The sequence below is a fragment of the Rhinolophus sinicus genome, chromosome 6 (assembly GCF_057876585.1).
Source record: "Rhinolophus sinicus isolate RSI-liver-muscle chromosome 6, RSI-T2T, whole genome shotgun sequence".
NCBI classification, from domain to species: Eukaryota; Metazoa; Chordata; class Mammalia; order Chiroptera; family Rhinolophidae; genus Rhinolophus; species Rhinolophus sinicus.
This window is the reverse complement of record NC_142506.1, coordinates 37776195-37848283: the sequence shown is the minus strand read 5'-3', so window position 1 is coordinate 37848283 and position 72089 is coordinate 37776195. Positions and strand designations below refer to the sequence as shown.

Genomic DNA, 72089 nt, shown 5'->3' with positions numbered 1-72089 from the left:
CAACGTGCCTGTCACGTCGTCCTGATATAACTTAGCTACTTCTTCATTTCATCTGCTGATGTGGGCAAAACAGACAGAACAAAGAGGGAATCCTCTCAACCCCTGATTAAGAATTCTTTCAACCCTAAGCTAACCATCACCTCACAGCACAGACAGAACAGCAACCTCATCTCATGTCTCCCCTGCTTGGGAGAATGAGACCAAAGGTGGAATTTATTCAACCCCTGATCACAGCACAGAAATCACCTCACATGCAGGAACAGATAAAAGCTAATAGACAAAAGCTCACATCAACCAATGAAGGCAAATTTTCTTCAACATCTTCCTGACAATAACCATAAAGAAATACAACTATCACCACACCAATCTCATTACTTCCTGGCCATACCTTGTTCTGTTGCCATCCAGGCAGTACTTTCTTGTATTGTGTACTGTTCATAAATGTTTACTTCACATGATTCACATCCCAATCTTGGATAAGAGTTATATGAAAAAAAAAAAGAGTTGAGACTTATGAATGAATTTTTTAAAATTTTTATAAGAGCTTATTTGAGCCAAAACTGATGATAATTACAAGGAAGCAAGATCTCAAATTCTCCCTGAATTAATTTTTTTAAATAAAAAAACATTGAAAACACTTGCAAAGTCACATATGGCCACAAAAGAATGCAGCCACTATAACACTAAAGGACATTACCTCTAGGCTTCTGTCTAGTGCAATGCAATTTTCAACAACTAAGAGAGGCTTTGAAAATAAGAGATAATGATAGAAATGATGACAAACCCACCGCTAAATGAATGGCAGAGAAAGACCAGAATAATAATACAGTGTTTTTACCCAGTGTTGGCAGTAAGTCACCGGGCAGGCTTTCACAATGACAACATTCTAATTAAATTACCAACTAAATAATTTCTGAAAGTCAGGGAAAAAATAGCACTATTTAATTTTGGAGAAGATTCCATTTTACTGAGGTTTTTGCTTTCTGCCCACAAGTCAGAGATTTCCAAAATGGAACACCACCCTGTCCCAGTTTACAGACGGGCATCCATCTTAGGTCACAGAGAGAGAGATGCAGGAGAGAGGCAGATGCATCTTTATATACAGCATACTCATATTGCACTGAGGACGGTGGGCCTTTCAACTCGCTGTTCGGTCCTTTTCCCTTCCCCAGCTTTGACACAGTTTTTTCTTTGAAGAACAGGAACATCAAGAAAGAATATGGATAGTTCTCATTTCCATTTATGCTGCTCCCCGTCTCCTCTGCTTGCAATCCTGAATGGCCTCAAAGGGCCTCCTCCTCCAGCTACACAGAACTGAACCAGCAGGAGGGGTCGGCTGGTTTGAAGGTGCAGCTGCCCTTATTCATTGCAGAACCAGAATGTCCTCTTTCTTATCTTGCCTTTTTTGTTGTTGTTGTTTGCCTGAAGGACAAAGACACAGAGAGTAGTCTTGATTTTTCTCATTAATCTGCTCCAGCTGGTAGCCTATCCAACTTCTGAAAATCACTTGTGATGTGATTTTAATGCAACCATCTCATTTTATGTAATTTTATGAGTAACGGGATTGAAATTCAGTTTAGAAAACTTTTGACCAACCATCATTCAGATAAATAAAAATGAGAACAAAGAAAATAACTGTGATAAGCAAAATAAAACAGCCTGCTATGACAAGAATGTACATGAATCATGTTTTCCAAAGGCTGCATGCATTTCTTCTCTGTTTTGTAATGAGCTGGAACTTTCTCCTCGCCAAGTCTCTCTTTGGCTCCTTAGTTGCCCAAGGATGACTAATGTCTCAACTGAGAAAGGTGGACACACAGATTCTCAGACTCTCAGACAGAAGGGACCTCAGACTTCATTTTGGTTCATCAGCTCCACGGCATCCCCCATAGCTGTTTGGGAATTGGAGAAACAAGGATGGAGAGTGTTATGGACACAATTGTGTCCTCCCAAAAGAGAAGTCAAAGCCCTAACCCCTAGTACCTGTGAACGCAACCTTATTTAAAAATAGGGTCTTTTGCACATGTAATTAAGCTTAAAATGAGGTTGTTAAGGTTGGTCCTAATCCGATATATATGCTGTCGTCACTTAAGGAGAAGAGATACTAGGACAGACACAGGAGGGGGCAACACTATGTAACGACAGAGGAAGAGATTTAACTTCTGCAGCTGCGAGCCAGGGGTCTCCAAGGATTGCTAGCTACCACCAGAAGCAAGGAAGAGGCAAGGAAGAATTCTCTCCTACAGGTTTCAGAGGGAGCACGGGCATGCTGACACCTTGATTTCAACTTCTGGCTTCCAGACCTGTGAGACAGTACATTTCTGTTGTTTTAAGCCACACAGTTTGTTACGGCAGCCCTAGGAAATGAATACAGAGTTTCGGCAGATTGCCCACGATCACACAGCTGTTAATGGCAGAGTAACCACCAAAACATAACCCTTATGAGTCCCACTGTCCATTGTCCTGAGTTTATTCCTCTGAAGTGTCACAACTCAGTTGTGTGCATGTTTTTTTCTTACATCTTTGTCTTTGTGAAAAATAATAAATGAAGCTACTTCAAAATGGAGCCGAAGCGGCCAAGCCAGAGGAACTGCCTTTCATGTCTTATGCCTCAAATCTTTGGAATCTTAAGACAGAGCAGAATAACCTTTGGACTGGGCCTAAGCAAACTTGTGTCCCAAAGATCTGTTTACAAGGATGAAAAGAAAGCAGTTATTATGACTATCGTGCTGATGTTTACCAGGCTGGAAATTAAGAACGTTTTTTAGAATAAACATCACTGTATTATATTATCTGCACCAATAGAAATGCCTTCCTTCTATTGATGTAATTGTCCCCCTTTCCTTTCTCACAAATACCTATTGCCTTTGTCTCCTAATCAGAATATTATTTTGGCTCCTGTCTGAATCATTGCTTCTGGAATAACTATTTTTGATCTCAAATAAATGCATATTGCCTCTCACTTTGAAAAGCCTTTTACTTTTAGGTTAACATTTTCATTCCAGACTTCTATAATAATTTCCCTCACATAGACTTTCCTTGTCTCCCCACTTCTTACGTTGAAAAATTTGAAACCTACAGATACGTTGAAAGAATAATATAATGAACACACATATTCCCTTCACCTAGATTCAGCAATTAACATTTTGCCATGTTTGTTTCTCTCTCCATATGTTTACTTTTGTCTGAAACCATTTGAAAGTTGCAGACATCATGACATTTCACACCCATAAACGTCAGCATGTATCTCCTAAGAACAAAGACATTCTCCTTCATCATAACAATCAAGGATCTTAATATCAATACAAAAGGATTATCTAATAAAAAGACTATATTTAAATTTCACGAGTTTCCCCCCAAATATCCTTTTGATATTTTCTTCCTTCCTCCTCTCCCTTTCCCTCTGCTCTCCTTTCCTTCATTTTTGGACTTAGCACCCCATCACTCAGCTGCCATGTCTCTTAGGCTCTTTTAATTTGGAGCATTCATGCACTTTGTTTTGTTTTTGTCTTTCACAGCATTAATATTTTTGAAGAGTCCAAGCCAACTGCCTGCCTAACAAAATGTCCCACAATCTGGATTTGCCTGCTTTGAGGAAAAAAGTGGACTGGTTAAACATTCTTTAGTAAGAATATTACCAAGGTGATGCTGTGTGATACCCATTGTATCACATCAGGGAGAACATAGTGTCGGTCAATAATCACCATCATTGTTAATGTTTGATTCATTAGTGATGGTGGTATCTACCAGATATCTCCATTGTGAAGGTACCATTTTTCCTGTTGTAATTAATGAATAATCTGCATGGGATATTTGAGAGTAGACTTGTACTTAACTGCTTAATACAGTGCATCCAGAGTTAAAAACAAATGTTGACTTGGTATTAGATATCACTCCATACCTGAAACGCAACACCTAATGTACTTAACTTACCACGTTTTTACAAGGGTTGTGGTGGGGGGCATGGAGAGGAGTGTTAAAACTAACCCTCCTCCTTTACAAACCACCAGCCTACAGAAATCTGAAGGTCATTCTCATGGTTTTACCAGCACATATAATATTATTCAGGTTTTGCTCAGCCAAGATTTTCTGACTCATGAAAATATACATTGAAACTAAAGCAGGCATACCAAAAAAGGTTAAATATACCAAAGAGTAAAACCCTAGGTAGGTAACCCTGATCTTAAAGCACAAAATTACATTAGATAAACCAAAGGTTTCCTTCTCGGCATGTCCATAGCTCAAGTATCATGGATAACTTATAGCTTGTACTGTTACATTGTGTGAGGGTAGTATTTTCCTTCGTGGCTACCATGAAGGACATAACTTGAGAAAGCAGGACAAAAATAGATCTTCAAAGTCATATCAATCATTTTTGAGAGGTAGAAAATACTCGCAGTTTTAATTGGAAGTTACTACTTTTAATTAGTATAACGTGAAAACATACCCCTAGTCTCTGAGTGAATAATGAGCATGGTGATTATGGTTGCATAAGCCACCAAGCCCACCCTCGGGGTGTTCCTATGCCATGAGAGGAGTGGCTCAGCTGTGAATTCCTGTAGGGTGTTTTCTGTATTGTTTTCCCCACTAGATTGTAAGTTCCATGAAAACAAGGAACTTGGTCCTGTTTGATCTCCAGAGTCCAGAACAGTGTCTGGTACACAGTAGGTGTCTGATAATTATTGATTGAATGAATTAATGATGCAAAATAGTGTTCTTCAAGGTTAGGTCAATTCAACATTTCCAAGCAAGTGGTATAACCTCGTGACCCGTCTACCCCCTTTTAATTACAAAATTTGTTGCTTGGAAGTGTGTGAGTGAAGGGGCCTTCTTAAGTTTCTCTAGCTCAACCTCCAACAGCTTAGCTAGTCTTTTCAGGACAGATAGACTTCAAGGCACACCTCTGTGTACCAGATCAGGTCATGAGTCTACCCCTCAAGGCCAAGTATCTATTTCTTTTTTTCGCTAAGCAGGAACCAGGAAGGATTTGTAATATTCCACTATTCCATCATCACTAGTGTCTTATCTCATTCCAATATTTGAATTGCTGAGTTGCTAAAGGTCATGGGGAGAAGAAAGTGTGTGGATTGCTAATAGAATGCATAATTTGCTTACTTAACATGTTTTTCTATACACGATTTTGTCTAGAAATATTTTGATATAAAATTTTGGTTAATTTGCTTAAATATATGACAGTTAATTAAAATAAATGATCCATCTGCCCTATCAACATTAGAGTACTTTTTGTTGTTGTTCATGTGTGTAGATGCTTTAGTTTCAAGGAAGCTGAAAGAATCAATTTGCACAAATGTTCTCTTCAATCAGGACCCCCCAGACTCAAAGATGGTAGACAGTGCATAGTAGAAAAGGACAGAGGGGGCAGGAGAGAGGCTCTCCTCCCAAAAGGAAATAGCAATAATAAAAATTAAAATATAAGAATAGTAGTTTGTGTTATTGCATGCTTATTTGTTTACAATAGTCCTATGGAATAAGCACTGTTAGTCCCATTGTAGAGAGGAGGAAACTGAGGCTTAGCAAGGTAGTGACTTGACAGTAGTAAGGTGTCAAGCAAGGATTTAAACGGAGCATATCTGACCTCAGAGCCCTTACTTTACCATCAAGAGGGATAGCTTCCAAGTACACAGTAGGCTGAGAGCCTGTTATGAGTGTCTGGCAAGTTTTCAAAGAAATCTTTGATCATTTCTTAACGTACTTATGCTGAGAGGAACTCAGAGCAGATAAACTGTGAGATCTCTGTCCCAGTTCAGATAGGGGACTTCCTATACTCTTGTTAAACATCTTTTGATATTATTCAATTATTTTATCATCTCTGTCATTCTCCTTGAATCCCTCTTCAAAGTGAAATATCCTTAAATTTATGGATATAGCTCAACTCCTCAGAGGCATTCATTTGCAAATAGATGAAAAGCTTTGTTACTGTAGATGAGATGAACAAGGGACACTGGGCACAGCCAGCCTTGAGCATGGCCACATTAAAGATTCTATTACCGCTGACCTGCTTAGACTCACAGATCCGATAGCTCAATGTTTCTTTCATCACCTTGAGAAAAACTAGGGGGGAAAAAGCCTGTATATACAAAGGTTCTTATTTTTAAAACTAACACTTAGAAAAAAGTAGAAGGTTTACATTTATCAAGCTTAAGTTTATCTAAACTTTGTAAGATTTTATGGGGCAAAAATCCTTCTAAAACCAGTATTCATGTTGGCAGCAGCAGCTTTCCAAAGCTGCAGCTCAAATTCTGTACCACTGCGGGCACAAGTTTCTCTCTTAGACCCACCTTACCCCCGCCCCCTACTCCTCCAGACACATACAAAAAAAATAATTCAAAACCAGTTTTGAAAAGCAAGCACATATTTTTTCTTTCTCAGAAATTAATTTCCCCTTAATATAGCTGGGGTTAAATTGCTGACAGGCAAATAGCAGGAACTTCTTTACACAGGAGCATCTATCTCTTCCCATCCCATCTCAAATGGCTCCTAACCTTTTGGATTTCAAGGACCCAGGAATGAATGCATGAAAATGCAGACTGATGTGAGGTTGACAAGTTTTATTTTGCAATTAAAGAAAGCAAATTATCATTTGATACATATTATCATTATGACTTCAAAAAGTGACAATGTAACAGAAAAACATGCAAGCACATAATTTCAGTCTAAAGAATTTTTTTTAAATTAAAGTTTATTGGGGTGACAATTGTTAGTAAAGTTACATAGATTTCAGGTGTACAATTCTGTATTACATCATCTGTAAATCCCATTGTGTGTTCACCACCCAGAGTCAGTTCTCCTTCCATCACCATATATTTGATCCCCTTTACCCTCATCTACCACCCCTCTCCCCCCTTACTCTCTGGTAACCACGAAACTATTGTCTGTGTCTATGGGTTTGAATGGATAAAGAAGTTGTGGTGTATATACACAATGGAATGCTATTCAGCAGTAAGAAAAGATGAAATAGGACCATTTGTGACAACATGGATGGATCTTGAGAATATAATGCTTAACAAAATGAGTCAGAAAAAGCAGAGAACCATATGACTTCACTGATATGTGGTATATAAACCAAAAACAACAAAAGAACTTTTTAAATCATAAAGGTAAGCTTATGGGATTGAGTTTATTCACAGAAAAAAAAAAATCACTGCCTTTTTTTGTTTTTCTCACTCTGCCACAGGTCAGTGAAAATTCTATTAGAGACTAGCACTGGTCCTGGGACCAACATTTGGGTACCCCCGATCTAAAAGAAGTCTTTCCTAATATCTCCATATCTTGTCCATCCACCATCAGGCAAAATTAATTCCCTTCTCTTTTCTCCTTATTTTGTGACTACGTATGTTTTATGACACAGTTTCAAAATTATTCCTGTTAGTGTTTATCTAGCAGCTAGGCCACAAGTTCTTAAAGGCACAAAGATTGTGTCTTACCCTTGTATCCATAGCACAAAGCCTAGAACACAGTAAGCGTTCTAAGAGTATTTATCAAATTAATTTGTACATAAGTAAGTAAAATGTAAAGAGAAAGTTCTCTCCCTAGATGAAACTGATAATCTTATTTGCAAACTGTCATACCACATTAGACCCTGAAGGGAGGTCCCAGATATGTAAAGAAAGTTATAAAAACATTCTAATACCACTGGCACACAGCAATGACTTGCAAATTTAAGCCTAAATTGAAATAATGACTGAACACTACTGTTCTAACAATCTTCAGCTAAGAAATTGTTTTTTTAGCCAAGTTGTGTTTAAACATTGATAGTGACACTGATTTATATATACTTCCAATGAAAATGGATTAGTCCTTCTGGAAACGATTTTTAGTATGGTGTGAGGTAGGGATCAAAATACATTTTTTCCATATGTGAGGTGATCATAGATGTGTGATGTTTTTTTATATAAAAGGAAATAAATTCCCTGTTAAATTAGAAAAAAAGAATATGGAATTTCCAGATGCAGAATAGACTGAGAATCATCAGAAGGTAGGATAATAGCTAGCAGCAAATGAGATCCTCTGTGTTCATTTATGCACGTGGTTTATTGATCAGTCATTAATCTGTGATCTGAAGACTGAACACTGAACCAGCAGTTCCCTGAATCTAGGAAAACAACATGTCCTAATTTATTTCCCTGACAAAATTTGGCTACAGTTCAGCTATGCAGTAAAAATATATTCCATAAAAATATCTTCATGGATTTTTCTCATTGACAAAAGGGGGATGAAATCATCTTATGGGGAATGGAATCACCAAAAACTCTTATCGTTTATATTCATACATCTACCTTGAAGCAAAGGACATAAAAAGTGAATGGAATGAAAATTATAATCGTTTCTTCACTACCAAATTCAGAGAATGTAAGCATATATAGTGTTACGTTAGCTATTATTTTAACTTCTTATGGTAGCCAAAAGTTAAATTTATTAAATTACCCAAAAGTTAGTGTTGTCTTAAAGATCAAATTTGTATTTACCTATAGTAGTGCTTAAATAGTTATGAGGCTACACAAAGCTTTATAAATGAAACTGAGGCATGACTGGCAATTGTGAGCATAATCAGAGGAAGAAACTGGAAACCCAGAACAACACTGTTTGCTGGTGCTTATTCACCTAGTCTTCAAGATGAAAGGAATAGAAACAGATCTGGGGGCAGAACTTGAGCATGTCTGAATTCAATGCCTTTGTAAAAGCATCATCATGTAGGCTCATCTATATTATTTACTCATCGTGGTTGGCAGCCTCCAAGATGGACCCCAGCGATCCCCATTACTAGAATTCATACCCTGGTGGAGTTCCTCCCACATTTCGCCAGGGTTGGTTTTGTATGACCAGTAGGATAATACAGAAGTGGTTGCATGTCATTTCTGAGAATAAGGTATAAGACATTGAAGCTTCCATTTTAGTGTCTCTGTTGCTCAGATCACTTGCTTTGAGGAAAATCAGCTCCTGTGTCATGAGAAGCACTACAGAGAGGCCCACGAGGCAAGGAACTGAAATGTTCTGCCAACAGCTATGGCAATGTGCTGGAAACAGGTTCTGCAGCCCCAGGCAATCCTTCAGATGACTGTAGCCTCAGATGCCAGCTTGGCTACAACCTCATCTGATCTGAGCCAGAACCACCCAGCTATACTGCTCCCAGATTCCTGATTCTCAGAAACTGAGTGAGAAAATAAATATTTATTGTTTTAAGATGCTAATTTTGGGGGTGATTTGTTACCCAGTAATAGACAACTAATACACCTACTGTGATCTTGGCTAAGTTAGAGAAATTAATTGAGCCTCTGCTTCCTCATCTATAAAGTGGGGACTAATGTAAATAGAAATACATACTATACTTGTTCTCCTTTGTTCCAGAATTTATGACTACTGTTAGAAATGCATAAAATACAGATCATGTATTAAAAGAGGAGAGGGGACAAAAAAACAAGAGTGGGGATATAAAAAAGAAATGGGACAGAGGTTAAAAACTAATGTATCACACAATCCTATAACTGGGTCACAATTCTGGCTCTGAAACTTTTGGTAACGACTCCAACCTCCCCACACCCATACACACAAACACAGGTATTTATTCATTCCAGAGTCCAAAAACGTAAAAAAGAAAATCCAATTATGTAAGAGCCATATAATTATCCTTAGTACTAACATGGATGAGAATTTCTTTGGGCGCTTCCCTAAAGCAGACACGGAGTGCATCACAGCTGAGGCCTTCACATACGGATACACACAGTGTCTCATATTGTGCAGGCCCGTAATGGGCTCTCACACAACAATACTGCTATTACTACCACCATTTGGGGCCAAGTTTTACCAGTAATGCAGCTCACCTCTAAACCATATTTGCCCTTCACAGGCTAATACTCTTGAGTTTTCATCCTCATAAATATTAAAAACAATGAATTTTCAGCCAGGAACTTAATAGAATCAGTTTTGGAAAAGTCCTGGGCATTCCAAATATTTTCCCATATTTCTTCCATCTCAATAAGAAAGAACCTCAGTGGACATAAATGTCCATCTTCATGGTCACCCATGCACAAAGCTTGGGGCCTAGCCACCCAGTCCTGATGTTTTTAGTAATGTCTCTTCCCTCTGTTCCCTCCTTTATATTCTTGATGCCATTGTCTAGCTCTGAGTTTTAACTCTTTACTCACAGATTTAGGTGACAGCCTTGTCTTAGCCAGCTCAGACTGCCGTAACAAAATACCATAGATTGGACGGCGTAAACAAACTACCATTTATTTCTCAGTTTTAGAGGCTGAGAAGTCCAAGAGCACGGTGCTAGCTACTTCTCTTCCCTGGTGAGGGCGCTCTTTCCTGGTTTGCAGATGGCCCCCTTCTCTTAAGTGTCCTCACATGGGGGGGAAAGGAGAAGCAAGTTTCCCGTGTCTCTTCTTATAACAGCAGTAATCCCATCATGAGGACCCTCTCCTCAAGACCTTATCTAAACCTAATCACCTTCCAAAGACCCCACTTCCTAATACCATCAGGTTGGGGTTAGGAGTTCAACATATGAATGTGGGGGGACACAATTCAGTCCATAGCAAGCTCCCAGTCATTCCCAATCCAGCTTGATGTATATGATTGTCAGAACACTTTTTCTCTTCTTTCATAACGATTTAGTTAAGTGTCAACCTGGGTCCAGACTGCAGCAAATCAAGATTCAGCCTTTTGCCCCACCTCTAACTCCTATTCTTTACCCAACATAGCTCCTCAATTCAGGTTTGCTCCCTCTCCTCTCTGGGCCTTTCTATACTGTGAAATCTAGAACGCACCACCACCACCTCTGCCTTTCTGGATTCCAATTCCATACTTTAAAACCAGTTCAATCCCTAGCTCAGAGAATTGAGAGTATCAGAGTTGTAGGGACTTTAAATGTCTCTGTTCAATCCTCAGCCTCACCCAAGCCTCCATTCATCCATACAACATTTATCGGGTACCTCTTAAGCCAAGTAAAATGAATAGGATAGGCTCAGCCCAGAAAGAGGTCATGATTTATACAGGGAGACTGGAATGCAAATGATTACATTTTAGGTACAATGTCCAAGACATGAACAAAGGGCTTTGGGAGCACCTTTTTTGATACTTGTCTAGACTCTTACTTAAACACCTCCAGTAAAAGGAAACTCATTACCTAAAGCAGAGCTCATTCCATTTTCAGAAATCTATAACCACATAAAGTTATCATATTGAGTTTAAATTTAACTTCTACACATTTATTCTAGCATTTTCAAATTCTAGTTTTCAAAGATAAATCTAGCTTTCTTTTCATATGATTGCCATTTAATTATCTGAAGACCTGAAGACCACACCATGAATATCCCCAGCCTTTTTATATGTTCTGATTCTAGGCTCTTCACCCTGCTGGCTGCCTTCCTCTGGCTCCACCGAAAGTTTGGTGGGGATTCACCGAGGCAGAATGGAGAGAGGCTATCACCTCCTTTTGCAACCTAAGATCACATTTTCCTTTCACAGAAAGAACTTATTACATTACTTCTTATAGACAACATAATTTCCAGTGATCCTTTTTTTTCTCTCTCACACACATTAATAATGTGTCCTTCAAAAGCCTGTAGCACAAACTTGATGGCTCATACTGGGGCTTATTGCATACTGTCCTGCATTATCTATTAATTAAAAAAAATTTTTTTATATCTAAGCTCTCTACCTAAACAGAAGGTTCCTTGGGGGTAAAGATACTTTTACTATTCATATTTTCCTTTAATAAGTATATGAATGAGTAAACAAATGTTAAGGGAGAAAAGCACTGTGGTATGCAGAAGAATGCCCCTCCCTAAAAGATGTCCACATCCTGTGACATAATCTCCAGAACGTATGAATTTGCTATGTTATAGGTGGAATTAGGGTTGCTTATCAGCTGATTTCAAAATAAAGAGATTAGCCTGGATACCATAGTGGGTCCAATGTAATCACAAGGGTCCTATAGAAAGGAAGGCAGACGAGATCAGAGTCAAAGAGTGAACTGCTGATGCTCCACTGCTAGGTTTGAATATGGAGAAAGGAGCCATAAGGAAGGAATGAGGGCAGCTTCTTATGCTGGGTTGGACAAGGCAAGAAAACTGATTGTCCCCGGCTGACCTCCAGAACTGTAAAATATGTGTGCTGCTTATAAAGCCACTAAATTTGTGGTACTACAGTAGCCATAGGAGACTTATTGAAGTGCTACCACTTGGTGCTATTTGCCAGCCATAATACGTCATTTTCATTTAATTATTATTAATCCTGACAACACACCTTTGATTTTAAAAAAGCTGAAGCCATTGGGTAAATCTGGAAAGATTACCCAGCTAGTAAGAAGCAGAGCTAGGATTCTAACTCAGGTCTCTTTCCTTCCAATTTATATTCATTTCACAAAGCCATGATGCCTTAAGAAGGGATAAATTCACAACCCAGATATTGTACCTCAGTAATACTCTAAATATTCTGATTAGATTACCAGAGCCCATTGTTCCTAGCAGAAACTGGATACATAATTCAATAGCTACTATTAACATTCCTCTTTAATTTCTGTCTTCTTTCTCTTTGAACGTTTATCTCTCCCATTGATAACTGCTTAAAAATAAAACATTTTAATCTAAACATAACTCTTAGCTCTATACATATTGCTTTGTATCACATAACTATATAATATTAATATTTATAATAAACTTTTACAGCCACAACTGGTTTTCTGGAAAAAACACAACCAACCCCTGCAGCGTTCTGACAAGAGTGGTCATTCAGTGGTGATACTCTGAGCTATGCAAAATTTATTGCTGATCAGACATGATAAGCATGGGCGGAAATTCTGCAATTACAAGGATATAGTTTTCCCTTAAACCCATAATGAAAATGTGAAATTTTCTTTACTTCTTTCTCTAGTTCTTTATCAGAAAGCATTCACCTGTTGCAACAAGCCCTTTTTCATTTGAAGTAAGTTTGTTCATTCCTTATTGAGCACCTATTTTGCATAGTGGTCATTGTAACCTAATGCCTTGATAAATGGTTCTTCTACTTCCTACTTATATAACCCTGGGCAAATTACCTTATTGAGACCATTTCCTCCCCTGTGAAATGGATATAAGGATAACACCTACCTCATGAGTATTATGAGGATATTCTAAGGCAATGCACTTAGATCAGGGGTGCTATAAAGTAAGCAATCACCACCTGTTAGTTCTCACTATATGCCAGGCCATGGGTTTATATTAGTGCATAAAAGAGACATGGTCTCTGCCCTTGACAAGCCTATATACTAGTAGTTAAAATGTAAGGGTAAGCAAAGAATTTTAGTTTTTAAGAAGTGTTCAGGGGCCGGCCCGGTGGCTCAGGCGGTTAGAGCTCCGTGCTCCTGACTCCGAAGGCTGCCGGTTCGATTCCCACATGGGCCAGTGGGCTCTCAACCACAAGGTTGCCAGTTCAATTCCTCGAGTCCCGCAAGGGATGGTGGGCAGCGCCCCCTGCAACTAAAATTGAACACGGCACCTTGAGCTGAGCTGCCACTGAGCTCCCGGATGGCTCAGTTGGTTGGAGTGCGTCCTCTCAACCACAAGGTTGCCGGTTCGACTCCCGCAAGGGATGGTGGGCTGTGCCCCCTGCAACTAGCAACGGCAACTGGACCTGGAGCTGAGCTGCGCCCTCCACAACTAAGACTGAAAGAACAACTTGAAGCTGAACAGAACCCTCCACAACTAAGATTGAAAGGACAACAATTTGACCATTGTTCCCCAGTAAAGTCCTGTTCCCCTTCCCCAATAAAATCTTAAAAAAAAAAAAAAAAAAAAAGAAGTGTTCAAATCAGCAGCTATTATTTTTGAGTTCATGGTGTGTGTGTGTGTGTGTGTGTGTGTGGGGGGGGGGGGGTTCTGCTGAAATCTCCAGTTTGGCATGACTTGCTTCAGGGGTGACCATGACCTGGCACTTATTGTAAAAAGTGCTCTAGTCCCACCCCAATGACTCAGTTCCCCTGAAGGCCTTCCACCGTTTACCCTCTGCATTCTGGGGGATCTATCTACAGAATTACACTGAAAAAAAAAATTAACCTTACCAACCTTGCAATACTCCCCAACCCATGCATGTCATCTTTAGCATTTGGAGATACCCCCACTATCAGGGAGTTTTGAAATATGTGCCCTTCTCAGGTCAACAGACCTGCAGTCCTTACTGAAAGCACCTGAACCTCTAGTTAAGCTACTTCAGATACATGCTTTTCATTTTCTTTGTCATGTCAAATTAGTGCACAAAAGCTTCCTGCCTACTAGCCAAGAGACTTGTCCCTAATTTTGCAAGAGAACAAAGCTTAATGTTTTCCCTCTTGAACATACTGTTATCTTATGAATTCTGATGAGACAGATTATTTTAAAATATTAAATGAGACAAATGTGAAAGCACTTATAACAGCCTCTGGCCCACAAGAGATGAGTCAGAATACCTGTTGTTTCTTTCTTATAGATGATTTGCCATTTTCAGTGCAGAGCTCCAAATATGTTAATTTCAAAGAAGGAACTCTCAACCCTGGGATGGTAATCAAACAGGTACCTATCGCTTAGGTACTTCATAATTACTTGCTGATTTCCTATTCAAGACCTGTAAGGAACTAGGAGCTAAAGAGGAGTGCAGTAGGCCAGCCTCTCTTCCCTCTAATTGCTAATTTTGGCAAAGGCCACAATAAGTCACTAACCATCAGGCCAAAGCATCTCAAACCCATATGCAAGTCTATTTTAAGCTTTCTGGCTGAATCTCTGCTGGACCATCTCCATGTTGTCATAGCTAACCTCCAATACCCCCAAGGGTTTTATCACCCACCCACAAGACCACCAGGCCAAACTGGTTAAGCACTTGCTCATTTCCAGGTTTATTCTAGGGCAACAAAATGACTAAGTGTTAAGGGTCTCATTCAGGAACTGTTTTTGCATTTTTGTTATCACAGAAAGCATGTGTGTAGACAAAATAGGTGTTTTTGCACAAAGCTTCCTTTGTACCTTACTATTTTTGAAGCTCCTTCCTCTCTCCTTGCATGCCTTTCTCTATAACAATCCTGGGTTGTTTCAGTGCTTTTCTACACCTTCCAATGTCGAAGTGTTAACAGGTGTTCTGGTGGCTAAAACAGTCTATGGGGTCAGAGCAGCAAACCCAAGAACTTGCCCCAGCCCTGGCCAGATGGCCATGTGATGACAAACAGCACTTTTGAACCAAGCCTAAAGGGTAGCAAAACAGAGCTCCATCTAGAGATAGAAAGCAAGCCAGTCGAGAGGGCAGACGAGGTTGTTAAAGAATCACGCCCTGCCTCACCCCCTAGTGGTATAAGCAGTTCCTTTTCCTCTGCAGAAGGACTGGGACTATTTATATGTTACAGAATCATACAACTTTGCAGCTAAAGAACAAAACTTACACCTCTAAATGCTCTAAATGAGTGTTTCAAAGCTATTACTTTAGAGAGTCTTTATTCTGATTCCAGAAATACCTTGGCATTGCCTTCAATACTCATGACAAATTCTTTTGACTATATTTAGTGGTGACAAATACCAGTTATTTGAGGTGGGTGTTATTTTCAGAAACAGCCAGGTCATTCAGAACTAAGAATCATAAGGTAGAGGAATCAGTCCTATTTTGGTATAAAAACCAAGGTGTTAGTTATACTAAAACAAGTTGGAGTTTCCTGCGCAGATCCAAAACCAATTTGAAAAGATAATTTAAAAAGTGATCTGCATAATGGCAATTATTGGTGTGGAATAAGGTATATGCTACCAAGGTGACAACTTTGAAGAGGTCATTGATGTGGACGCACAGTTGGCCCTCCGTACCCACCAGTTTCACATTCATGGATTCAACCTACCGTGGATTGAAACAGTATTTTCGATCTGCAGGTGGGAATCTGCAGATGCAGAGGACCAACTGTATGCATTGTTCTATGCCATTTTACATAAGGGATTTGAGCATCCTTGGATTTTAGTATCTGCGCAAGCTGGGATGCCTGGAACCAATTCCCCAAGGACACTGAGGGATGACTCTATACATTCTGGAGTCTCATTAATCTATTTGCATGACCATTAGACAATAGACAAGTTTAGTATGAATCTCATTTTTGAATCTATAAGCATAAACTCTTAAAGTAGAAATCCCATTCTTAGCTTTAGTTAACACGTCTGCAGAGTAGGGGCTATGAGGTAGTGACACTCCTTACGTAAAATAAACTGATACATAAACTGATACTGTAAGGTTCTAAGACTCTTACATCTACTAATAATGCAGTAGTATCTAACTGTAGAACAGATTACACTTGGGGGTCTGGGTCTCCTACTCTCTAGAAGTCCTTAATCTAAACAGGTACACTTATCTGGACACACATTTATAATACTAATAATAGTTAATACTTATATAGCCCTTATTACTACCTGCTTTGTACTTGCTTAGCATTATATATATTTATATAAATTCACTTAACGAACCCCTTTTATTACTATTTTTATTCTCTTCTTCCATATGAGACAACAGTAAACTGCAGAGCTGGGATTGGAATCCTGGGAATCTGACTCCAGCTATGCTCTACCAGTATGGTATACCACCATATACTGCCTCAATACTGAGACAAGAGAAAACCAGACACATAAATCAATAGGAAAAAGGACAATGAAGGATACTTACAAATTTATGGAAAAATCATTTGAGAAGTAGGAAGGAGGGGGTAAAATGAGGCAGATAGACCTTTGTAAACTGGGATGAAAGGACCTGTAAACTGGTCACATAGAGTGACTAGAAGAGTTCAATGGGCAGACTGAGGATGCGCAGCCTGAGGATGGGCAAAAAGGCTCTCCTCTAATTTACTTAGAGACAAGAGGCAGCTGGAAAGATCTGGGGGTTATGAAGAGGTGGTTTCTGGCAATGTTTTCTATATAGAAAGTTCTTCCTTTAATACATAAAAATCAGGTAATGTAAGATAAACAAAAACTCCACAATACTATTAACATGGCAGTTTTTATACCCAGCCCACATCACTTCGTGAACTTTATAGATCAGTAAGCAGATATGCTTAATATCCAAGTAAACTCACTGTTTGAAGCTTCTAGAACTCCTTGACAATGACTCAGTTCCTTTAAAGAGGGCCTATGTGTGGAAGGCAAGTGAAGAAGCCCTTAAGATGTCTTCCCTTCAACTACAGAATTCCAATGCCTCCCCAAACCTTGCCTCATCTCACAGAAGTATAAGCTGAGTCTCATAAAGCGGAAACGACTTGGATTCCAGTCCTCTAACTCCACGTCCAGTGCTCTTCTTACTTCTGCAAACTGATTCTACCCTCTTCCTTGTAACCATTCAGGGCAAACCACACAATACTTATTTCAAAGCCCTTCAGAGAACGTGAGCACACACCTACTCTACAGGGTTAAGAATTCTTCATTACAATTTCCTCTGGCTGCAGTTTAGAGCAGCTTCCTCTCCCTGGGACCTCTCCCTGTCCGGAAAAATTACAGAAATCATTCGAGTTAATGCTCCTAAAATCTGCAAAATATAAAAAAGAAAGAGACAACGGATACTCTCGGGATGTCGTGTCTTACATTCCGGGGTTCGGTGGCAGGGAATTTACTTTCCCATTGGGCAGGGTGCTGTTCCCGCAGCCTATTCTACCAAGCTTGAGCCCACCAGCGAGGCGCGGGGAAAGGTCGGCTGCCAGGCCTGCCACGGCCGGTCCCCCGCTGAGGTGCCAGGGATTCGCTGAAGCCCGCCTAGCGGGGAGTGGCGGGTTCCCGGGACCCCACGAACGTGGGGATGCCGAGGCCAGCCCAGGTGTTCCCTCTCTTCCCCAAACGGCCCCGCAGGTCGCGGACATCCAGTACAGAACAGCCCCACCTTACACCGCGCCTCTGGGCGATGTCACGTGAAGCGGGCCAGTGGAACCAATAGGCTGCTCGCGCCGAATGGAAGGGATTGTCTGACCCTCATGACGTCACAAAGCTGGCGGGGCGCGTCCCACTCTTCCGCCCCTGCACACGGGCCACCGCCCGCTCTCTTCCTCCCCGCCCCCTCGCCGATGTGCAGCCAATCGGGAGGCGCGAAGCCCCAGGCCCGAACGCGCGGGCGGGGCAGGGTAGTGGCCAACCAAGGCGGGGACGCGCAGTGGGCCGGCCGGGGGCTGAGGGCCGCGCTCGGGTGAATTGCGCCCGGCTGCGTGGAAGCATTGCCACCGAAGCTGCCTCCACAGCGGGAAGAAGCGGCTCATCCCCTGCCGCGCCGGGATCGTACTCTTTGTTCCCGGCGCCGAACCGCCCTGTCTGAATCCTCCTCCACCCTCCCAGAGTTGTGAGGGGGTGCCGGCGCGTGGGAGAGGCAGCCGCCGACGTGCGGAGGGCGAGCGGCGGCCAGGGCGGAGGAGGGACGAGCCTCGGAGCGCCAGGTGCGTGTGGGCCCGGAGGCGCAGCTCTGGGGGACGCCGCGGGCTCGCGATGGGGACGTCCCCCCTGTGTCCCTGTCAGCGCTGAGGGTGCGGTGGGGGTCCGCGGGAGGGTGAGCTCCCGGTCGTCTCTGCTTGAGGGTACCTGCTTACACACCCAGGTGTCTGGGGTGACCCCACGGGCAGCCCGACGCCGGCCGCCCCCGGTCTGGACTGAAGCCGTCGTCGCGTGGGGCCGGGCGTGGCGGGCAGCGGACGTTGGATGCAGCGCGCCCATGGGCTCGGCGCTCGGGCTGGATGGAGGGGGTGGTCTTGGGGCGCGCTTCTGTTCGTGTCTGGGCCCCCGCCGCCTCGGGCTGTGCCCTGCTTCTCCGGCGGGGTGGGTTGGTTGGTTTGTTTGGTTTCCTTTTTCTCCCCACCCCTTTCTCCCTCCGTCCTGTTCCCCCCTCCCAGCCCAGCCCCAGTCACCGGACTGGAGCGAGACCTCGCCCCTCCTCCGCTCCCGCCTCCCCCGCCGCCGCCTCCTCTAATGAGCATCTGCCTTGCTTTCAATGGGCCGGTGCTGCTGTCGCTGCTGCTGCCCGCGCGGGTTGTGGATGTTGTCGGCTCCGTATTATGATGACAGGAGAATGTGTGTGTGTCCCGGGCCCAGACGAATTGGTAGGTATTCGCTTAAAGACCTGCGTTGGGTATTCAGGAAGGATGGTGACTGATTCTTTGTGTGGATGGTTTTAGGTAGCTTGGCTTGGAACTAAGGCTTCCTGTACTGTGATTGCTTTGATGTCTTGGTGAGTGCAATTTTCAGGTGGGGACAAAGGAAACTAATGAACCAGGTGGTGGCTTGGGGCTACGTGTCTTCGAATGAAGAAACAGGTTTCTTCATTCACGTAGAGATAACAGGAGCTGCGAAATGGCTAGATATTTCCAGAAAATGCTGAAAAAGTCGCAATGTCTTTATGCAGGGTGTTTAATGCAATCGGATTACATAAACTGAGGTTCTGACACATTTAATGACTAGTACAGCATTTTTAAAAATTGACACCCAAAGCTTTGCAGATCTAAAGAGCTGCAAGAGTCAGTGTAGTCACAGCATTTTCTAATTAATTTGTTCCACGGGTTTATTGATGAAGTGGAATTATTTCTTGGCACAGACTCTGCTGAGCACGTCAGTAAGTACGGGTCTCTTTCCTGTTTTGGGTTGCAGCGCATCTTTTCTTATTAGTTATTGGCAAAATCGGCCAAATCCTCATAGGACGAAGATGCTGCATGTAACATGGCTCAGTCTGGAGCATGGGATAGGAACTTTTCAGTGAAAACGTGGTAAAAAATGACTTGAAAATTTGATACTGCTCCAGTTTACCAACAACTGTACTATTTTGCTGTTCTTTGCCTAATCAAGAGCTTTCTACTTCATTCATTAGGCAAGCTGGTCAATAAAAGTTTTGTTGTCATGGGGTTTTTGTTGTTGAATCACAGAATATTCAGAAAGATACTCAGAGTGTTTGCTCACTTATGGTTTATGAAAACATTTGAAAGTACTTTGACTTCTAAGGGCATATGGTCTGATGGAGAGAATATATCAGTTGTACTGATGAAGGTAGAATGCTCATTCCTTACAGAGCAGGGTTTTCATGAATTTCAGCTTTCCTGAGAATGTCTTTTGAAGGCATGTTTGGAGTTGGGGAATTGGGATTACAGTCTCAGTCCATAAACTAAACTGAATAACTGAGAGATACAGTTGATAAAATTCACTCTCTGCTTTTTTGTTTTCAATGTATGTATTTCAATGAATGTATTATTCAAAGCATTTGCTGCATGAATCATTAGTTCTTTTGTCACAATATTTCATTCATATTGCAGTTAACTACAAAAGCAGAAAAAATTTCAAAACAAAGGCATTTAAAGAAAATGCAGGTTTCCTGGGCTTGTTACTCCTTGATCAGACATCTTACAAGGAAACCTTGTTATGTTATACATCTATCAAACCCCTTCTTCCAGATACACACATAGTACTTTGATTCAAATCTACATTCCATCAGAAACACACACTTTTTTTTTCCCTGTAGGAGTCTTAAATTTTAAAGTAAGCACACATATAAACATATAAAGTTATGGAGAAAATGTCATTTAATTAAGATTGGCATCTGTTTACATTTTTAATAATAGGAAATTTTTATACAAGAGCATGAAATGAGTTAGGTCTGCATGCAAACCTAACAAGATATATGGTTTATGTCTGGAAACCAGTGTCATGTGGCTCAACATTTGAGCACATCTCCTGGCTCAGTAATGTATACTTAACCTTGGATGACTTTCAGGTATTCAGTTTGAAGTACTGTTATTTAAGTAGTTAGTCTTGATAGATTCCTGTCCTGGAATTTCTATTTTTCATTGCTGCATTTCAGAATGCTTATTTAGTTATTGATCTTATTTCCAAAATTCTAATCATTACCTTTTATTACTTAATCTTGCCTTCAATTTTGTAAACAAATCCCTTCTTAAGTAATGCAGTTAAAATAATGGTACTCTTTATTACTTGCAAAGGGGGTTCTGTATAACTGGCTTATGTAGTGCTTATTTCAGAAGCAAACAGAGATCAGTTATTTTTCAGTGTTTGGTTTTCTCTGCTCCCCCACATCCCGCTTATCACTTTTTCTCCAATTACTCTTCAAAAGAGGGTACACAAAAATAATGTAACATATAGCTAATGCTTTATATTTGTAAATGTTATGTTCCTTAATAGTTCCATCATTAGGAAGGAATAGCTGACATAAGATTCAGTTGGTTTTATTTTCCTTATTTCTTTTTTGTTTACTGCATTTATTTCCTTATTTAAAGTATTTGGAAAGCCTGTTTCTTTATTGGCCAGATGAACAGTTTGAGGCAATATCCCAAGAATTCAGGGGAAATATTATTGAGGAAGAAGGAAGATTTTTTTCTTGCATAAAGTATCTGGGTTAATGGTAAACATTCATTAAATTTTCTAGATAAATGCCCAGCAAAATCTTTTCAGTGTCATATACTGAGTGATATGATTTAGTTACATTCATGATTATAATTGTGTACCTTATCCAAACCTTACACTATCAGACTAATATTTCATTATTCTTTATTGCTTCCCAAGGGCAAATAGATACTTTTTTTTCTATTGTAAGAGAAAATATTTTATCTAGTAGTGAATTCTACTTGGGATCCATAGTAGATAATAATATTTCTATACCTTTCCTTTATGGCTGATAAGCAGAAGAAAATACTAGCAAGTAAATTAAATTCCAGAACTGAGACTATTTTATGTTACTAACAAAGTTTTGGAGTTGCTAGAATGCTTAAACGTTTTTTATCATGAAGGACACAGTCAAATTAAACAATGAGTAAATGAAACCTGAATTATATTTCAAAGCCTCACTTCAACAAACACTTATAAAAACATAGAATCCCAGAAGAGGCCTTAGATAGCATCTGTTCTGATGTGTTTACTTTCATTTTAGGAAAGTGAGGCCCTAAGAGGTGAGCCAATTTATACAGGATTAATTTGGCAAGTTGGTGGCAGACCAATATCCCCCTAAGATCTCCAAATTGGTACAGTGGTCTTCAAAGCATTGTTTGCAAGACCATTCACTGAGGTGTAGGAAGGGGTTATTGGAATTTCTCTTCACTCATTGTGTAATTTTTTTGTGTATAATGAACATTATGTTAATACAGTAGTATGTGTGTATAACTTACAAATAGTTGTACAAAAAGTATAACTTACATATACTTGTATTGGAGATGCATCCTAATACTTTTTGGTGATAGCCATGTGTAATTAAATGCTAACAATTGATCACAGGTCTAGAAATAGGATCTTCACAAATGGGAGAAGTTCCTGAGCAATATGGAACATCAAGGGCCTTTTTTAAAAATAGAGAGGGAGAAGGGTGATTGGGCAGGTAGACTGCCATTGCATGATGTTATATAACATTCGTGTTCTTAGCTTTCCCCAGAAAGCTACTACACATTCTTTACAGTTTGTGCTACAAAAAGAAATATGAAGAAAAGAGAAAAATAAAGCTGGACTAAAATTCAGTCCTGTCTCCATAAATGATTGGGAACTGTCCTGAGCAGAATATTCCCTGTAGAAATAGTACATGATATGGGTATAACATATAGTGCCTCCTAGCACAGGGCTTAGCATGTAGTTTCACCTGCTAAATATTTGCTATAAAAAGCAAAGATAAGGTAATCTGAAATAAAACTTTTCTTTGTGTGTACCTGTGTAATTTGCGGTCTAGGAATCCCAGTCAGAAGTTCCAGCCTGCCGCTGTTTTCTGATGCCATGCCAGCACCAACCCAGCTGTTTTTTCCTCTGATCCGTAACTGTGAACTGAGCAGAATCTATGGCACTGCATGTTACTGCCACCACAAAAATCTCTGCTGTTCATCTCCTTACGTTCCTCAGAGTCGCCTGAGATATACACCCCATCCAGCGTATGCTACCTTTTGCAGGCCGAAGGAGAACTGGTGGCAATACACCCAGGGAAGGAGATATGCTTCCACACCACAGAAATTTTATCTCACACCTCCACAAGTCAACAGTATCCTAAAAGCCAATGAATACAGTTTCAAAGTGCCAGAATTTGATGGCAAAAATGTCAGTTCTGTCCTTGGATTTGACAGCAATCAACTACCTGCAAATGCACCCATTGAGGACCGGAGAAGTGCAGCAACCTGCTTGCAGACAAGAGGGATGCTTTTAGGGGTTTTCGATGGCCATGCAGGCTGTGCTTGCTCCCAAGCGGTCAGTGAACGACTCTTTTATTATATTGCTGTTTCTTTGTTACCCCATGAGACTTTGCTAGAGATTGAAAATGCAGTGGAGAGTGGTCGGGCATTGCTACCCATACTCCAATGGCACAAGCACCCCAATGATTATTTCAGTAAGGAGGCATCCAAATTGTACTTCAACAGTTTGAGGACTTACTGGCAAGAGCTTATAGACCTGAACACTGGGGAGTCGGCTGATATTGATGTTAAGGAGGCTCTAATTAATGCTTTCAAGAGGCTTGATAATGACATCTCTTTGGAGGCTCAAGTTGGTGATCCGAATTCTTTCCTCAACTACCTGGTGCTTCGAGTGGCATTTTCTGGGGCAACTGCTTGTGTGGCCCATGTGGATGGTGTTGACCTTCATGTGGCCAATACTGGTGATAGCAGAGCCATGCTGGGTGTGCAGGAAGAGGACGGCTCTTGGTCAGCAGTCACTCTCTCTAATGACCACAATGCTCAAAATGAAAGAGAACTGGAACGACTGAAACTGGAACACCCAAAAAATGAGGCCAAGAGTGTGGTGAAACAGGATCGGCTGCTTGGCTTGCTGATGCCTTTTAGGGCTTTTGGAGATGTAAAGTTCAAATGGAGCATTGACCTTCAAAAGAGAGTGATAGAATCTGGCCCCGACCAGTTGAATGACAATGAATATACCAAGTTTATCCCTCCTAATTATTACACACCTCCTTATCTCACTGCTGAGCCAGAGGTAACTTACCACCGATTAAGGCCACAAGATAAGTTTCTGGTGTTGGCTACTGATGGGTTGTGGGAGACGATGCACAGACAGGATGTGGTTAGGATTGTGGGTGAGTACCTCACAGGCATGCACCGCCAACAGCCAATAGCTGTTGGTGGCTACAAGGTGACACTGGGACAGATGCATGGCCTTTTAACAGAAAGGAGAGCCAAGATGTCCTCGGTATTCGAGGATCAGAATGCAGCAACCCATCTTATTCGCCATGCTGTGGGCAACAACGAGTTTGGGACTGTTGATCACGAGCGTCTCTCCAAAATGCTGAGTCTTCCTGAAGAGCTTGCTCGGATGTACAGAGATGACATTACAATCATTGTCGTTCAGTTCAATTCTCATGTTGTAGGGGCATATCAAAACCAGGAATAATGAGTGGATTATCCTGGCAGTTCTCAAATGAAATAGGATTAAAGGGCAGATAGATTTTTAAAAGATACTAAAATCTAAACATTTCCAGTGGGTCATTGTAAGCATTTACCCATTTGATCTTCTAGCTAGTCAAGAACTCCAACTGACTTGGCAGCAGTGTGGTGGGATCACGAGTCTTGTTCTGTGTGGCTTGGATCTCACAGCACCTGCACTTGAGGCAAGTCAGTTCCTTATTGCAGATGTCTTGTGACATTGGCTTCTTGTATCAGTCTGAGAAAATCAGGATGACCTGGCAAGTAGGATCTTAAATAGGCCAAAAGCAAGGACCTTGCTGGGCATATTCTCTTGGTAAAACGGAAGAAACATTACTGTTCATACCTGCAGGCCCCTTTCATCACTAAGATTTCAATGTACATGAGAACATTTATTTATTGCATGATTTCCTAGATATACAATCTATGCATTGTTTATATAAATTTGTTTTAACCTGAAGTGGTTCCCAGATCCTGTAGTTTAAGCCGTAAATGACCGAGAACCAAGCAATCTGCATTCGTGTTCGTGATTATTTGGAATGCTTTTGAAATGGAAAAACAAACTACTTCTTTCCCTACCCGATTACCTAATGTCATTGAAACGTTTTCTATTTTGCCACACACTTGAACACAATAAAGGTTTTTAGTTTTATCTACTCTTACATTGATGTTAAATAAAGAAAAAATAAATTTTTTAGTTTGTATTAATGAAAAGCTTTATTTAATTTGAAATAAAAAGAAATGTGTTCAACTATTATCATTGATAGCCACCAGCACGTCACTCTTATCGTGTAATTCTCAAAGGCTTGGCATGCTGTAAGTGTGTAGGGTAGACTGCTGCTGGGAAATCATTTCTAATTTTGTAGTGATAATTTTCATCACTTGGCATTTTAAGGATGACATATATAAAATAAATTTATGTATCAATTTGGGGAATAAGGTTTACCATCTGTTGAGACGGGGGAGGAAGTTTTTGTTTTTTCCCTACATAGACAGGTCAATTAAAATATTTGGTTTTAAAATTACTAAATGCTTTAAACATATTGTATGTTATAAGTAGAAATGTTAAGATATGTACATGAGAAATTTTAAAAGATAACTATTTTGCATGCCTGCCACTTAATAGAACACTTAGTAGTATCAAGTGTTATTTGCAGCAGTGTCTATAATTATATGCAGTCCCTTCTAATGCTGTTGTATCAAAGTAAATGAAAATATTCAAATTGGCTTTTTGGGAGCTTATTTGATATGCATCAAATGGCATTTTGTTCCTGTGTTAAATGGTGATCTGTGTACAGCTGTGCATATATTTTCATCACTTATTCTAGCGTCACTATTAAAAGAATGGCTATGACTATGTTTGATATTCATATAAATTTTAATGTAAAACGTGATCAGCTTCCCTTTGTGTAATTAGTTGAGGGTTGTTTCTGTAGCATATGAACTAGATGTTCAAGGACTCCCTCTGGACTATGGACACTACAGCAATTTAGAACTGACTGCAAAACTTGTTCCGGTTGAAAAATAGGCTCAGGAAGATTGTAGCTCAGAACATCAGATAATGTCTGTTTTCTGAGGTTTTCCCCACTACCTTTTTTTTTGGTCAGCTTGGAAATTTTCTTCCAGGCAGCATTTTGGAGGGAAAAAAGGCTGTACTATATATTGATTTCTAAATGTTTTGGCAGAGACTTCTTTTAATGAAATACACGTAAACTGTAGTAGCAATTAAAACCCGTTTTCAGACTACTGTATGAATTTATCTTGAACACCACCACTGAAGAGTTCTATTATATATATATATATATATATATATATATATATATATATATATATATAAATAAAATAAAGTCTCATCTCTATATAGTACAGTCTATATAAATTTATAGTTTCCTGTGGTCACGATCAACATTAAACCTAATTTTTACAATAGACCTTACTATTATTAACTTGGTCTGCAGTGTGAAAGCCAGCCTACTCTAGAATGAAAATGAAGTGTGGATTTCACATTGTTGAAATGAAAATAATTGGATATTAGAAATCTGAATGTACAATCATCTGAAAGCAGTTGTGATTTCATTGATTGGTTGTCACTGATGTTATATCTAGAATTAGAGTAAAGAATACATGTAAACTTTCATTGTATTTAGCCTTTCTGAAACTTTTTTTATTAAACTTTTAAATATGTGTTAACCCATATTTATATTTAATCAATGGCTCATGATATTTATAATACTCTATTAACTAGTTAAATGGAATGGTGGTATGGTACACAGTACTTGGTAGGAAAACTGTGTTTTATAAAAGATGTATCTGTTTGAAGACATAAGAAAAGTTTATATATAACATAGAGAATGGTCAGAGAAATGCCCACAGTGAATTAAAGCTTCATACCTGCTTTCTGAATGGCCTCTGTTGGTTTTTTAAAAAAATTAAATTTATTAGGGTAACATTGGTTAACAACATGATATAATTTACAGGTATACAAGATTATAGTTGGACATCTGTGTATGTACTCTATTGCGTGCTCACCACCCAAAGTCACATTTCCTTCCTTTATCATATATTTGACCCCCTTTAACCACTTCGCTCCCCCCAAACTCCTATTCTCTTTTGGTAACCACCATTCTGTTGTTTGTATGTGTTGGTTTTTAATAATAGTAAAATTCATTAGATTCTTTCTATGGTGATAGATTATACTTAACTTGAGGATCCAGTAGGTAAATAGTGGTTTTAAAAAAAAAGTGTTATTTTCATTTAATAAAATGCACAGATTTTAAAAATGTCATTTGAAATTTGGTAACCACAACCTCAATAAACATATAAAACTTCCATTATTCCAGAAAATTCTCTCATGCTCCTTTCTAGTTAATCCTTCCCCACACAACTATTGTTCTATCATCATAGATTAGTGTTGCTTGTTCTTGAAATTCATAGAAATCATAATACATATGTATGCTTTTATGACTGACTTGTTCAATTTTTTGAGATTCTTTATGTTGTTGAGTGTTTTCATAGTCTCTTATCAAGTAACATTTCATAGTAAGAACATATGACAATGTATCCATTGTTGATAGGCATTGTTAATCCCCGCCCCCACCAATCCCTTTTAAAGCTAATTTTTAGATTAGCAAGTCTCAGGAAGACTATTTGGTTGAAGTGTAGCTTTAGCTTTAACTTTGCAAATACAGTTACAGGTGAGTTTTATCTTGTATACCTTAAAGATAGGACTTTTTTTTTTTAATGTCCATTAAACAAATGATGAAAATTTTTCATGGTGATAAATTTGGAAGGATTTAGAGTGTGCTCCTTTGCTATTGACCTCTCAGTACCTTTCCCACTCAAGAATTTTGTTGAGTTAATTCCTTAAATGATTGAGCTAATGACTATCCTACAAGAAAAAGGCAAATTATACCTTGGTTTTTTTATGGTCTTGGTTTATCACTCCATCAACTATTGCTTTATGATTAGGGATGAGGAAGGAGATAGCTTGAATGCTGACTGTTAAATTAGGACTGGGATGGCATGACTGACTTGAGTATTTCTGCTTTTATTAAAAAGATTAACATTGCCAAGAATGAGCTTCCCTGTTCTCTAGTCAAACATGCCTGAATATGGATTATTGTTAGCTTTGTCCTTGGGGATAGCAAGAGGGTCTAGGTAACTGTATCCTTAGTCTGTAGGTTAGTATACCTTAATTCTGACATTTTTCATAAATAATAAAACAGTTGCTATTCATTATGGAATTTTTCAGATCTTCAAAAGCTGAGTCCTAGACAAGCTGGGCACCATGTTTCCCTGAAAATAAGACCGGGTCTTCAATTAAGTTTTGCTCCAAAAGATGCATTAGGGCTTATGTTCAGGGGATGTCATCCTGAAAGATCACGCTAGGGTTTATTTTCCGGTTAGGTCTTATTTTCGGGGAAACCCGGTAGATGAAGACATCATAATGGCATGTGAACTGACTTGTTACAGTATGGTCATTTCCTCTGTTCCTTTCAGAATTTTGAAAGCCAAGCTTAATCCTATTAAATCCTGTCTGCCAAGTTCTTATGACAAAATTTATGCCTTGGATTGAATCATAACAATATATAGCATTGTTTTCTAAATAACCCTCAAATTACAAGCCTTCTAAGTGAACATACTAAGAATGATGAAATTCATGCATTTCATGTGCCATAAATTATTATCCAGTGCACATACTTTAAGGACAACACAATTTATGCTCAGTTGTTTAGGTTCATAAAATATGCACATACTTGATTTTAAATTGTTCTAATAATTTTTAACTTTATCTTGTTTATCAAGATTTTCAGTTTTTTAAGAGCAGGGCTCTTGTGTTTTGTTTCTCTCTTTGAGCTAACATAATATTGAATAAAAAATGTTCATTTATTTTACATTGAAGATACGAGTATGTATTCAATTTTTTAAAAACCTAAGTGAACTTTAAGAAATTCTCTCCTTTGTTCATCAGAAGTTAACATCTCAATCCAGATACAGAGAAATAACTTATTCCTGTAGCTATAATTTCATTTTATAGTAAGATTCAATTATTTCTTGAACTAGTTTAAGTTGGTACTTTAATACTTAGTTAATACTTAAAAGAAAAAAAGTGCCAATATACAAATTGTCCCCTTCACAGGCTTAGCCCTCTCAGGGAAATGTCTATGTTTCTTAAGAGAGACCTCAAAGAATTGTCAAGTGAGTATTGTACAGAAGTAAATTCAGGTTCCTCAGTAAAACTGCTAAATGGTCCCCATCCAATCCTTGACATTCCCCTCACCCCACCCCAAATCTAATGCATTGAATGGGAGAAGTGTTCTTGGAGGACCCACCAAGAACTATAGCCATTATTTGGAAGTATCTGGCACGTAGCTCCAGAAAGACTGAGTATTTCATCTTGATTCACCTTACTACTACCCCAAGAGGTGGTGGGGGGAGAACATTTTCCATCTAAGACCCTACCCTAGAATCAGACTTTTCTGCTTTTCTAATCCATACCCAATTCACTGACTTTTCTGTCTGTGGCAGACTCAACTAAACTGCACAACCAAATTTTACTACAGTGCAAGCAGGTTAGTGATCACAGCCTTTCAGAAACCTCAGACCTTGGGTTCTAAGCAACAAACAAGCAGTCAAGAAGAGTCAAAGAACCAAAGATTTTATCCGATTAATCAGTTTGTCTCCTTGAAAGACAGGAACAGTTTGATTGGCTGGCAGTGTTGACTGAGAGGCCAACCTAGCATGAAAGCTGAGATAAATGGGAAACATGAGAAGAGACCTGAGAGGGGCGAAAAAAAGAATAGAGAAGGAAGAGAATGGTGTTGGGCAATCTCAGTAGTGATTAAAGGCAGTAATGGGGCAGGGGAGCATCAGATCCTCTGACACCTTGGACCAGTGACAGGGATGAAAGCAAAGCAGAGGAAAAATAGCAACAAGGTGAATGGTGGTGAGGTAAAGGATTTTTAAAAACTTCAAGCCTTTATGAGATGGTGTATTTTAGGGCAGCAGCAGTTGGAATGCTAGATAGTTTCCATTAGCATGGCCATTTTGTCTTAGCTCATTAGATAAAAGGGAAAAGGAAAGTCTTTGAAACTGACCATACGGAAAGGAATCTGTGGTGCCCAGATGGACAGTTTCTCTAAACAACTTTGCTTAGAAATTATTTTTCCTAAATTAGTATTAGCCATTCTAATACTAACAGTAATCACAACTATTAGGTTGGTACAAAAATAATTGCACTTTAAAGGGTTAAAAATAATTGCAAAAACCGCAGTTACTTCTGCACCAACCTACTATTATTTTCTTAAGCAGATAACTAAGTGCTAGGTCCTGTGGAAAGTACGCTATATACATTTTCTCATTTAACCCTTGTGCTGGCTAGTCTCTGGCCCCTCAACCCCTTCTCGAAGCCAGCTCTGCCCAGCTGTGTGTGCCAGGAAGCCAAACCCTGCAGGCTGCACCTCCCAGGCTCACTTTTCTCCTGACTGCCTGTGGGGACAGAGCCACAGAGAGCAGTTTCCAGGCTCTGGGCCTCGTGTGGGGAAGTGCTGACTGGGGTAGTGAATGACCCTCGACTATGATTGGTTGGCCATCAGCTGTGACCGGTTGGCCAATTGGCTACTGATGTAACTGCGGGGCTGCATTGATTGGTTGGTTGGTTGGCAGGCAGAGAAGTGAATGGCGGACTGCGGATTGTGTGGCTACTACTGCGTGTCTCTTGCCCTGCTGACAGCGAGACTATAGTGGTACAACTCCCCTGTCTATGGCTCCGTGAGTGTTCCTTTTTGGCCTCACCACGTCCTGCGTTCTTATTTGGGGAGCGGGACCAGAGGCCCCGCAGGCCGCCCCGCACGACAGATGGCGCAGCGAGTAGGGTTTCCCCGCGCACGACACTGCCATTTACATTCAACTAGTGAGTAACACCAGCAGGTAACTGGAGGGTGGGATGAGAAAAACACCAGGACATTTTCCCCTCATTGTCTCCATGCTTCAGGCTGCATCTCCAGCCTTCACTGTGCCCCTACACACTATAGTGCCCTGGGGGAGGGGTCCATTCCAGTTCTCAGGGGCTCAGCTAACACTGTTCCTCCCTTTTTCCTTTCATCATTAAGGATGGTAATGGCTTCCTGCTATTGCTTGTCTTTGGGTGCCTCAACAACCCTGTTTTATTCCCTCATCCTTGCTCCCACCTCTGTAAGTCATCAGTTCATTTGAACATCTGGGTGGAATCAGTTTCCTGACAGGACCTTACCAATGTAATCTTCAAAACAAGCTGAAGTATTATCTCCCCTTTTTTACCTAGCGCACAGAGGCAAGGATACTTGTCCAGTGTCACACACCAAACAAACCCATATTTGTATATTTCAAAGACCATGTTTAATCACATCACACTACCTGCCCTCTTCATGTAATCAGAATGATCCTTTTGGAACTGAGACCCGAGGACTGTCAAGTGGCCAATAAACAAGTGACCGACCCCTTGAGAAGCAAAGATCCTCAGAAGAAGTTGCAAGGATTGATAGCTTAGTAGTCAAGCACAAAGGGAATGCAGCCGCACACAGATGGATGTAGTGTGCCAAGTGAGGACATAAACAGTATTGTGGTTTTATAGAGTATAACCAGAGGTGTCTAGTTTAGCAGTGCATTGCAATGTCCAGATATCATGTGGGGCGGCCTGCGGGGCCTCTGGTCCCGCTGCCCGCATAAGAAACAGGACATGGTGAGGCCAAAAAGGAACACCCATGGAGCCATAGATAGGGGAGTCATATATACCACTATATTCTCGCTGGTGGCTGGGTTGGAGACACAGGAAGCAGGAGCCACACAGACCGCAACCCGCCGACCAACCTCACTTGCTAACTACAATCTGCCTCTCTGCAATCCACAATCCACAATCTGCGCTTGCCAACCACCATCTGCTGCTAGCTTAGCCACGGCAGTTATATTAGTGACCAATGCCTCACTGGTTACAGCTGACGGCCAAATAGCCACAGCTGATGGCCATCCAATCACAGTTGATGGCCCTTTACTACCCGAGTCAGCATCTTTCCACGTGAGGCCAAGAGCCTGGAAACTGCACTCCTGGCTCTGTCCCCACCATGTGTAAAAAAAAAAAAAATACCCTTAAGTAATTAAGAATGGCTCAGAAATTAAAATAAGCACAAGTTCCAACAATAATCCAGAAAAGAAAGTGATTAACTCCTTCCTGGGTTCCAAAGGCACAAGGCAGGCCCTGGAAAGTCAGGTAATTTTCATTAGCAGGAAGAATGCTTGTGCAGAGATTTGAAAGGTGAAAAGAAGTTTCCTAGACAGAAAAGGACCTGGGAATGACATTCCTGGAAGAAGGAGAACATGTATCAAGGCACAGAAACATGAAACAATACTGTGTGTTTGAAGATCTCTGAGTATCTTTTATATGAGTAGAATATGCACTATGAGGGGGGACCATGGTGGAAGATGAGATAGAAAGAAAGGAACTGCAGGAAAGTCTTCAATAAATACACAGTGACTGCAGCACCGTTGCATCCAGTGTACCTTTATTTGAGAAGGCAAAGACAGGCCAAAATAATCATGGGATGCAAGAGTTGGGAGAGGCAAGGGTAGGAGGGAGAAGTACAAAACAAGGCCAGGCAGAGTCATATCAGTTTCTGAGATCTGGCTTCTAGACACTTGTAGGTGGGAGATTTGACTAATTCTAAATGAAGAAGGACTGATTGGTGGTTAAGCAAGAGAACACCTGTTATTTACATGCTTCCATTAGTAATTCATGTGTCTACAGTCACATTTAGAAGAAACAGGGCTGGTATGTAAACCTAGTATGTTTAGTTCGTTAAACATGGTAACATTTTTATTCCTCTCAGTTCCTTGGTTACCATAGCACACGATCGCTGATCTCTACTCAGGTATGGGGCAACTTGACAACTGAACGTGGGTGACCTAACCAGTCCATCTTTCAAAGTCTTGGACTATTAAACTTCAATTGAATTGCCAGCCACCAGTTGGTTCAGTCCAATCTAGCAAGTTTATATGTATATAAAGTGCTTCTAGGAGTCGTTTTGACTATTATGCTTCCAGAACTTTTGATATGTTTAAAATAAATGTCTAAAATAAAATCAGATTGTATTGTGCATATTGACTTGTAACCTGTTTGTCTGCTTAACAATCTGTGATAAATATCTTTTTAGATGGCCCATGTTCATGAATTGGAAGGATTAATAATATTAAAATGTCCATTTACCCAAAGCGATCTACAGATTAACGCAATCTTTATCAAAATTCCAGTGGTGTTTTTCACAGAAATAGAAAAAACAATCCTAAAATTCATATGGTATCACAAAAGATCCCAAATAGCCAAAACAGTTTTGAGCAAGAAAAAAGCTGGAGGTATCAGATATATATGTATATCTCAAAGCTGTAGTAATAAGAGTATGGTACTGGCACAAAAACACACATACATGAGGTTGGACAATTAGGTTCATGAACTTGTTGCAACGATGTTGCTAACCTTTTTTGATATCAGAGGGATTATTCATTATGAATTTGCACCAACTGGACAAACAGTTAACCAAGTTTACTATTTGGAGGTGCTGAAAAGGCTGTGTGTAAAAATTAGACGACCTGAACTTTTCACCAACTTTTCATGGCTCTTGCATCACGACAATGCACCAGCTCATATGGCACTGCCTGTGAGGGAATTTTTAGCCAGTAAATAAATAACTGTATTGGAGCACCCTCCCTACTCACCTGCTCTGGCCCCCAATGACTTCTTTCTTTACCCAAAGATAAAGGAAATATTGAAGGGAAGACATTTTGATGACATTCAGGACATCAAAGGGTAATATGACTACAGCTCGGATGGCCATTCTAGAAAAAGAGTTCCAAAATTGCTTTGAAGGGTGGGCTAGATACTGGCATCGGTCCATAGCTTCCCAAGGGGAGTATTTCAAAGGTGACTGTAATGATATTCAGCAATGAAGTATGTAGCACTTTTTCTAGGATGAGTTCATGAACTTAATTGTCAGAGTTCGTAGACCGATGGAATACAATAGAGAGCCCAGAAATAAATCTATGCATGTATGGTCAACTGATCTACAACAGGGGTGCCAAGAACACATAATATGGAAAGGATAGGCTCTTCAATAAATGCTGCTGAGAAAATTGGATATTTATATGCATAATAAATGAAGTTGGACCATTATCCCACATCATATACAAAAATCAACTAAAAATGGATTTAAAACTTAAACATAAGACCTGGAGCTATAAACCTAACAGAAGAGGGGAAGCTGGATGGCTCAGTTGGTTAGAGCGCAAGCTCTTAACAACAAGGTTACCATTCAAATTCCCACATGGGATGGTGGGCCATGCCCCCTACAACTAAGATTGAAAACGGCAAATGGACTTGGAGCTGAGCTGCGCCCTCCACAACTAGATTGAAAAATGAAAAAGAAAGAAAAATGACAACTTGATTTGGAGCTGATGGGTCCTGGGAAAACGCACTGTTCCCCAATATTCCCCAATAAAAATGTTTTAAAAATTTAAAAAAAAGAATACCGGGCCCCCATTGTCCTTGTCCCAGCTTGCTTACAGGGCAAGTTCCACTCTGGGAGGGATAAGCCAAGAAGACCATCATGCTGCTCATAAAGCAGGGGTGTCACTTTGAGAGAATTGTGCCAGTATCCACCACCAGTTCTAAGGTTTTTCCCACAAGGAGAGGCAGCCCAGAAGAACAGACAGCTCTCCCCAAAGCTGACTTTATTTGAAACAGAGTATGATAAAGTTTATGTCTAAGGGTGCTCTTGGAAGCAATGGCAGTTGTAGTGATAAGAAACGAGGAAGCTGGTAGTTCCATGAGATTAACAAATTAAACCACAAGTCAGCTAGATTACCAGAGAACCAGGGAAAGAGACAGCTAAAAGCAGCCTTCCTGGAGTTGGAGCAAACCTGAAAGACTGGCCTCAAAGTTACTCCTGCAAAGGGGTTTGGAGCAATATATTGTCATGTAGGGTGTCATGCGGGGTCTCTGGTCCCACTCCCCATGTAAGAATGCAGGATATGGTGAGGCCAAAAAGAAACACCCATGGAGCCATAGATAGGGGAGTCATACCACTATATTCTTGCTGGCGGCCTGGGTAGACACACACAGTAGGATCCACATGCAGTAGGACCCACATGATCCTCAGTCCGCCCTTCACTTTTTTCTGCCTGCCAACCAACCATCCAATCAACGCAGTCCTGGAAGTTACATCAGTAGCCAATTTGCTAACCAGTTACAGCTGACAGCCAACCAATCACAGTTGATGGTCATTCACCACCCAAGCCAGCACCTCCCCACGTGAGGCCAAGAGCCTGGAAACTGCTCTTTGGGACTCTGTCCCCACAATATGTACCAGGATATTGTAATAAACAGTAGAGCAACCAACATGCAATTAGTAGATCCTAACAGCTGGATGTGATACCAACGGAGGCAGACAGCTTAACCGAGAGATCAGGGTAAAAGATAGTCAGAGAGCACTGCTAAAATTACTGCCTCCTTAGTGACTGTGTAAATGTCCAAATTGTGCACCTAAAGAACAACTTCAGAGGCTTCACACTATGGGGAAAATAGACTTCCCTAAAATAGCCCAGTCAAGTTACTAAACAAATAAATAAGCAAAGAACAATATCATGCAGCCACAGACAGGTGTAGGGAAGAACCAGTGTCTAGCATTGCTAAAATATATTATTAAAATATCTAGTTTTCCACAAACATTTTCAAGATATACAAAGAAACAAGAAAGTGTGACCCATACCCAGGAGGAAAAAAGCAGGCCACCAAAACTGCCTGTGAGAAGGCTCAGATGTCAGACTTAACAAAGGCTTCAAAATAGTTACCATAAATATGTTAAAAGAACTAAGGAAACCATGCTTAAAGAAGTAAAGGAAGGCATGATGACAATTTCTCATCAAATAGAGACTATCGATAAAGAGACAGAAATTATATATATCACCAAATAGAAATTTTACAGTTGAAATGCACAAAGTAAAAAGAAAAGTTCACTTGAAGGCCTCAACAGTAGATTTAAACTGGTAGAAGTAAGAATGAGAAAACTTGAAGATAGATCAATAAAGATTACACAGTCTGAAGAACAGAGAGAAAAAAGAATGAAGAAAATGACTAGGTACCTCGAGAAATGTGGGACACTATTAAATGTACCAACATATGCACAATGGGAGTACCAGAATGAGAGGACACAAAGGAGAAGAAAAAACATTTGAAGAAAAAATAGCTGAAAACTTTCTGAATTATTTGAAAAATATTAATCTTGAAAAATTAGAATACATTTGGAGGACTCATATCTATAATCAAGACTGTGCAGTATTAGCACATAGATAGACCAATGAAATCTAATTGATAGTCCAGGAATAAACCCTCACATTTATGTTCAAGCGATTTTCAGCAAGGACACCAAGATAATTCAAGTGTTTTCAACAAATGATGTTGCTAAAACTGTATATAGCCACATGCAATACAATGAAATTGGACGCTTTCCTTATGCTATGACTCAACTTGGATCAGAGGCCTAAATGTAAGAGCTAAAACAATAAAACTATTAGAAGAAAATATAAGAGTAAATCTTTGTGACCTTGCATTGTGTTAAGCCTTCTTAGATACAAAGTCCAAAGTAGGATTATATTAAGAGAATAAATTAAATAAATTTGTCGGAACAGTTGAGCAAATTTATGAATAGTCTGACTTCCCATTTAGTGTTACCATCTTAGTTTTTGTGGATAACTTTATTAATTCCTCTCTAGTCCTTATAAAGTTCTTCAATTTCTTCTTCAAGGTTGTGGTAGAGCCATCACTACCCACTATAATGAACAATGCATTTCACTATTTGTATATGGTCTGAAAACCCCTAATTCATCCATATCTTCTAGGTATTCATTAAGAGACTTCCCTGTTTGTAGGCAACTTCATTGAGTGCAATGGTCCACAGGGTTTCTAGCATTGTTTAAATAATTATTTCCCTCTCTCTCTCTGCCTCCTGCCTGGTTTGAAGATTAAGCTTGTCCACATATAAGAGAAATCCAAAATAATAGTGGCTTAAGTAAGAAAGAAGCTTATTTCTCTCATTAAAAAAGTCCAGAAGTAGATAGCACAGGGCTGTTTTGGTGGCTCCAGCCATTTGGGGCCCAGGTTCCTTCTCCCTTTCTGCCATGCCATTCTAGTTCATGCCTTCCATCCTCATGGTGGCTGGAGCTCCATCCACTGCATCCACATTCCAGACAGCAGGAAGGAGGCAGAAGAAAGGAGTTGTTCAAGAAAGTTATCCAGATTTGAAAATAAAGCAAAAGGTGCTTATGTGTCCTGCCAATGTCATACTAGAGCATTGTCAAGTTCCCAAGAGTTATATCATTTGGAGAATGACATACTTTTTGGTAACTGTTGATTAGTGTTCAGACTCTAAAATTAGATGCTAACTTGTAAAACTGCTGACTTACAAATGAATTTTTCTTAGGAAAGATAGTTTTAGTACTTTGATGAACATTTACCTCTTTTGTATCTAACCTAACATTCTTATTTCAGGATTTCATTTTTCCCTACTAAACCAGCTTTGTCAGCTTGTTGGCCCTCTCATGAATGAATCAATCACATTTTGGTATGTGCTTGGATGATGTATGGGAATTACGTAGGTTTTCTATTGTGTTGTTTTGTTGGTTTTTGTTTGTTTTAACATTTATATGTGTCAACACTAGGAAGGACAAAATGGCTTTCTCCTAGCTGAGTCAGCAATCTTCCTACACTTCCCACCTAACATTTCTACTTATATCTCTTTGGCCAGAACTTATGTAGTAATAAGGCCACACGGCTGAAGAATGTAGTCTTTTATCTAAATGCATTGGTCCCCTGATGAAAGGCAGGTTCTCTTACTAAGATAGGGAGGCAGAAATTAGACAGCAGAGAGCAACTGATAGTCTTTGCCTCAAGAACATAGAAATCCTGATTATGCCCCCTTTATTCGGGATTTTTGCCTTTCTCTCTCTTTGCCTTGGCTTCTTTCCAGCAGTCTAAAAGCATACTCTAAGAGCTCCAATAGCTGTAACCCCTTGGTCCGGATTCTTTTTCTAGCTATCATGACAACATTCCTCTTCTTTCTTCATCCACTTTCATCAGAGTTTGGTTCCTCTCACCCTACTAAACCTGCTCTCATAGAGTACTGCTGATCTTCTAACATCAAACTCAAATCAACTACATCTTGCACAAATCAAATGTTCAATAAATAATTACAGAATTATTCCATTTGTTATCTAGTTATTCTTTCTTAGGACAGTGTTATTTCCTATTCTTCTTAATTGTAAAACTAATATTTTAATTTTATTACAGATTAAATAGGTTCTTTTCACCTGTTCATGAAAACCTAATTATCAGACATCACTTTGGTTCTGTGCAAAAATGCATTCTAACTTCCAAAAAATTAACCTAACAAGACACTTTGGAAATTACTTTTTGTAGGCTCAGGTTTTTTAATTCAGTTGTCCCCTCTAGTGCATAGAAAAAAGAAATTGGATGTTTGTTGCTAATAAAAGCGGATTTCACTTAGGTTGTTTCTGCAGCACAACAGAGGCAGTGACAAAATGTTTACCTGGTTAAGTCGTAAGGGAACACGACCCATTTTGAACCTAACAAGGGAAAAACGCCAATAAGATCCTTTGTTTTCCTGTTTTTGAAACTCCCTCTTGATTCTTTATCAAAATATGGATCTAGCTATTTTTAAGTTTAATTTGTCCTAAACCAGAGAACCTAGTGTCCTAAATGTATATATACCTTGCTGTCCATAAGCCTCTTCTGCTTTGCCTGCTATATTTATCACATAGGAGTCCTCTTCAGGGATTTGGGGCTGGGACAGTGGGAACCCAGATGGTTAGAGATTGCAGGCAGGATGTAGTTATGCTTCCATTTCAAATGCTGCCTCATTTTTTCTCTCATGCTTCTTTGAAAAACCAACACACTAATGAGGAACAGTTTCTTAGTGAGTACATCATAGGATATTAAAGGGGTGGTATAGGTTTTAGGGGGACCCCAAAATTTCTACCACCCCTTCCTCCCAGGTTTTGGGGGACATACATGGAGGTAAGATGAAAGCTCAGAACTTGAGTAAATGACCATCATCTGCTATATCTGAAGAGCATCTCTAGCAGGGAGAAGGCAAAACCCCCAGGGAAGAAGTTGGTCAGTTTTTTATTAGCTGGAGTTTGTTTGATTCTGCCAAACTCTAGGTTGCAAATTTGGGACCCATAAGGTAAATATGGCCTTCAGATATTCTGTGTTTGGCTGATACAGTGCTTTTTGTTTATGCTTGGTTTTAAGTTTTAAAATAATATTTAAAAGGAAGATTTCATATAAAAATACAAACTTCTGGCTCCTTGATATTGTATTACTCAGTTGTAGCAATATTTGATTGGACCTGAGTACTTGCTCTTACCTATATAAAGTTTGCCCTCTGTATTTTGTCACAGTCCTCATTTCTTTTTATTAGACACCCAGGTGCTTCCCTCATTTACAATACCTACTGTGCCGCTGTAGGCAGTTGAGTTTAGTATCCCTATTGTAAACAGCGAGAGATTGGGGAAGGAGGCAGAGGTATAAAGGAAGACATCACAGAGAAGGGGAACTTAAGCTGGTCCTTGAAAACTGAGTAGAAATAATCTAGGTATAGTGGAGAAGTAAGTAAGGGCACTCCAGGTAGAACAGACAGACAGAGAAAAGACATAGAGTTATAAAGGTTGTTGGGAAGGATCAAATAGAAACTTCAGAAATGCTAGAGTAATGTTTCTGCCTGACCTTGGATTTCAACAGACTTCAGTTCTAGTCCAGCCTCTACCACATATTGTCTGTGTGACTTTGTATAAATTATATTTCTCTGAGCCTCAGTTTATTCATCTGTATAGTACATATAATAGTAGCTCTACCGTATTATTGTGACTACAGAAAATGGTTGTGTAGATTTTTATATAAAAATATGTACTGAAGTACACTATACATACTAAAAAATGCACTGTCACAAATATGTAGCCAGTGGATTTTAACAAACTGAACATATCCATGTAACCAGCACCAGATCAAGAAACAGAAGATACCAGCACTCCAGGGGTCCCCCTCATGTTCCTATCCAGTCACTGGCTGCCCCTACAGAGTCCCCACTCTCCTGACTTCTAACAGTATAGATTAGTTGTACCTACATTTTTAATTATATAAATGGAATCATATTTGTAGGTAAGATTTTTACCTTGCTTCTGCTCAACATTATGAGATTCACCTATACAGTTTGTAGCTGTAGAATAGATAGATCATTCATTTTCATTGCCAAATAATATACCATTGTACAAATACCCCATCATTTATTTATCCATTCTTGGTTAATGGACAGTTAGGTAATTTTCTGGTTTGGGCTCTAAAAAATAGTGTGCTTTATGAAAATTATAGTATATGTATTTTTGTGAACATATGCTTAAATTTCTGCTGAGTATACACATAGGAGTAGAATTAGAGGGTCAGAGGTTATGCACATGTTAAATTTTATTAGATATTGCCAAATCATTTTCCAACATTGTTGGAACCAGTTTATACATCCAACAACAGTCTATGAGAATTCTGTCTGCTTCACATATTTTTTAATAACTGGTATTTTCGTTTTTGCCATTATATGGGTGTATAGGGGTATCTCATGATGGTTTTAAAGTACATTTCCTTGGATGCTGTCATTCTCTTGATGGGCTTGCTGAAGAAGACCACTGGCCTTGTGGGGTTGGTTGTATGTGAGAGTCCACATGCGAGGCTAAGAATATTGTACACAAATATTCTTGATGTTCTTGAGCAAATCCCTAAAAACGTAGCATATAGAAAGTATACAGAACAGATTACAAATAAGAAGTTGGGTGTGGTTAAAGTGGAACCAGATGTTAAAATATTAGAAGACCAACTTCAGGATGGCCAAACAGAAGAGGTGATTCTTTAGGCTGAAAATGAACTAAGTTTGGCAAGAAAAATTATACAGTGGAAACCACAGGAGGCTTTAGTGGAAGAGCCTCCTGTCAACCAATGGAGATGGCTGATATAATTATCATTAAATGGCTTGTGTGTTGACAGGAAACTGGTGTAATTAAATGTTCTGTTATCAAAAATATTTCCATACTATTGACATCTTATAATTAAGAAAACTGATATAGAACATATTTAGTGGACTTGTTAAAATTGATGATTATGTATAGGGACTTATGAATCAGTTTTTGAAATAATCATTGAATAATCATTCAAATTATTATTTTTTTAAACAGAGGTTGTTGGAAATTTGAAAGTTAATTGGAAAAATTCTTATAGATTTCAATACAGAGGCCATGTTTAAAGGGTGAAATATTTTAGGTAGTATCTTCAACATATTATTTAACTTTTTTTATTCTTAAAAACCCAGAAAAGTTACATTATTATTATTATTATTAATAGTAGTAGTAGTAGTAGTAGTAGTAGTAGTAGTAGTAGCAGCAGCAGTAGTGTTACTTAAACAATAGGTGTTTAAAGTGAAGACGTAAGAGTAAAAACCATCAAATTAGAGTTCATTGTACAGTTGAGGAAATTGATTTGGTGTTTGAAAGATTTCTTGTTTATAGTGGTAGTTAGAAACACTTTTTCTTTTGTCTCATTTAGGGAAGTTTGCTTTCTAGCTCTTAGCCTTTAGTTTTCTTGATTAACCTAACTACATGAGGACAGCAAATTTATGTAAAAGAGGAGATATTAAAAGTTTATAACGTTTATTTGACATATAGATAGACTTATATTCAAAACATTTTAGTGGTATAGTTATAACTTCAAAGTGGAATCACCAAGTAGTTTTCACTAAGTTTCCAATATGAGTGCAACTCACAGAAGATTAGTGCTATTCAAGGAAAGAAGCAGTTGACAAGTTTAAGGTTAAACAAAAATAAAATTACTTTTCATGTGTTCTCATCTTTTCTTTCTAGCCTCTATCATTTCTAAATATTCTGGTAAATTTGGTATAATTTGGTATTCCTTTCCTTCAAAGATAGTACTTTGGTGTGTGTGTGTGTGTGTGTGTGTGTGTGTGTGTGTGTGTATTTTGCTATTTCTTGTGGCAAAGCACACATTTTCAGAATGAGAAAAAATTGTATTTTTCTTTTTTCCAGTATATTTCTCCTCATATAGAGCTGTAAATTAAATGCTAAATAAATATTTAAAAATAATAAAGTATATTTCCTTGATGGCTAAGGACAGCAAGCACTTTCTCATATGTTTATTGAGCATTTAGATATTCTCTTTTGGGAAATGTCTGTTAAAATCTTTTGCCCACTTTTTTATTGGATTACCTGTGGTTTTTGTATTGAATTGTATGATATTCAATGTATTTGTGTATAGGTTGCTGTTGGTTATATGTATTGCAAATATTTTGTCCTACTCTGTAGTTACTTTTTCACTTTATTAATGATGTCTTTTGATGAACAGAAGTTCTTAATTTTTTTAAGTTGAAGTTTATTGGGGTGACAATTGTTAGTAAAGTTACATAGATTTCAGGTATACAATTCTGTATTATATCATCTATAAATCACATTGTGTGTTCACCACCCAGAGTCAGTTCTCCTTCCATCACCATATATTTGATCCCCTTTACTCTCATCTACCACCTCCCTCCCCCCTTACCCTCTGGTAACCACTAAACTATTGTCTGTGTCTATGAGTTTTTCTTTCTCATTTGTTTGTCTTGTTCTTTTGTTGTTTTCAGTTTATATACCGCATTTCAGTGAAATCATATGGTTCTCTGCTTTTTCTGTCTGACTTATTTCGCTTAGCATTATACTCTCAAGATCCATCCATGTTGTCACAAATGGTCCTATTTCATCTTTTCTTACCGCCAAATAATATTCCATTGTGTATATATACCACAACTTCTTTATACATTCATCTATCGAAGGACATTTTGGTTGTTTCCATGTCTTGACCAATGTAAAAAAAGCTGCAATAAACATTGAGTACATACATCTTTAGGGATAAGTGTTTTCAGATTTTTTTGGTAGATACCCAACAGAGGGATTGCTGGGTCATATCGTAATTCTATTCTTAATTTTGTGTTTTTTGCTTCTTTTTCAAAAATTATCTGTCCATATTTATGTGGGTTTATTTCTGGGTGCTCAATTCTATTCCATTGGTCTATGTATCTGTTTTTCTGCCAATACCATAATGTTTGGATTACTGTTGTTCTACAGTACAAGCTGAAGTCAGTGAGTGTGATACCTGCAGCATTGTTCTTTTTTCTTATGATTGCTTTGGCTATTCAGGCTCATTTGTGGTTTCATACAAATCTGATAATTTTTTGTTCTATTTCTTTAAAAATGCCATTGGGATTTTGATGGGGATTGCATTAAATCTGTATGTTGTTTTGGGTAATATGACCATTTTAACTATGTTGATTCTTCCAATCCATGAGCACGGAATGTCTTCCCATTTCTTTGTGTCTTCTTCAATTTCTTTTAATAATATCTTATAGTGTTCAGTATATAGGTCTTTCACAATCTTGGTTAAGTTTATGCCTAGGTATTTTATTCTTTTTGTTGCGATAGCAAATGGAATTTATTTTTCTTTTTCTGAGATTTCATAGTTAGTATATAGGAATGCAATGGACTTTTGTACGTTGATTTTGTAGCCGGCAATTTTACTGTATTTGTTTATTGTTTCTAATAGCTTTCTGGTGGACTCCTTAGGATTTTCTATATATAGCATCATGTCATCTACAAAGGATGACAATTTAACTTCTTCATTCCCAATTTGGATGCCTTTTGTTTCTTTCTCTTTCCTGATTGCTTTGGCGAGGACTTCCAACACTATGTTGAAAAGCAGAGGTGATAGGGGACAGCCCTGACATGTTCCTGAACATAGAGCAATGGGCTTCAGTTTTTCACCATTAATCATGATAGTAGCTGAGGGTTGTTACATGTGGACTTTATTATGTTAAGGTATTTTCCTTCTATACCCATTTTATTAAGTGTTTTAATCGTAAATGGACGTTGTATCTTGTCAAAAGCTTTTTCTACATCTGACATAATCATATTTTGTTTATGTGGTTTATCACATTGATGGATTTGCTTATGTTAAACCATCCTTGTGCCACTGGGATGAACCCTGCTTGGTCATGATTAATAATCTTTTTAATGCGTTATTGCATTTGATTAGCTAGAATTTTGTTCAGGATATTTGCATCTGTATTCATCAGAGATATTGATCTGTAATTTTCTTTTTTGTGTATTCTCCTTACCAGGTTTTGGTATCAGGGTAATGTTGGCATCATACAATGAGTTAGGGAATATTGTGTCTCCTTCAATTTTTTGGAAGAGTTTGAGTAGGACAGGTATTAGATCTTCCTGGAATGTTTGGTAGAATTCACTAGTGAAGAAATCTGGTCCTGGACTTTTGCTTTTGGGAAGATTTCAAATGACAGATTCAGTTTTCTTACTGGTGATCGCTCTATTTAGATTCTCCAGTTCTTCGTGATTTAGCCTAAGAAGTCTATATGTTCAAGAACATGTCTATTTGTTCTATGTTTTGAATTTGGTGGCAAATAGTCCTCCATAGTATTCTTGGATGATCCTTTGTATTTCTGTGGCATCTGTGATAACTTCCCCTCTTTTATTTCTGATTTTGTTTATTTGTGTCTTTTCTCTTTTTCTTTTAGTGAGTCTAGCCAAGGGTTTGTGAATTTTATTAATCTTTTCAAAGAACCACCTTTTTGTCACATAAAATTTTTCTATTGTCTTTTGGTTCTCTATTTCATTTAGTTCTGCTCTGAATTTTATTACTTCTTTCCTTCTGCTGACTTGGGTTTCATTTTTTTTTTTCTAGTTCTTTAAGGTGTACCATGAGGTTATTTATATGGGATTTTTCTTGTTTCTTGAGATAGGCCTGTAATGAGATAAACTTCCCTCTTAAACTGCTTTCCTGCATCCCAAAAATTTTGTTAGGATGTATTTTCATTCTCATTTGTTTCTATGTATCTTTTTATCTCTTCTCTTATTTCTTCTTTGTCCAGTCGTTCTTTTAATATATTTTGTTTAATCTCCACATATTTCCTGTTTGTCCTGCTTTTTTTTTTGCAGTTGATATCCAATATCCAATTTCAAAGCCTTGTTATCAGACACTATGCTTTCAATCTTCTTAAGTTTGTAGAGGCTAGTTTTATGTCCCAATATATGATCTATCCTTGAGAATGTTCGATGAACACTAGAAAACAATGTATAGTCCGATTTTCTAGGATGAAGTGCTCTATAAATGTCAATTATGTCCATTTCATCTAATGTGTCATACAGGGCTGATATTTCTTTATTTATTTTATATTTGGATGATCTATCCATAGCTGTCAATGATGTATTTAGGTCCCCTACTATAATAGTGTTTTGGTCAATTTCTCCTTTTAGTTCTGTTAGTAGTTGCTTGGTATATTTCTGTGCTCCCTAGAGACATCATCAAAATGGCAGTGTGAGGTGAGCCTTTGTAAATCTCCCCTGGAATTTACAACTAATCGAACAACTATAACTCCACAAAGGACTCCCTGCACAGCAGACAGGCAAGACGAAGAGGCCCACTACTGAATTCACCAAAAGGTGGGCAAATCATGTGAGCGGAGGAGGAGGGAAGGGAGAAGTGTGGACACAGAGCTGCGCGGGCGAGGACACAGACCTAGATCAGTGCTCCGAGCTCGCTGCATCCCAGAACTACCACAGCTGTGGGAGAGGGATGAACTCAGACTGCAATGGCCCGTTTATGGCCCACAGGGCTAAGGGGGAAGCATATAACACGGCTGAACCCAATGCTCATGGCAAAGACCTCGAAGAAAAGACTGCGGGAAGTAGGCTGGAAACGGTGGTTTAAGCCCTCACTGCCGAGCAGAGAATGGAAGCTTTAGGCACTGAGACTAGCTGCCCCACCTACCTTCCCAGAGCTCGCCCTGCCACCACCTGCCCGGTGCTAGAAGTGGAAGAGTAGCAGTGTCAGATCAAAAGAACAGAATATTTGCTGTTATGAGAACTGTGGACCACAGACACAGATTCTCACCCCAACTAGTTCCAGCAAAGGGGAGGAAGCTGTGGAAGCAGGACCGGCTGTGGTGGAGGTCGCCACCATTGCTCTGGGCCACCTCTCAGAACTCACCCAGCCCCTGGCCCCACCTATCTGGGCGGATCCCTGCAGGAGTAAACAGAATTGCTGAAACATATGGGCTCTGAATCTGGTGCAAGAAGAGCTTTGGAACTTCAAAAGCTCTCCACATACCCACACGGACAGTTCACCCTGTGACCCAGGTGAACTATTAACAGAGGAGAAGCCTGTCTCCCAGGGAATCCCCCCATTGTGTGAGAAGCTGGAATAGTGCAGAAAAAACATAGCACTACCGCGTGAGAGAGGAAAACAAGGCTGCAGTCAGAAAAAATAAAACATTCTACCAACAAGTACTGGAAAACAAAAGAAAGACCTCTTCCTATCAACCTGTTGCAGAAGCCACTCCTGTAGATGTCAAGGAACAGAAACAATAAATCAGCAATTGCCATGAATGACCAGGCAACAAGACAGCTCAGAAAGAAAGTGAAAAGTCTCCAGAAAGGGAACTTAAAGATATAGAAATACGTGACTTAAATGACAGAGAATTCAAGATTGCAGTTCTGAAAACACTCAACGGGATGCAAGAAAACACAGAACGGCAGTTTAATGAACTCAGAAACACAATCAAAGAACAACATGAGCATTTTAAGAAAGAGATTGAAATTTTAAAAAAGAACCAAATAGAATTTCTGGAGATTAAGAACTCAATAGATGAAATTAAGAATGAAATAGCCACCTTAGGTAGTAGAGTTGACGAGATGGAAGAAAGATCAGTGACATCGAAGATAGAAACCTGGAAATTACATGGATGTAAGAAGAAAGACACTTGAGACTTAAAAGAAATGAAAGAACTCTACAAGAACTTTCTGACTCCACCAGAAAGAGCAATATAAAAATAACAGGCATACCAGAAGGAGAAGAAAGAGAGAAGGAAACAGAATATATTCAAAGTAATTGTCGATAAGAACTTCCCAAACTTGTGGAAAGAACTGGATCCTCAAATCCAAGAAGCAAGTAGAACACCTAATTACCTCAATCCCAACAGTCCTTCTCCAAGGCACATTGTATTTAAGCTGTTTAAAATCAACGACAAAGAAAGAATCCTCAAGGCAGCCAAGGAAAAGAAGATGGTAACCTACAAAGGAAAGCCCATTAGATTATCATCACATTTTTCAGCAGAAACTCTACAAGCCTGGAGGGAGTGGAATCAAACATTCAAATTATTGAAAGAGAGAAATTATGAGCCAGGAATAATATACACAGCAAAGATATCCTCTAGATCTGAAGGAGGAATAAAGACCTTTCCAGATATACAGAAGCTGAGGGAATTTTCTAATACACGTCCTGCATTACAAGAAATACTAAAGGAGGCTATTCGACCACCATCAACAGGGACAATTTGTGGCAACCAAAACATAAAAAGGGGGAGAGTAAAGGCCTGAACCCGAATACAGGAATGGAGAAAGGAAGTGCGCTGAAGAAAATGGAATACTCTAAATATCAAACTTTCTTTTACATAAACTTAAGGGTAACCACTCCAAAAAGAAAAATCCAGAACTGAAATATATACTGTAATAAAAGAAGAAACAGAGGGAAACATCATAGAATACCACCACACAGAAATAATAGACAACAACAAAAAAGCAAACAAATAATGGAGATACAGCCTTACCAGAAAACTAAAGATAGAATGACAGGAAATCCTCATATATCAATAATTACCCTAAATGTAAATGGACTGAACTCACCAATAAAAAGGCACAGAGTAGCAGATTGGATCAAAAAAACTAAAACAACCATCTGCTTCATCCAAGAGACACATCTCAGCTACAAGGACAAGCATAGACTCAAAGTGAAAGGGTGGAAATTGACAATCCAAGCAAATGGTACCCAGAGAAAATCAGGTGTAGCCATAATGGTATCAGATGAAACAGACTTCAGGGTGAAAAAGGTTACAAGAGACAAAGATGGACATTTCATAATGGTAAAGGGGGCTATACAACAATAAGACATAACAGTCATCAATATTTATGCCCCCAATCAGGGAGCACCGAAATATACCAAGCAACTACTAACATAACTAAAGGGAGAAATTGACCAAAACACAGTTATACTAGGACTAGGGGACTTAAATGCATCATTGACAGCTATGGATAGATCATCCAAACAGAAAATAAATAACGAAATAGCAGCCCTAAATGACACATTAGATGAAATGGACATAATTGACATTTATAGAGCACTTCATCCTAAAACATCAGAGTATACATTCTTTACTAGTGTACGTGGAACATTCTCAAGGATAGACCATATATTGGGACATAAAATCAGCCTCAGCAAATTTAAGAAGATTGAAATCATACCAAGCATATTCTCTGATCACAAAGCTTTAAAATTGGATATCAACTGCAAAAGGAAAGCATGAAGATACAGAAATACATTGCGATTAAACAACATACTTTTAAAGAACGACCAGGTCAAAGAAGAAATTAGAGGAGAGATCAAAAGATACATAGAAACAAATGAGAATGAAAATACATCCTACCAAAACTTTTCGGATACAGCGAAAGCAGTTTTAATAATGAAATTTATATCATTACCGGCCTATCTCAAGAAACAAGAAAAATCCCCCAAAAATAACCTCGCATTACACCTTAAAGAACTACAAAAAGAAGAACAAATAAAACCCAAGGTCAGCAGAAGAAAGGAAAGAACAAAAATCAGAGCAGAACTAAATGAAATAGAGAACCAAAAGACAATAGAAAAAATTAATGTGACAAAGTGCTGGTTTTTTGAAAAGATTAACAAAATTGACAAACCCTTGGCTAGACTCACTAAGACTAAAAGAGAGAAGACACTAATTAACATAATCAGAAATGAAAAAGGGAAGTTATCACAGACACCACAGAAATACAAAGGATCATCCAAGAATACTATGAAGGACTATATGCTACCAAATTCAATAACCTAAAGAAATGTACAAGTTCTTAGAAACATATAGCCTTCCTAGGCAGAACCATGAAGACCTGGAAAATCTAAACAGACCAATCACCAGTAACGAAATTGAATCAGTCATCCAAAACCTTCCCTTTGCTTGAATTCTACCAAACCTTGAAAAAGGATCTAATACTAATCCTACTCAAAGTCTTCCAAAATATTGAAGAAGATATATTACTCCCTAACTCGTATTATGAGGCCAACATTACCCTGATACCAAAACCTGGTAAGACAACACAAAAAAAGAAAACTATAGACCAATTTCTCTGAATAATACAGATGCAAAAGTCCTAAACCAAATTCTAGCAAATGGAATACAACAATGCATTAAAAAGATTATTCATCTCGACCAAGAGGGGTTCATCCCCAGGGCACAAGGATGGTTCAACATCCGCAAATCCATCAATGTGATACATCATATAAACAATAAAGGACAAAAATCATATGATTATTTCAATTGATGCAGAAAAGCATTTGACAAGATACAACACCATTTATGATTAAAACACTTAATAAAATACGTATAGAAGGAAAATAACATAAAAAGGACATATATGACAAACACTCAGCTAATCTCATAATTAATGGAGAAAAACTGAAGCCCTTTGCTCTACGTTCAGGAACACGACAGGGCTGTCCCCTATCACCTCTGCTTTTCAACATAGTGTTGGAAGTCCTTGCCATAGCAACCAGGCAAGAGAAAGAAACAAAAGGCATCCAAATTGGGAATGAAGAAGTAAAATTGTCACTATTTGCAGATGACATGATGCTGTATATAGAAAACCCTAAAGACCCAACCAAAAAGCTATTAGAAACAATCAATGAATACAGTAAAGTTGCTGGCTACAAAATCAATGTACAAAAGTCCATTGCATTCCTATATACTAACAATGAAATCTCAGAAAGAGAAATACAAAAAGCAATTCTTTTGCAATTGCAGCAAAAAGAATAAAATACCTAGGAATAAACTTAACCAAGATTGTGAAAGACCTGTATACTGAAAACTATAAGACATTTTTAAAAGAAATTGAAGAAGACACAAAGAAATGGAAAGACATTCCGTGCTCATGGATTGGAAGAATCAACATAGTTAAAATGGTCATATTACCCAAAACAACATACAGATTTAACGCAATCCCCATCAAAATCCCAATGGCATTTTTTAAAGAAATAGAACAAAAAGTCATCAGATTTGTTTGGAACCACAAAAGACCCCGAATAGCCAAAGCAATCTTAAGAAAAAAGAACGATACTGGAGATATCACACTCCCTGACTTTAGCTTGTGCTACAGGGCAACAATATTCAAAACAGCATGGTATTGGCAGAAAAACAGACACGTAGACCAATGGAATAGAATTGAGAACCCAGAAATAAAACCACATAAATATGGACAGATAATTTTTGACAAAGAAGCAAAAAACATACAATGGAGAAAAGACAGCCTCTTTAATAAATGGTGCTGGCAGAATTGGATAGCCACGTGCAAAAGAATGAAACTGGACTGCTATTTGTCACCATGTAGCAAAATTATTCAAAATGGATCAAAGACTTAAGCATAAGACCTGACCCAATAAACTGCATAGAAGAAAACATAGGTACTAAACTTACGGACATTGGGTTCAAAGAGCATTTTATGAATTTGACTCCAAAGGCAAGGGAAGTAAAAGCTAAAATAAACAAATGGGACTATATGAAACTTAAAAGCTTCTGCACAGCAAAAGAATCCATCGACAAAATAAGAGGCAACCAAGTGAATGGGAGAAGACGTTTACAAACAGTGCCTCCTATAAGGGGCTAATATCCAAAATATACAAGGAACTCATGCAACTCAACAACAAAAAAACAAACAACCCAATTGAAAAATGGGCAGACGACCTGAAGAGACATTTCTCCAAAGAGGGCATACAAATGGCCAATAGACAGATGAAAAAATGGTCAACATCACTAATCATCAGAGAAATGCAAATCAAAACCACAATGAGATATCACCTCACCCCAGTCAGAATGGCTATCATCAAGACAAATAGTAACAAGTATTGGAGAGGCTGTGGAGAAAAAGGAACCCTCATACACTGTTGGTGGGAATGCAGACTGGTGCAGCCGTTATGGAAGGCAGTGTGGAGGTTCCAAAAAAAATTACGAATAGAATTGCCATATGACCCAGCAATCCCTCTCCTGGGTATCTACCCAAAAAATCTGAAAACATTTAGAGATAAAGACACGTGTGCTCCAATGTTCATTGCAGCTTTGTTTACAGTGGCCAAGACATGGAAACAACCAAAATGTTCTTCGATAGATGAATGGATAAAGAAGTTTGGTATATATACACAATGGAATACTATTCGGCGGTAAGAAAAGATAATATAGGAGTATTTGTGACAACATGGATGGATCTTGAGAGTGTAATGCTGAGCGAAATAAGTCAGACAGAAAAAGCAGAGAACCATGTGATTTCACTGATATGTGGTATATAAACCAAAACAACAAAAGAACAAGACAAACAAATGAGAAACAAAAACTCATAGACACAGACAATAGTTTAGTGGTTACCAGAGGGTAAGGGGGGTGGGGGGTGGGAGATGAGGGTAAAGGGGATCAAATATATGGTGGTGGAAGGAGAACTGACTCTGGGTGGTGAACACACAATGGGAATTTATAGATGATGTAATACAGAATTGTACACCTGAAATCTATGTAACTTTACTAACAATTGTCACCCTAATAAACTTCAATTTAAAAAAATGAATTTTCTATGGCAAAAAAAAAAATTCTTGTTGTCAGCCGGTTGGCTCAGTTGGTTAGACTGCAGTGCCCATACCACACATGTTGCCGGTTTGATTCCCACATGGGCCAGTGAGCTGCACTCTCCACAATTAGATTGAAAACAGTGACTTGACTTGGAGGTGATGGGGTTGGAAAAATACACTATTCCCCAATATTCCCAAATAAAAATTTTCTTTTTAATTTATTGGAATGCAGCAAAGGCAGTAATAAAAGGATAATTTATATCCTTACCTGCCTTTCTCAAGAAACAAGAGAAACGCTAAGTAAAACCTAATATTACACCTTAAAGAATTACAAAAAGAACAAATGAAACCCAAAGTCAGCAGATGGAAGGAAATACTAAAAATTAGAGCAGAACTAAATGAAATAGAGAAGAAAAAGACAATAGAAAAAAATTAATGCAACAAAGAGCTAGTTATTTGAAAAGATTAATAAAGTTGACAAACCTTTGGCTAGATTAACTAAGGTAAAAAGAGAAAATAAACAAAATCAGAAATGAAAGCGGAGAACATACCACAGATACAGAAATATAAAGGATCATATGAGAACACTAGGAAGAACTATATGCTACTAAATTCAATAGCCTAGAAGAAATGGACTAGTTCTTATAAACACATAGTCTTCTTAAACATGAAGAACTGGAAAACCTAAACGGATGATCAACAGCAAGGAAATTGAATCACTCATCCAAAACCTTCCCAAAAGCAAAAGTTCAGGACCATTGGCTTTACTAGTGAATTCTACCAAACATTCCAAGAGGATCTACCACCTGATCTCCTCAAACTTTTCCAAAAAATTGAAGAAGAGGCATTACTTCCTAACTCATTGTATGAGAGCAGCATTACCCTGATACCCAAACCTTGTAAGGATAACACAAAAAAACAAAATTACAGACAAATATCTCTGATGAATACAGATGCAAAAATCCTAAACAAAATTCTAACAAATCATATACAACAATACATTAAAAATTATTCATCATGACCAAGTGGGGTTCATCCCAGGAGCACAAGGATGTTTCAACATATGCAAATCAATCAATGTGATACATCACATAAACAAAATAAAGGACAAAAATCATATGATTATATCAATTGATGCAGAAAAAGCATTTGAGAAGATACAACATCCATTTATGATTAAAACACTTAATAAAATAGGTATTGAAAAAATACCTTAACATAATAAAGGCCATATATGACAAACCCTCAGCTAATATCATAATTAATGGTGAAAAACTGAAGCCTTTTTCTCTATGTTCAGGAAAAAGGCAGCATTGCCCCTAGCACCACGGTTATTCAAAATAGTATTGGAAGTCCTAGTCAAAGCAATCAGACAAGAGAAAGAAATAAAAGGCATCCAAATTGTGAATGAAGTTAAATGTCACTTTTTGCAGATGACCTGACTTTATATAGAAAACCCTAAAGACTTCACCAAAAAGCTATTAGAAACGCTAAAAAAATACAGTAAATTTTCCAGCTATAAAATCAATGTACATTCCCATTGTATTCTCATATACTAACAACGAAATTTCAGAAGAAGAAATGAAAAAAAAAAGAAAACAAAGAAACAACTCCTTTTGCCGTTGCAACACAAAGAATAAAATAACTAGGCATAAATTTAACCAAGATACTGAAAACTATAAGACATTTTAAAAAGAAATTGAAGAAGATACAAAGAAATGAAAAGACATTCTGTGTTCATGGATTGGAAGAATCAACATAGTTAAAATGGCCATATTGCCCAAAGCAATATACAGATTTAATGCAATCTCTCTCAAAATCTCAATGGCATTTTTTTTTCAAGAAATAGGACAAAAAATCATCAGATTTGTATGAATTCACAAAAGACCCCAAATAGCCAAAGCAATCCTAAGAGAAAAGAACAAGGCTGGAGGTATCACACTGTCTGACATCAGCTTGTACTACAGACAACAATCAAAATAGCATGGTATTGGCAGAAAAGCAGGCACACAGACCAATGGAATAGAATTGAAAACCTAGAAATAAACATAGATATGGGCAGATTATTTTTGATAAAGGAGCGAATAACATACAATGGAGAAAAGACAGCCTCTTCAATAAATGGTGCTGGGAGAATTGGATAGCCACCTGGAAAAGAATGAAACTAGACTGCTATGTGTCACCATATACCAAAATTAACTCAAATGGATAAAAGACCTAACCATAAGACCTGAAACTATAAACTGCATAGAAGAAAGCATAGGTACTAAATTTGTGGCCCTTGGGAAGATTTTACAAATTTGACCTCAAGTGATATGGAAGTAAAAGCTAAAATAAATGAATGGGACTATATCAAACTAAAAGTCTTCTGCACAGCAAAAGAAACCATCAACAAAACAGTCAACCAACTGAATGGGACAAGATATTTGCAAACAACGCCTCTGATAAAGAGATAATATGCAAAATATATAAAGAGCACATACAACTCAATAACAACAAAAAAACCCAGACAATCCAATTAAAAAGTGGGCAGAAGCCCTGAACAGACACTTCTCTCAAGAAGACATACTCTCCGGAAAAATGGCGGAGTGAGGTGAGGCTCTGTAAAGCTCCCCTGGAATTTACAAAGAATCGAACAACAAAAACTCCACAAAGGACTCCCTGCACAGCAGACAGGCAAGACGAAGAGGCCCACTACCGACTGAAATCACCTACAGGTGGGAGATTCGTGCGAGTTGGGGGAGGAGGAAACGGAGAAGTGCGCGGAGACAGAGCCGCGCGGGCGCAGGACGCAGACCTCGCTCAGTGCTCCGAGCTCGCTGCTTCCCGGAACTACCGCAGCTGCGAGTGAGGGAAGAACTCGGACTGCTAGGGCTCTGCCAGGGCTCCACAGGGCCGAGGGGACAGCATATAACACGGCTGAACCCAACGCTCACGGCAGAGACCTCGGAGAAAAGACTGAGGGAAAAAGGCTGAAAACGGTGGTTTAAGCCCGCACTGCCGAGCAGAGAACGAGCCTTAGGCACTGAGACTAGCCGCCCCCTCCCTCCTCTCCCAGAGCTCGCCCCGCCCCCACCTGCCCAGTGCTAGAAGCGAAACAGTAGCAGTGTCAGATCAAAACAACAGAAAATTTGCTATTTTGAGAACTGTGGACCGCAGACACAAATTCACAGCACAACTAGTTCCGGCAAAGGGGAGAGACCTGTGGAAGCAGGACCGGCTGTGGTGGTGGTCGCTGCCATTGCTCTGGGCCACCTCTCACAACTCACCCCGCCCCTGACCCCACCTATCTGGGCGGATCCCTGCAGGAGTAAACAGAACTGCTGAAACATACGGGCTCTGAATCAGGAGTTGGAAGAGCTTTGGAACATCAAAAGCTCTCCGCATACCCACCGGGACACTGTGCCCTGTGACCTAGACGAACGATTAACAGAGGAGAAGCCCTTCTCCCATGGAATCCCCCCATTGTGTGAGAAGTTGGAATAGTGCAGAGAAAACATAGCACTACCGGGTCGGAGAAGAAAAATAAGTTGCAGTTGGAGAAATAATAAAACATTCTACCAACAAGAACTGGCAAACAAAAGAAAGACCGCTTCCTATCAACCTGTTGCAGAAGTCACTCCTGTAGATGTCTAGGAAGAGAAATAGTAAACCAGTAATCGCCATGAATAACCAAGGCAACAAGATAGCTCAGGTTGAAAGTAAAAAATCTCCAGAGAAGGCACTTAAAGATACAAAAACATGTGACTTAAATGACAGAGAATTCAAGATTACAGTTCTGAAAAAACTCAACGAGATACAAGAAAGCACAGATAGGCAGTTAAATGAGCTCAGAAACTCAATCAAAGAACAGCATGAGCATTTTACGAAAGAGATTGAAATTTTTAAAAAGAACCAAATAGAATTTCTGGAGATTAAGAACTCAATAGAAGAAATTAAGAATGAAATAATCAGCTTAGGTAGTAGAGTTGACCAGATGGAGGAAAGAATCAGTGACATCGAGGATAGAAATCTGCAAAAGACACAGATAGACGAAGAAAGAGACTTGAGACTTAAAAGAAATGAAAGAACTCTACAAGAACTTTCTGACTCCATCAGAAAGAGCAATATAAGAATAATGGGCATACCAGAAGGAGAAGAAAGAGAGAAGGGAAGAGAGACTATATTCAAACAAATTGTCGATGAGAACTTCCCAAACTTGTGGACAGAACTGGACCCTCGAATCCAAGAAGCAAATAGAACACCTAGTTACCTCAATCCCAACAGGCCTTCTCCAAGGCACATTGTATTGATGCTGTCTAAAATCAACGACAAAGAAAGAATCCTCAAGGCCGCCAGGGAAAAGAAGACGGTAACTTACAAAGGAAAGCCCATTAGATTATCATCAGATTTTTCAGCAGAAACTCTACAAGCCAGGAGGGAGTGGAACCAAATATTCAAACTATTGAAAGAGAGAAATCATGAGCCAAGAATAATATATCCAGCAAAGATATCCTTTAGATATGAAGGAGGAATAAAGACCTTTCCAGACAACAGAAGCTGAGGGAATTTTCTAATACACGACCTGCACTACAAGAAATACTAAAGGAGGCTATTCGACCACCATCAACAGGAACAATTTGTGGCAACCAAAACTCAAAAATGGGGAGAGTAAAGGCCTGAACCGGAATATGGGAATGGAGAAAGTAAGCGTGCTGAAGAAAATGGAATACTCTAATTATCAAACTTTCTTTTACATAAACTTAAGGGTAACCACTCAAAAAAAATCCAGAACTGAACTATATACTGAAATAAAAGAAGAAACAGAGGGAAACATCATAGAATACCACCACACAGAAATAATAGACAACAACAAAAAGGCAAAGAAACAATGGAGACACAGCCTTACCAGAAAACTAAAGATAGAATGACAGGAAATCCTCGCATATCAATAATCTCCCTAAATGTAAATGGACTGAACTCACCAATAAAAAGGCACAGAGTAGCAGATTGGATCAAAAAACTAAACCCAACCATATGCTGTCTCCAAGAGACACATCTCAGCTACAAGGACAAGCATAGACTCAAAGTGAAAGGGTGGAAATTGACACTCCAAGCAAATGGTACCCAGAGAAAATCAGGTGTAGCCATAATGATAACAGATGAAACAGACTTCAAGGTGAAAAAGATAACAAGAGACAAAGATGGACATTTCATAATGGTGAAGGGGACTGTACAACAAGAAGACATAACAGTCATCAATATTTATGCCCCCAATCAGGGAGCACCAAAATACACCAAGCAACTACTAACAGAACTAAAGCGAGAAATTGACCAAAACACAATTATACTAGGGGACTTAAATACACCATTGACAGCTATGGATAGATCATCCAAACAGAAAATAAATAACGAAATAGTAGCCCTAAATGACACATTAGATGAAATGGACATAATTGACATTTATAGAGCACTTCATCCTAAAACATCAGACTACACATTCTTTTCTAGTATACATGGAACATTCTCAAGGATAGACCATATATTGGGACATAAAATCAGTCTCAACAAATTTAAGAAGATTGAAATCATACCATGCATATTCTCTGATCACAAGGCTTTGAAATTGGATATCAACTGTAAAAAGAAAGCGGGAAAAACCACAAATACATGGAGATTAAACAATATACTTTTGAAGAAGGACTGGGTCAAAGAAGAAGTTGGAGGAGAGATCAAAAGATACATAGAAGCAAATGAGAATGAAAATACATCCTACCAAAATTTTGGGGATGCAGGAAAAGCAATTTTAAGAGGGAAATTTATCTCATTACAGGCCTATCTCAAGAAACAAGAAAACTCCCAAATAAATAACCTCATGTTACACCTTAAAGAACTAGAAAAAGAAGAACAAGTAAAACTCAAGGTCAGCAGAAGAAAGGAAATAACAAAAATTAGAGCAGAATTAAATGAAAGAGAGAACAAAAAGACAATAGAAAAAATTAATGTGACAAAGAGCTGGTTCTTTGAAAAGATTAACAAAATTGACAAACCCTTGGCTAGACTTACTAAGATAAAAAGAGAGAAGACACTGATTAACAAAATCAGAAACGTAAAAGGGGAAGTTATCACGGACACCACAGAAATACAAAGGATCATCCAAGAATACTATGAAGGACTATATGCCACCAAATTCAACAACCTAGAAGAAATGGACAAGTTCTTAGAAACATATAGCCTTCCAAGGCTGAACCATGAAGAACTGGACAATCTAAACAGACCGATCACCAGAAACGAAATTGAATCAGTCATCCAAAACCTTCCCAAAAGCAAAAGTCCGGGACCAGATGGCTTCACTAGTGAATTCTACCATACCTTCAAAGAGGATCTAATACCAATCCTGCACAAACTCTTCCAAGAAATTGAAGAAGAGACAGTACTCCCTAATTCATTCTATGAGGCCAACATTACCCTGATACCATAACCTGGTAAGGACAGCACAAAAAAAGAAAACTACAGACCAATATCTCTGATGAATACCGATGCAAAAATCCTAAATAAAATTCTAGCAAATCGAATACAACAATGCATTAAAAAGATTATTCATCACGACCAAGTGGGGTTCATCCCCGGGGCACAAGGATGGTTCAACATACACAAATCCATCAATGTGATACATCACATAAACAAAATAAAGGACAAAAATCATATGATTATATCAATTGATGCAGAAAAAGCATTTGACAAGATACAACATCCATTTATGATTAAAACACTTAATAAAATGGGTATAGAAGGAAAATACCTTAACATAATAAAGGCCATATATGACAAGCCCTCTGCTAATCTCATAATTAATGGAGAAAAACTGAAGCCCTTTGCTCTACGTTCAGGAACACGACAGGGATGTCCCCTATCACCTCTGCTTTTCAACATAGTGTTGGAAGTCCTTGCCAGAGCAATCAGGCAAGAGAAAGAAATAAAAGGCATCCAAATTGGGAATGAAGAAGTTAAATTATCACTCTTTGCAGATGACATGATGCTATATATAGAAAACCCTAAAGACTCCACCAAAAAGCTATTAGAAACAATCAACGAATACAGTAAAGTTGCTGGCTACAAAATCAACGCACAAAAGTCCATTGCCTTCCTATATACTAACAATGAAATCTCAGAAAAAGAAATACAAAAAAAAATTCCTTTTGCAATTGCAGCAAAAAGAATAAAATACCTAGGAATAAACTTAACCAAGGATGTGAAAGACCTATATGCTGAAAACTATAAGACATTTTTGAAAGAAATTGAAGAAGACACAAAGAAATGGAAAGACATTCCGTGCTCATGGATTGGAAGAATCAACATAGTTAAAATGGCCATAGTACCCAAAGCAATATACAGATTTAATGCAATCCCCATCAAAATCCCAATGGCATATTTTAAAGAAATAGAAGAAAAAATCATCAGATTTGTTTGGAACCACAAAAGACCCCGAATAGCCAAAGCAATATTAAGAAAAAAGAACAATGCTGGAGGTATCACACTTCCTGACTTTGGCTTGTACTACAGGGCTACAATAATCAAACAGCATGGTATTGGCAGAAAAACAGACACATAGACCAATGGAATAGAATTGAGAAACCAGAAATAAAACCACATAAATATGGACAGATAATTTTTGACAAAGAAGCTAAAAACATACAATGGAGCAAAGACAGCCTCTTCAATAAATGGTACTGGGAGAATTGGACAGCCACGTGCAAAAGAATGAAACTGGACTGCTATTTGTCACCATGTACCAAAGTTAATTCAAAATGGATCAAAGACTTAAGCATAAGACGTGACACAATAAACTGCATAGAAGAAAATATAGGTACTAAACTTATGGACCTTGGGTTCAAAGAGCATTTTATGAACTTGACTCCAAAGGCAATGGAAGTAAAAGCTAAAATAAACGAATGGGACTATATGAAACTTAAAAGCTTCTGCACAGCAAAAGAAACCATTGACAAAATAAAGAGGCCACCAACTGAATGGGAGAAGATTTTTGCAAACAGTGCCTCCGATAAAGGGCTAGTATCCAGAATATACAAGGAACTCATGCAACTCAACAACAAAAAAACAAACAACCCAATTAAAAAATGGGCAGAGGACTTGAAGAGACATTTCTCCAAAGAAGACATACAAATGGCAAATAGACATATGAAAAAATGCTCAACATCACTAATCATCAGAGAAATGCAAATCAAAACCACAATGAGATATCACCTCACCCCAGTTAGAATGGCTATCATCAACAAGACAAATAATAGCAAATGTTGGAGAGGCTGTGGAGAAAAAGGAACCCTCATACACTGTTGGTGGGAATGCAGACTGGTGCAGCTGTTTTGGAAGGCAGTGTGAAGGTTCCTCAAAGAATTACGAATAGAATTGTCATATGATCCAGCAATCCCTCTCCTGGGTATCTACCCAAAAAATCTGAAAACATTTAGAGATAAAGATACGTGTGCTCCAATGTTCATTGCAGCTTTATTTACGGTGGCCAAGACATGGAAACAACCAAAATGTCCTTTGATAGATGAATGGATGAAGAAGTTGTGGTATATATACACAATGCAATACTATTCGGCAGTAAGAAAAAATGATATAGGAACATTTGTGACAACATGGATGGATCTTGAGAGAGTATGCTGAGCGAAACAAGTCAGACAGAAAAAGCAGAGAACCATGTGATTTCACTGATATGTGGTATATAAAACAAAAACAACAAAAGAACAAGACAAACAAATGAGAAACAGAAACTCATAGACACAGACAATAGTTTAGTGGTTGCCAGAGGGTAAGGGGGGGGCGGAGGGTGGGGGGTGGGAGATGAGGGTAAGGGGGATCGAATATATGGTGATGGAAGGAGAACTGAATCTGGGTGATGAACACACAGTGGGATTTATAGATGATGTAATACAGAATTGTACACCTGAAATCTATGTAATTTTACTAACAATTGTCACCCCAATAAATATAAATTTAATAATAAAAAAAAGAAGACATACAAATAGCCAACATATATATGAAAAAATGATGAACTTCACTAGCTATTAGGAAAATGCAAATCAAAACCACAATCAGATATCACCTCACCCCAGTCAGAATGGCTATCATCAACAAGACAAATAATAAGTGTTGGAGAGGCTGTGGAGAAAAAGGAACCCTCATACACTGTTGGTGGGAATGCAGACTGGTGCAGCCGTTATGGAAGGCAGTGTGGAGGTTCCTCAAAAAATTGCGAATAGAATTACCATATGACCCAGCAATCCCTCTCCTGGGTATCTACCAAAAAAATCTGAAAACATTTATCATAAAGAAATATGTACTCCGATGTTCATTGCAGCAATATTTATGGTAGCCAAGGCATGGAAAAAACCAGTGTCCTTTGATAGATGATTGGATAAAGAAGATGTGGTATTTATACACAATGGAATACTAGTCTGCCATAGGAAAATATGAAATGCTGCCATTTGCGACAACATGGATGGATCTTGAGATTATTATGCTAAGCGAAATAAGCCGGTCAGAAAAAGTCTTCACTCATATGTGGGATATAAAACTGAAAACAACAAAGGAACAAAACAAAGAAACAAAAACTCATAGACACAGACAAGAGTTTAGTGGTTACCAGAGGGTAAAGGGGGAGAGGGGATGGTAAGATAGGGTAAAGGGGGGTCAAGTCTATGCTAATGGAAGAACTGACTCTGGATGGTGAGCACACAATGAGATATATAGATGATGTACTATAGAAACGCACACTTGAAACCCATCTAATTTTACTAACCATTGTCACCAAATAAATTTAATTTAAAAAAATTTAAAAATGGTAAAAGAATAAAGAAGAAATTAATCTTTTACAATATGATTTTTCTACCTATAAATGTTATTTGTGTACGTATATTTGATTGATTCACAATGTTGGACATGTAGGTTATTTTTATTTCCTCTTATAATTAATATTGAGATGAATTGCAAATTCTTAATTATTTATGTAGGATAAATCCTAGAAGTGGAATTACTGAGTCAAAGTTTATATTCATTTTTAAATCTTTGTTACATATTCCCAAATTGCTTTCCAAATAGTTACATCAATTAACTATCTTGAAAGCAGCATTTGAGAATGCTTGTTTCCTGCACCTTTACCAACATTAGGTATTGTCATCTCTTAAATACAATTAAAAGAAATAGTGTGTCACCCTCACCTAAAGCAGGTCACTCTCAATTCTCATGTGGATGACATACAACAGCCTTCTGACACTCTCTCCACTACAATCAATTCTCCCTGAGTGGTTCTTCTAACATGTAAATCTGATCATATCACTTCCTTGCTAAACACCCTTTAATATTAGATTGATGCAAAAGTAATTGCGGTTTTTGCAATTATTTTTAACCTTTTAAATAGTTTTCATAGCCCCTAGAATGAACCCTAAACATCCTATAGTTCATAAGGTTCTTCTTTACTGGTTTCACCTATCCCTTCCAGGTCTTCTTTTTCATCTCATCATCCACCTATATGCCCCAGACATACTGAACTCATTTCTATTTTTAAGAGTCATTCACCTTCTCTCTCATCCTCAGTCTCTGTCTCTTCCCCTCATTCTGTCTTCTAGTCTCTGCAAGTTCAACTTCCTCAGATTGGAACAGTCTTTGCCTTTTAATGTAGTTAACTGCCTCCTCTCTTCCATCAGTGTGGAGCACTTGGGCTTTCTCAGATCTGAGGTGCTGAAACTGGTGTTTGGCATTAGGCAACACCACCTCCTAGAGTACCTCTGTGTGCTCTGGGCCAACCAGGTGGCTAACTCCACGAGTGCTTTTGGAACTTAACTGTGATGGAGTATTCAGAGATCCTGATGCCAGACATATCCCAATTATCTCTTTAAATATTGCTTCTGCCCCATTTTTCCCCTCTCTTCTTCTGGAACTTCAAAATATCCTATTAGACCTTTTCACTGGATCCATTGAGTCTCTTATTCTTTCTTTTGTATTTTCCATCTCTTTATTTCTCTGCTGCATTCTAATAGTTTCTTCTCTCCCATCTTCCAGTTTGCCAATTCTCTCTTCAGCCATGTATAACTTGCTAGTAAACCCTTTTACTGAGATATTTTTTTTTTTATTTCATTTTTAATTGTAGAATTTTTATTTGGTTCTCTTCTACTCTGCTCTGTTTCTTTTAAAATGTAATCTCCAGGTGCCTACTAAAAATTTTAAGCCTGTGTTTTATTTCTATAAACATCATAAGTATAGTTGTTTTATAATTTGCATATGATAATTCCAATAGTTAGATCGTTCGTTGTATATCTACTTTTGCTTTTTTTAAACTATAGTATCTGGTTTCTCAGTGTCTGCTTTCTGAGGATGTCTGGTTATCTTTCACTACGCGCCGATCACTGTACTTGCAAAGTTGTTTTTAATAATAATATGAGGTCTACAATGAGGACATGTTCATTCTGAGAGCATTTTCATTTATTTTTGTTCTGTGCCTAGTCAAGGACTCCATCTAAGTTCAAGTTTTGAGTTCTCCTCAACCACCTATGTGTGGTAAAACTAGGCTGCAGGTCTCTGTGAGGGTTTTTTCTGGTTTACCTTATCCTGAGCCTATGGCCCTTTGGGGCCCCTGATTAAAGAGGGGATGTCTTAACACAGGATGTGTTTTGATGGGCTCTGGGTTTCGACTTTTGACTTCTGAACCTGGGAATCTGTTGGACTCAGTTTTCAACTGTTTCTTTTGCATCAACAAATACTCTTAGGACAAAGGCATTTGAGTGTTGAGCTTACCTCTCTGGGTTCTTATCTTCTATCCAAATTTTGAAAGTCGCTTTGTGGAAGTGAACTAAGGTAGAATAAAAACACAAAAATACCTTAAAATGCTACAAACATTCCATCTAAGAAGAAGTCTTGAACATTTTAGATTATGGTCTAGGTATTTAAAATAGGTTGTGAAATGGTACTGGGAAAAGAAAGCATTATGTGGCTGGCATAAGACAAGCACCCTCACTTGCCTTGCCACGACTCATTCAGCACTGAGCAGGTCACTTAACCTTCCTGTGCTCCGGCTTCTCTCTCAGGAAGCAGTGATTATTTCAAAATTCGTTTTACATTTTATCTATTTACATAACTTTGAAACTATAAAAATTAAGATGGTACAGTCCTTACTCTTGAGTACATCAGGGAAGACACACAGCTCAACAAATAATTACAATGCAGCATGATAATTGCTATGGGACAAGGACAAGATGAGCAAGTAACAGAACTAGGAGAAAATGGTAGAGGTATTCATTAACTAATCAATCAATTCAAACTGCTACACGCAAGTACTATGTCAGATGTTGGATAATCACTTACCCTGAGAATAATAAAAAGCTGTGGAAAGAAATGTGGTGGAAACTCTAGGCCACAGAAACTCAGGACTTCCCCATTTCTGCCCCCTGTGATGTCACCACCTCTCTCAGGAAGACTTCCATGACTCCTGGGTGCTATGATCCCAGAGCACCTGGTACATCTGTGATATGCTCCTTATCATACTGTATTGTAATTGTTTTTTACTTTTTGCAAGCCTTTTTAGACCAGGACTTTGCCCAGGTGCCTGGCACTTAAAAGGAATTCAGGAATTATTTGTAGAAGAAATCAATGCACAAATGTCTGAGGTAGGTTTCGCTAGTCCCATTTTCAGAGCACTTCTGAGACTTGCCCAAAGTCAGCCACAAAACAGGGAACAGAATTGAGATTCAAATGCAGGCCTACCAAGTCCTAGTCCAGTGCTCTTTCTAGTATTTTGTAAGGCCTGACATAAGCCTGGCTCTTTGGAAAGGTGTAAGGGAAACATGCCCTTCAGATGGAGTATCACTGCCTACGTTAATAATTAGAGAAAAATCTGGAAGAAAACACACTAATAGGAAATCATGGTTGTCTCTAGGGAGATGGAAAGTAGTGGGGGATCTTGAACCATACCTATAATTTTTTTTTTTTAACAAAGAGAATGTATTCATGTATTACTTATCTAGTCAAAAATTAAATGTAAAAAATGAGCACTATCCAAGGATTTTCTGTACCACATTCTCTACTTAATGAATTTTCCATTCAAGGATTTGGACTGAGCATTGATGTTTTCCTTTGCTGCTTATTCAGAAAAGAAAACAACCAAAATACTTTGGTCCCAAGTTTTTAAATGTTCGCCATTACACTCAGTACTAAAACTAATTGAATTGAGAAGATAGACTATAGCAAGTGAAATGTGACAGTGACCAGAGTACTTAATTTGTTGGTTTCTTTTCACTTATGACTCTTTGTTATGGACAATTTGTCTTGAATATTTTTTCTTTTTTTGTGTTTATTTCTAGTCATGAAGCATCTGGTCTGTATAATTAAGGGGAGCTGAAAAATATTATTAGCCAAACATGCAGGAAGTAGATAGCAGGTTGTCTTTATGACAGAAATGTAGCCCCAGACCATATTCCTTCTTGGATAAATACATTATTCATGGACTTGTATAGGATTGTAAACACTGAATTCTCCATTCCCTAAGAACATTCCTGTATTGCTCCATGTGGTGGTTGATCTGTTTAAAAACCCACCTGCACAAGTTGCTTCTCGCCCCTCAGCCCCAATCCTGATTCTGGATGCATGTATAAAACTCCATACTTGTTGGCTTAGAAATGCCCTTAGTGGATGTATATGAGGATGGCTTAAAGTCTAGTTCAAAAGTAAATGCCATTTGGATCCATATAAAGAAAAATGCCAGAGGAAGAAATCAAAGCAACAAAAGCAGCAACTTCTAGATAACCATGAAACCCCAACGCGTGTACACCATACCATTTTCTAGAAAAGATGGGGTGGCAATGTGAATACACATATACAGACTTCGGTGCCCTTTGAACAAGCTCTATGTTCAGATGCCACAGTTGAGTATTCATACTAGGGACAGACTGATTACATGTTATGGGACATAATTGGTATTATCATTATGATGTCATAATAGACAAAGGCTGTTATAACCATAAGGCTATGGACAGTTTCATATGTAAGGACATATGTGGAGCCTGAAGTGTGAAGGATTTCTAAGTCATTCTGTTTATACAATTCCTTGGATGTGCTTTGTCTAATGGTGAATAAAGCTGATCTGAAACAACAACAAAACACAAACCAAATGCCCCCAGCAGGCCTGACTGTAATCTGTGGCTGGAAATATGGTCCTTGAAAGAGCAACAATCCACATTTCATTACTCCAGTTGCTGAGTAAAATACTGGGAAAGCACAGGGCCTCTGGAGCCGAAGCATCTGTGTTCAAAGCTGAGACGTTGCTCTCCCTTACATGTAACTTTGGGAAAGTTGCTCAACCTCTCTGTCCCTGGTTTACTCACTTTATGATGCCATGATGCCTGTTACATAAGGTGATGAGGATTAAATGAGTTACTGTGACTAAGGAACTTAGGAGGGGGCTATGCACATGCAGTCTGAGTAACTGATAACTATTACCGTTCATTTTCACTGCCTTTGCTCCCTTATTCCTCATCCCCCTAGATCCCCAGGTGTGTCTCACATTTGCTCACAAACAAGTAGCATCTGTCATGGTCTCTTGGTTCTCCTGTGGCCCTGCTCACAGAGCTAGGTGACAGTATATTTTCACAACCACCAGGTCTCACCATCATGCAGCAATGGATTTCCCTCGGGATGAGTGCTTGCTTGGCACCATCCTCTCTCCTCTGGCTCCCATGGTACTACCTGGCCTATGTGAACCTGGCCCTCTCCGTGAGTAGGTGGTTTAGGAGATGTCCCTTGATCTGTGCTGTGCCAAGCAGTACCTGTCCTCTGTGAATCTGAAACTTAGATCAAATAGACTCAGAGTTTGTCTGTTTTGCAGCTACAACATGCTAATAAGAAGGTTTTGTGAGTGTATGCAACGGCCACATTCCCAGACACTCCTTCTTCAACTTCTGAGTCAGCTCCTGCTTTTTGAGAGCTGGAAGGTGGGTGCCTGTCCCATTCAGAGCACCTTTCTTCATTTCTATCACCTCACTAATGTGAGGATTAGTGCCTCAAAGCACAAATTCTCTGCCCCTCCCTTTAGTAGGCAGGCTAAATAGCCGGTCCGATGATTCTTCCCAAGCTGGAATTAGGTGTTTTGCTTACAAAGCTGAAGCAGGCAGAAGAGTTATCATCTGGAGAGGAATGGAGAACATCTGTAAAATGAGTAGATCTCCTGTTTTCCATGACATCGGGTATTTAAAAATGTCACAGATGGCTTCACTAGAGGATTACGGACAATGTGCAGAGATCCAGACACATCTGTTTATTTGTTACCTCTTCTCTTGAGTGCCACAATTGCAGGAATAGTTGGGAGACAAAATGATATAAAGAAAAAAACATTGGCTTTGAGGGCCAGGCAAACTCAGTTTCAAAAGCCCTAGCATGTGTTCTTGTGATCACAAGGCATTTAGCTAACTTCTCTATTATCAGTTCCCTTGTCCGTAAAATCAAGATAACAATAAAATACACATGATCTCATTCAGGACTCCTTAAGTTGCAATTGATAGAAACCCAACTTGACCTTACTTAATCCAAAAACAGAGACTCTATTAGGTCATATAATCCAGCCAAGGAAAGGCCTGGCCTAAGAACCGGCTGGATTCAAGGACTGGATCACCACCAGGACTCTCTGTCAGGTTTTCCTCTTTCGTTACTTCTGAAAATTGGTTTCATTCTCTCCTTCTAAAGATAGGTGGCAATTGATGGCATGGAATATGTTCTAGACTCGGATCTTTCCAGATAGAGATTTTGTTCTTTGAGCTTCCACTGACGACTTTTCTGGAGACTTTGATTCCTCAGCCAAGGACCTCTGCCTACTTTGGACCAATCATGGGGCCAATGAGAGGAGGAACTATACTTGGCCAAGCCTAGGTTGTGGGATAGCCTTATGGTTAGGTGGTGGCATAGTGGGGCTTTTGAGCAAATCACTAAGAGCTGTCCCAATGGGTCTACTTCCTCACAGTATCTTTGTGATTTGAAGGAAGTCACCTAATACAGCACTTGCTTCTGGAATATTCCCTTTGCTGACAGGTCTCCTGGAAGACACTTTGGAGAAAATGTGGGCTATTTGGCCTTTTTGTTCCCCTGATACTTCAGAATCATTCTGTCTAGCTTGGAACTTCACAATCCTTTCCACGTGTCTTCTTGACTCGCTGCTTCTGCAGATGGCCCCACTACTAGGCCTAAAGTCATGCCAGCACCATTGGTATTTCCATGGCCCTCACAACCTGACACTGCTTCTACTGCAGCCGCATGGCTCTCCTCTGTGCCCTCTTTTCCATTCCCAGGATCATCACTGTGGTCTGTTACCTCACAACCTCCTAAGCAGGAGAAAGCTCTGATCTTGTCACTGCCCTGGTTCAAAGTAACAGTGACTGACTATTACCTCCCGAATGAGGGAAAGACTCCACAGCTTGGCAGTCAAGGACTGCCATGATATAATCACAAGCAATTTCTAAGCCACCCTTGAAGGTACTGGGTATTCAGATCTTGCTACTGCAAAACAAACAAACAGGAGAAAACTTGTGAGGACCAGTGTAAAGAAACGAACAAGAAGGAGTGGGGCTGACTGCTGGCAGGTTGCTAGGCAACTATGCAGCGATGAAAGCAACCTGTGCTGAGGCAGATGATGCCAGAAACCAATGAAAACTGCTGCATTCTTTGATTTATATTTTAGTTGGAAAGACCCACCAATTTAGGGTGATATCTGATGGAATTTTGTGAAGGCATTTACCTCTCATACTTAATATGTTCGGGCTCAAGAAAATTTTCCCTCTTTGGTGATAAAAAAACCTACAAACTACTATTGTTTTTATTGGGGTACGTGTGGGGGGCAGTTGGTTGGTATAAAGTGGGAGAGAATTTCTAAGTAGCAAAAAAGAAGAACAAAATGAAAGTCTTATTATTCTGCTTTTCAAAACTAGTTGCCATTATTTCATAATAGCTTCCCAGAAACTTTGTTTATGTGTATTTATAAAGAAAGAAATGCTTAACTCAGGCCTAGAAATTCAAATGAAAAACATGCCACTCTCAGGTCTGAGATGCTGTTTTTGGACTATGAGGCTAAAAGGCCATACTTGCCGGCATCCTTCTGTCTCAAGACTATCTTTTCAATCTCCTAAAAAAGAAAATTTATATACATTCGCACACGTGTGCACATGTATATGTACATACAAACGTGTATGTGTGTACATATATTTAATAAATATTTGAAGCTGTTCGGAGTTTTTATTTACTAAGCTGTTTTTTAAAAGTTACAATGAATAATTATTGTCAACAGCCATCCATTTATTCTTAGAATTGCTTGCTAACACTCCTGGCACCTAAGCATAATTAATATGGAGAGGAGTACAGGAGATGCAATGCAGGGGTGGCTGATAATCCAATTTCTGCTTGTCATCGCCTTGGCCCAGCTCAGCTACCAGGCAGATGAAGGCTGAGGACAGCGACAAGTGAGGCTTCAGATTTGGCATCTGTGCATCAGATGACTCATGAGTCAAAACCAGAATTTTTAAGCACTGCTCGGGCTGAAAAGTCCCAGTTTCCCTGTGCTTCACATCCTGTTCTGTTTTCATGGAAAAGAACATTAAAATACACACACACACACACATACACATACACATACACATACACATACACATACACATACACATACACATACCTATACATACCGATTTCCCTGGCTGACTTTTCTTTTCTTTCTGGTTCTAAGAAGTTTCTCTCTCACTCTCAAAAGCCTGCAGTTAATTTAGCATTTGAAAGTTTGTTTCTAAAACAAACTCATGAATGCTGCATAGCCATGTTTGGTTTTGCTGTTCTCTTGAAATCCCCTTCTGGTTTTTGTTAATATTAAGAACAAAAGAGAGAGAGAGAGAGAGAGAGAGAGAGAGAGAGAGAGAGAGAGAGAGAGAGAGAGAGAGAGAGAGAGAGAGAGAGATGGGGGCAGGGGGAGGGATTTTCCAATATGTTTCCAAAACAGCCACTGCTAGACAAATATCAGAAAGGCAAGATATTCTCATATTGTAGTAATAGTTTTCCAGGCACCAAGAAACAAGTCATGTTGCAATAACTAAGATTGCACAACATAATCATTGCTTTTTTCTCTTAGAGAAGCCAGAATTCTTCAAGCACTCTTAAAGACTGTAAGTTTTTCTGTGCCCTTAGAGATTGTCAAATTTCAGTCTTCATGAGATGCATGTCAATATTTCTAGAGGAGAAAAAGTGCCATATGAGTTTAAATGGCAAGCTTATGATCACCAAGAAAGGAAAACTATACATATTACAGGTGTGATCACTGCTTTGTACCGTGTGCCTAGACTAGTATGCTTACCTACTCATTCATTCATTCATTCACTCCATATTTATAATCAGCAGTGAACATGACAAACAGAATTTCTCTTCTAATGGACTTTACAGGCTGTTGTGGGAGATGATGGAAGAATGCAGACAGACGTTGAATAAGTACTTACAAGTGCACTTAGTTTTACAGAGAATGGGTGGTGCTTTATGTAATAGAACTAACCTAGTCTGAGAGTGTGTGGAAGATTGCTGCAAAGATGATCACCAGCTTTTCCTTCTAACCCTCTAAGTATTTGCCACTCCAAGAGATGGAGTCTATTTTTCCTCCTTTTAATCAGGGATGGTCCTGTGATTTGCTTTGATTGGTACAATGTAGCAGAAGGGACATCATGTGACTGTCAAGCATAGTCCTTAAAGTGCTTTTCAGTTTCATTTTCACCCTCTTGGAAGCCAAACACCATGTATAGAAGTCCAGGTGGAGAAATCTCATGGGGAAACAGTGGGACCCAAGTGGCCATCCCAGCTGAGGTGCCAGACATGTGAGTAAGCCATCTTGGATTCTGCAGCCTCAGCCAAGCTAGTTTAGCCGATGCTGCATGGAGCAGAAATGAACTGTCCTCAGTAAACTCAACTCCATCACATATTCATGAACAAATAAATGGTGTTGTTTTAAGCCCCTACATCTTAAAGAAGTTTGTTATGCAGCAATAAATAACCGAAACAGAGGATCAAGGAGGCTTTCTGAAGAAAGTTCTATTTTAGCGAAGATCTGAAGAGTGGGTAGAATTAAACCTTTCAGGAAGGGGCTGGTGTTCCAGGCAGATGGAGCAGCATGTGAAAATCCAAAGGCTGGAGAAGCATGGCGTGGTCCAGAACCAGAAGAAGCCCAGTAAGTCTGGATGTAAGAAAGCTAGGGAAGAGTAGTGAGTGTGGAGGATGGGAGGTAGACAAGGACCAGACCATGCAAGGCTTGTAAGTAAGAAAAGAATATACGTAGTGTGATCAAACAGTAGGGTGAATGCTGCTGCTGAGTGCCATCCAACGGAAAGGCAGGATCGTCAACACAGGAAGTGGCATGTTGAACCTTAGTGTGTGACAAGTTACAACTTATTCAGTGCAGTCAGTCAGGTGTGACCTACGTTTGAGAGAAGGTGTGTTTTAAAGTGTGCTGTAAATTATCCTCCACTATGACAACGCTCCATGTCACAAATTGCTTCTGGTACAGCAATTTCTGTCAAATAAAAACATTATGGTGTGTCCTCATCCACCTTATTCACCAGATCTGGCACCTGCGACTTCTGGCTCTTCCCCAAAGTCAAAATAACCATGAAAGGTAAACATTTTGAATCAATTCAGGACATCTAGGCAGCCACAACAGCACAACTAAAGACACTCACAAAACAGGACTTCCAGAACTGCTTCAGAAAGTGGCAAGAATGATGGAATAAGGGATAAATGTGTTCGAAGTGAGGGGGAGTATTTTGAGGGGGATTAATAGCAATGTGTTTTTTGCAGTAATAATTTTTTTTTTAATTTAAACATTCACCATAGTTTTTAATTACACCTCAAACCTGATCCTTCCCTTCATCCTACATGGTTAGCTTAGCAAAAATGAAAATAAGATCTTTGCCCAGAGGGGAAAATTACATCCCATAGGTCCTGCTAGCTTTAACACAAAGACACATCACTGATTACAAGGTATGATGAGAAACAGAAGATTCATTTATCCAAGGAATATTTGTTGAGCAGCAGTCACCTTTATCATGGGGGAAAAAACTCACAGTACTTGCTTACTAAACATGAGTCAGTGACATGCACACAAGAACACCACATTTCCGAGGTCCACACACCTGCCAAAATCCAAAGGGGCCTTAGTGTCAGGCAAGCCTGTGCCACTTCAGGAAAGTCACTTAATTTCACTAAGCTTCATCTGTAATATTGCAATAATAACACTCCCTCTATAGGATTATTGGGAGTCTTAAATGAGAAAATGTATGTAAAGTACTTAATGAA

General features: G+C 38.9%; 1 protein-coding gene and 1 pseudogene across 3 annotated transcripts; both read left to right on the top strand.

Annotated features, from left to right (window-relative positions):
* Positions 1 to 17993: 17993 nt before the first annotated feature.
* PDP1 (pyruvate dehydrogenase phosphatase catalytic subunit 1) lies at positions 17994 to 26758 on the top strand. Of its 3 annotated transcripts, none has more exons than XM_019718821.3 (3): positions 17994 to 18397; positions 19020 to 19054; positions 22666 to 26758. In XM_019718821.3, exons 2-3 carry the CDS (start codon positions 19024 to 19026, stop codon positions 24321 to 24323), a joined length of 1689 nt encoding a protein of 562 aa, XP_019574380.2. In that variant the 5' UTR covers positions 17994 to 18397; positions 19020 to 19023; the 3' UTR covers positions 24324 to 26758. The 3 variants fall into 3 exon arrangements, with proteins under 3 accessions (XP_019574380.2, XP_019574381.2, XP_074173231.1); XM_074317130.2 differs by lacking the exon at positions 17994 to 18397 and adding an exon at positions 18428 to 18773; XM_019718822.3 differs by lacking the exon at positions 19020 to 19054 and having other exon boundaries at positions 17996 to 18397.
* Positions 26759 to 38292: 11534 nt separating this feature from the next.
* Positions 38293 to 42267, top strand: LOC141567825 (NADH dehydrogenase [ubiquinone] 1 alpha subcomplex subunit 5 pseudogene; annotated as a pseudogene).
* Positions 42268 to 72089: the final 29822 nt, after the last annotated feature.

Coding starts and splice junctions, on each gene's coding strand:
- PDP1 (XM_074317130.2), top strand. CDS start 18,670: ATGGGCTCGGCGCTCGGGCTGGATGGAGGGGGTGGTCTTGGGGCGCGC. Junction 18,774..19,019: donor TGCCCTGCTTCTCCGGCGGG/GTGGGTTGGTTG, acceptor TTATGATGACAG/GAGAATGTGTGTGTGTCCCG. Junction 19,055..22,665: donor TCCCGGGCCCAGACGAATTG/GTAGGTATTCGC, acceptor TTTGCGGTCTAG/GAATCCCAGTCAGAAGTTCC.